This window comes from Andrographis paniculata, unplaced genomic scaffold, assembly GCF_009805555.1.
Source record: "Andrographis paniculata isolate CXL003 unplaced genomic scaffold, ASM980555v1 Contig77END, whole genome shotgun sequence".
Classification (NCBI taxonomy): domain Eukaryota; kingdom Viridiplantae; phylum Streptophyta; class Magnoliopsida; order Lamiales; family Acanthaceae; genus Andrographis; species Andrographis paniculata.
This window is the reverse complement of record NW_026137614.1, coordinates 1,186,560-1,258,648: the sequence shown is the minus strand read 5'-3', so window position 1 is coordinate 1,258,648 and position 72,089 is coordinate 1,186,560. Positions and strand designations below refer to the sequence as shown.

Genomic DNA, 72,089 nt, shown 5'->3' with positions numbered 1-72,089 from the left:
ATCCCTATCACTGAAATTTTATGATTCCCGATGTTGTAATTTTTGTTTAGAATCAATTGAATAAATTTTTGAATCGCTATTCGTGAACTGTATTTTTGTAACCCTTGCCGTTGTAATTTTTAGCATCGCACTTTTTTAATCGAATTGGATGTTGTTAAGGATCTATAACAATCAAAAGATTTTAATTTTCGTAGTAATTTGCAATGAAAGGGAGTGAAGTCCGGGCGGCTGATAAATAAATTTATTTGGATGAAAATAATCTTATGTGTTTGTGTCATTTTCCAATTATTTTAATATATACTATTGAATATAATCAGAGATATCGTTTAGCGGCTCGAAATCAAAATCCAAGGAGTGGGGAGATCTTGATCTAAGATATCGATATCCATGATCCAAGTGTGGAACTTTTGCGGAAATCCATGTTGTTGGCCTAACAAAAGAAACACAAGGAAAATTATTTTGTAATTGCCGCGTTAGAGCTTGTGATTTTTCCATTGGCTTGATCCCGTAAGTACATGCGTTGGGGAGTTGAGCAACGATGGGGATGATGTGGATGACTCAGAGGTTCAATCAACTGTATTTGATGGGAGCAACTGAAACAAACAAAGGTTATCGCGGATGAAGTGTCTCAATTGTAGGTGGTTGTGGAAGAACTATGCTGTGAAATAAAAGTCTTGCGAGGTACACTGAGGTACATTAATCTTGTCATGGGTGGTGTTTCAGTGGTTACCATACTCAAATCTTACTTTAAGTAGTTGGTATGTGTTCGATGGTTTGTCTATTCTCGTCTTGTGTTGTTGTTGTAGTAATGAATAATATGAATGTTTTAATGTTTAGATTTTAGCTTTGGTGCAGGTATGAACAAGGATGTTTTGAAATCTCAATTTGAATGTTTTGATTTTAGCTTTGGTGTAGGTATGAAGATGGATGTGAAATTCTGTTTTGATTATCGCCTTTTGTGGTATGAACATGGATGTTTTGAAGTTTCGATTGTAACTTTCGGTTGGATATTTTGATGTTGTAAGGCGTTTCAGTGCCAAGTTCATTGAAACAAAGCGCTATATTCGTAGGACAATTAATGTAATAATAAACAAAGACAACAGACAACATTAAACATTGAAATTATCAATCTCAACGTCGAATGCACAGACTTAACAGTTGCTATTTATAGAAAACGTTCCAATCCCTATCATTATCCACAACCATTGAACATAACAACAAGATAACGAAGGCAAAATATGCATTAGCCGACACAGAACATACGCGTACATGATAGTTCCGTCACCCTGTGCAGCAAACAACATAACCAGATGATATTTCTCAAAATACAACTGCTCTTTGGGTTGTACATGCACACGGTAGCACAGTAATCATAAAGTCTTTTGTACTTCTTAGTTTTGCTACCCTTTATCAACTTCAATGCTTACCGCTTGGCTCGGTAAACTTTGTATAAAAATCATCACAATACGCACATCCCAAAGTATTTTCTTTTCAAAACGGGTATTGATATATCTGGATTATCAGCTACAATGTCCTTAATTATTCTTTTGAGGTACTTGTAGTTCGCCTGTGCATTAGCTGACTGGTGTGCGCAATTATAGATTCCCTTCAATATTTTAATTTTGAAAATGTCTCCCCCATGAAACACGACGCTTGTATCCAGGCCCGACCCTGGGCAGGGCCATAAGGGCCTTGCCCAGGGCCCATTTTTTCTATGGGCCCATAGGAGGCTCCAATTATATATATATATATATACTCTTATATACTTAATATATAAATATATACTATTATTATTGTTAAATATTTTATAGAATAAATAAAATTAATTTTTAAATAAAAAATTTCTTTTATATTATTTTTTAGATAAATTACGTTTATATTAATTTTTTAATTATTTATTTATATGTTTTAGTGTGTTTATTTAATTATATAATTTTATATATTTTTGTTGTGAATTATGTAAAATGAAGATATGATAAGTAATAATATTTTGTGTGTTTTTAATATTTTTATTTTTAAGGTTATATATTTAAATTTGTATATTCTATTATATTTTTTGGTGATATTTTTTAAAAATTGTGTATTATATAATGAGTTTATTTTTTTACCAAAAATTTTTTAGTATATTTTTTCAAAAAAACTAATATATTACTTGAGAAGTTTTGATTTTGAATAGTAAAATTTGGAATTGAAATAAATATTTGATGTGATATAAATATGTACTGATGTGATGTTTTGAATGTAAAACTAGATTTTAGTATAGTAAAATAAATGAAAATTGAGTGTTTGATTTTATATTTTTTAAGGGAAAATAAAATTGGAATAGTAAAATCAGAAGTAAAATCTTATAAGTAAACATAGCGAATTATTTTTTTATTATTTACATAATTTGTTATACCTTATATAAAAAACTTTTCTTCAAAAAATACAAAACAAAACATCCTAAGTAATACTTTTCTTTGAAAATTTCTTTTAGAGATTATGACTATTTATAAAAAAATTCTTTAAAAAATATTAAATCATTTATTTTTTTTGAATTTTTTATATTATACTAAACAATGTCACGTTAATTTTATTTATATTTTAATCTTTTAGTATATAAAAATTAATTTTATTTTAACATTTACATTAAAAATGTGTAAAATTATTATTAGTATTATGCTAATATAAAAATATATATTTAGGGGCCCACTATTTTAATTTTGCCCCGGGCCTAAAAAAAGACAAGAACGGGCTTGCGTGTATCCTCCACTCGCAGCCCTTTCTGCATAAGGTTGTCACCTTCTTCTTTTCATTCTTTAGTAGATTCCAATCTCAACCACAACGGACAACCCAATCCTCAATAGCTTGTCTATATTAATCTCGATTCACAAATTTCATTCCAACCTTCAAAACACGTGCAACTAAGTCCATGTCATCATCCTATTCCTCGAACACCGGAGCCTGTCCCTCATCCGATCCAGCTGGGCTGCGAAAGAGCCCATCATCCTCACTCAGACCATCAAAAGACCAACCTTCGGTTGCCGCATTTCCCCCTTGCGTGCTCGCACTCTCCAACACTTGCGGGGGTTCATCCTTATCCATACGTGAAGTATCTAAGCTAAAAGCCCCCTCGACATCCCAACTCCCCCACTCTTTGCTATCTAAGCTTCTCTACGAATTGTCAATTTTCATTTCACGTGCAATCTCCTTCTGCCACTCTCGACAAATCTGTACATGATCCTCATATTCGTCGGCATCAGTGTTGTACTATCATCCTTGTCACCCTCATCTACATAGTTCATGATATTTTCAGTGACATGTTAATTAAAATAAATAAGAAAACATGATAAAAAGTCACGTGAAATGCTGGTTGATCTTACCAACAGGACTTGCATGCTCCGCCTCGCACCAACCATGAGCTCTCATTCCCTTATTTTAATATGTCCACGGCCCTCCCTCGTCACCATCATCTACATAGTTTATGAAAATTTCAGCCACATGTTAATAAAAATAAATAAGAAAATAAGATAAAAAGTTATGTGAAATGTTGGTTGATTTTACCGACAAGGCTTGCATGCTCCGTCTCGCGCCAACTATGAGCTCTCATTCCCTCATTGTAATCTGTCAACGGCCCTCCATCGTCACCCTCATCTACATAGTTTTATGAAATTTTCAGCATTGTAATAAAAATAAATAAGAACTGGATAAAAAGCCATGTAAAATTCTGGCAAATCTTACCGACCAGGCTTGCATACTCCACCTCGTGCCAACTATGAGATCTCATTCCTTTAGTGTAATATGTCCACATGGGTTCCTCAACACCTATATACTCGAAACCCATGGCTTTCCTCATCATCATCGTCACCATCGCTCTCCTTGTTCGTTTTTGATTGTGCAATATCTTTCCCTTTCCAATCCATTTGTTCGTCGTGTGGATCAAATCCATCTGTTAAGTCCTTAACTCCTTGGGTTTGAAAATCATTATTCCTATTTGTGCACATATCATCCATGACTACTACATCGTCATCATCCACATCATCACCAGCATCCTCACCGGCTTCGTCCTGCTCGACAAGCACGTAAGTCGGACCGCTACTTTCGCCTACTTCCCTATGCCATTTCAGATATTGTACATTTGTTTCTAGATTTCTTGTGGGACGTGCATACTAATTTTATATCATCATTGGCAAGCTCTTATCATCATCATATATAGAAATTATATTTTTTCAGTAATAGATCTTGAATATTTTCAGAACATCATCTAATCATATAAACCAGACCTCGAAGATTAGCACTATGGTCTGATGGGGTTCGAGTGTGTAAGCTCTACAACCGCTGCTCTTCCGCCGGCGCGGGCATACATTTAAAAGAGCACCACAATAAATCCGATCCTTATCGATACCAGAAAATCAAACAGTCCTACCACCCTTGTAACAGCGACATGGGCCCTCCCACTCAGTATACCCACCAACCCATATATATATAGTGTATAAATTATCCATTATTGGGGGGACCACAACTAGGGCTGGCAAAAATTAATCTGACCTGATAACCCGACCCCGAGCCTGACCTGAAATAGTTGGGTTAGGGTTGAGATTTTTGACCCAATTAATAATTGGGTCAAACCTGTTTAACCTATTTAATTGAATGGGTCAAGTTAAGGTTTACATTTTTGACCTGAAAATAACCAACCTAACATGTTTAATTAATATTATTTTAAATTTAAATATATTTTCTAAATTTTATCGATACAATTTAATATTTATGGCCAATTTTATAAAAATAAACAATAAAAAATAAAGGATTGTGTTGTATACTATTATGTATGTAGTGTTTGTTAATTCGATTTTTGAATATCGGTTTCATGATATGAATAAATAATTTTTTTGCTTTATTATGTATATATTACGCATTTGAAATTTTTGTTAGTAGAAATTGTAATTTTAAATTAAAATTTAAAAATTTTAGACATAAACGGGTTATACAGGTCAGATTCAAGTTGACACGATTAATAAAATGTCAGGTTAAAGTTGCAAATATCAACCTATTTAATAAATGGGTTAGGTTCAAGTCAAGGGTTTTGTAACCTGTTTAAAGCTGACCCGAACCCGAATCCGACCCGACCTGATCCATTTGCCAGCCCTAACCACAACCAATCAAAGCAGCTAGCAATATGCACCCACAACAATATCGAATTTTAGAATGAATCAAGCGCCACCGAAATTGGTAATTACTACAAAAGATATGACAAAAAATTGCATGACAAATAATAGAATAAAGTAATCCAACCCAAAAAGACAAAAAAATCCTATGTTTTTTCAAGAAACTAACGTGTCTGTGCTGTATATATGGCCGACTGCGTGTGGACCCTCGTGAAACCAAAATCAAACTTAAAGCGGTTGTTTTTTCGCACAATTTAATGCATCCCTACCAACGATTCAACAGACATTTGCATAAGTTTATCAAATTACGAAGGGCTCGATGTATTGAGCCCTAGCTTTCGCGCTGGTCCATCAAAACAAAATCGGGTATGAACAACTTCTATTGACTGTAGGCGGCAGGGCAAGCGGCGGCGGTTGTGGGCGACAGGTCACTATGATCGGGATCGTGTGACAAAGCGACGGGTCGAGGTGCGTTGGGAGTGAAACCGTGAGAATAGTGGCTCGGTTTGCCTAGTTCTTAACTACAAATTACACTAAGGGGCAAAACGGTCCACCAGGGTGTTATATTTAACCCTGTCAATGCCTTTTGGAAAGGAGACGAGTATGCAATATTTTACAATTCATAAGTAGATATTTTTGAATTTTAAAACCAAAGAAGGTCTTCAACAACTTTGTGAAATCACCGGCAGATTGTATGCTATATTTATTATCAAGGAATAATAATATTTGATTAATGAGTCCGTGTAAATAAGAAATTTTGATAAATTATCCTTTGCACTTTATATATAAAATAATAATATATTTCTCATTTATGTGAAAATTATTATAATAATATTGCGTGACAAATTGAAAACGTATAAATTTGACGGATTGAATATAGATGAGTATGTTTACTTGTAGATTTTTCTTCTTATTATTATTTAAATAATAATTTGGATGTGATATTATTAGGAGGTGAAATAATATAAATATATATATATATATATATATAAAAGGTGAATACACCCTCTGTGAGTGTGACTGTAGGTATACAAAACAAAAAGAGAGATAATGCATGGAAATGGAATAAATTAGGTGGGCAGTATTATGAAATGATTGGTTGGAGGTCTTAATTTCAAATTTAGTTAGTTAGCCTTCAACTAAAATATCTCACTCTTTATTTTTAGTGTGAACTTTTTGGACTTATTAGCATTGCTATTAATTTCAAAAGCTCTACCAACTGCACCAATTATTATAATTATTATTATTATTAGGCAGTATATAAATTTCATTAAAAATACTCAATTACTCATTCAAATGCGTATAATCATATAATATTGTTGACAAAACATATATACAGAGGCCGATGCAGTATTAGACAATGTGGGTCAATTAATCCACCAAAAAAAATTAAAAATAATACTAATTATCACTAAATTACAAATGCATCCTTATTAGTTTTATTTTTATTTTATGAATTAGTGACGGTTTGTGTATTCAAAAAAACCCACCAAATAATTTTATTGATGTCTTATTTTTTTTTCCTCAAATCGTCTTTCCTCTTTTAATAAAAAGATATTGTAACTACTTACATAATTATATTCTACAGAATTATTAAAAGAAAAATTGATGATTTTCGAATTATTATTAGGTAATTTCATTACTGATGTTCAATGTGATGAAATATTTTGAGATTTGAAGAATTTAAATGAACTTTCTATATAACTTGTTAAGACAAAGAAAAATAGCAACTGCAAATGTGGAAAGATCATGGAAGAGTAATTATTAAATGATTGTTTTGTTACTTTCCTAGAAAGAGATGTGTTTATGAAAGTTAATATAGATGCTATTGTCACATACCAAAATATAAGATCTGGTCGTGAACACTTGTAACTATTTTGATGTATAAATGATTATTAATTTGAAGTTTCAGTGTTTTTCTAATGTAAATTTTTGTTTATTTATTTATTTATTTTAATTTTAATTTAATTATATTAATTTATCGACCCACCAAATTCAAAATCCTAGATCCGCCAATGTGTATATATATATTATTCATAACTAATTTGAAGAGTCGATGGAGGAACTTCGTGTTAATAATTGGAGGATCAGAGATATATACAAGTCGATGGAGAAAGAGAGATAGAAACGTTTGTAGTTGGGAATCAAACAGGGGTAGGGTGAACAAAATATTAGAAATTTAAAACTTCAATCCGAATCAAATTGAAATTTAAAATTTTGTTCAAATTTTTTGAAAATTTTGAATTAATTCGGATAAAATATTTTATAAATTTTAAATTTTTGGATTGGTTCGAATCGGTATACTAAATATCTTAATCAATTCGAAAATCGAAATATAATATTTGAATATAATTTATTGTTATATATTTCTAATATGTATTTTAATCAAAATATAAACTAAAAGTTATTAATTATATTTTAGTTTATTTAATTTTATTTATTATATATATGTTTAATATTATAAATTATAAAAATGTAAAATAAAATATAAAATTTCAAAAAAATAATAAAAAGTTTTAGAATTTTGGATTATTTTGAATTTTTTTATTTGATTCGGATTTTCAATTATTTTGTTTGATTCGAATTGATTTCTTTTTTAAAAAAAATAAAATTTATTTTCAGATCAGTTCGAATTTGGCAAAATCCGAACCCTAAATCCAAATGCTCATTCCTAGAATCAAGAGCTAATTAAATCTTGATAGTTGGAGAATGGAACCTATGTTTTTAATACCTTTTTTTTTTGTTTTACTGATGTTATTCAAAAGTCAATCGGATGACCGCATTATACAATAATTTTATTTTTTATTTTTTAAAAAATAGATTTGAAGTTAAATAGATCGGCTTATATCAATTAAATTGTTTCGTGGAAGATATCTTAGCTCGGGCTTACAAATATGCAGTTAGATTGTACATTTGAAGATTTTTTAAGTTGCTAGTTACAACTTACAAGTAGTTAAATCAATTACTATATCAACAAACTAACTACCACAGAGAGTTGGGCTGAACAATATCTTACTAACATAATTTTTGTACAAAGTATGTGATTCAAGTATTAAAAAGAAAATAAAAGTTTTCAGTTTAAGGTATTGATGAACTTTTTTTAGCATCTTTTGGAGTAGCTTTGAGTGTTCGAATTCATCAAATCAAAGCCATTCTCTGAAATAAATTACAAAGTCGAATGACAATTTAAGTTTAGTAATTTGTTTGCAGAGAAAATTATTTGGAAAATAGTTGTGCAGATTATTACACTATTTATGAAAAATTTGCTCAAAGATTGGAATGAAGTCGAAATATATGACTGTGTTTGTTTTGCGAATTTTGGCGAATTTTGGCGAATTTTAACGGTAGAATCACACTATGGATTTTGAAATAAAATCTCTATGTTATCCTAAAATTTTATTTCTTCCCCCTACCTATTATGCGGTCAGAAATTTTTGGGCAGAGAGAAAAAATCTCATATTTTCTCCGTCTACTATCCAATCTGAAATTGTTTGTTCGTATCGTAGATGATGCTTACAGTTGCATTCTCACAAACAAAACACTTGTTTTTTAAAAAGAAAAAAAATCATATTTCAAAAAATAAATATTTAATTTTATTCATATAAATCAAATTAAATTTCGCTTTCAATCATTACTCACATATTTAAATATTATTTAATTTAAACTATCGTATCAATATAATTTTTTAATAAAATAATAATTTTTTTTAATATAAGCATTACAAAATTCAAATCCTCAAATAAGCACTACTTAAAAATCTTTACTTCAAAATCCTCGTTAATCCAAATTTAAAATCCAAATCCTCGAACAAACACAACCTATATATGTTCATTATGTTATTCATTGTTATGTTATTGAAAGATAAGAGCTAAAAATATTGTTTGAATTTATCCCATTAAATTATTACTCTCTCCGTCCAAAATTAAATTTTCTATTTTACCATTTTAATACGTCCAAGTCAATTTTTTTTTTTTTTTTTTTTTTTTTACTAAAAGTAGCTACCAACTAAATAAAAAAAATACTCCCACTTTTTATATCTCCTTTACTTTAATACCCCTGTTCCAAAACTATAGTCTTATTTGGGTTGGACACCAAATTTAAGGAATATTGATATTATATTAATAATTGGTAAAAAGTATGAGTAAAAGACTTTATTGTCCTTGTGAGTGCATTAGTATAGAAAGTAGTGACATTTGTGTAATAATAATAAAAAAATAGGAATAATTTTATGGTAATATGAGTATTTATAAAAATGAGACTATTATTTTGAGACGAACAAAAATAGTAAATAAGACTATTATATTGGGACGGAGGGAGTATTACTTTTTACTCTAAAATACTAAATTTACTTTAGTCTAAGTGCACAAGTCAAATGAAAATTTTACATGGACTCAATGAGAATTATTCTTTTTTGTCTTTTTTGTTGTCTTGATTAAATTCAACTTCTTAAATAAATTGTTTTAAAATTGTTTACACAAAACACTTTTTAATTTTTGATACTATTTAAATTTGAAAACTATCAAATTAAATATACTTTTTATTATTATTATTAAATATCACATTAAATATTATTTATTTTTTTTAAAATTCCAAAATTATTATACAATTTTAAATTAAAATCAATATAATTTATCTATACGATTTTCAATAAAAATATAATTATTTTCTTTTTAAAATATCATATCAAAATACTATTAATAAAAAAATTAAAAAAAAATTTAAATCAACACTCTATCTTAAATCGATTTCAAATTACTACGGGGCAAACCCTAAAATCTTTAAATGCCCCGATCAAAGCAAAAATTGAATAGAATTTAATAAAAGTACAAAATAATTTTTAAATAGAAAATTATTAATTAAGTAATTTAACAAACACAGATCACTATTTTTTTTTTATATTATATTAATTTAATTTCAGTAAATTGATATTAAAAATATAAACAAAATGTAGATAATATTAATAAGGTAGCAAGTGGGGTTATTGCCGGCCATTAGAAGTTTCCTAAGTTGGGGAACTTCACATAAGCATGCATATATATTTTTATTACAAATATTAGTTTTCGTATTTCTTTTTTTTTTATTTTTTTTAATAAAATATTATATTAAATAAAAACTCAAAATAGGTTGAAATCAAAATAAGTAATGAAAATTTTGAGAGTTTTAGAAATAATAAATAAATTTACTTTATTCATCCCAATTAAATATATTTTTTTAGTAAATTAAAAAATAATAGTATTATATTATTGGTAAGATAAAATAACTAAAATAATTGTGATATTTTCGTATAAAAGAAAAAAAATACTTTTTTTAAAATTTTAAAATATTTTAATACTTATATATGAATTAATTTTATTATAATAAAAAGAATAAATTATATACTACTCTGTTCTATTTTAATAAAAATACATAAAGTTTACATGAAACACCTTTATTGTCCAAAGCTAATATTTGATTCTAAATAAAGTCGTATATTATGCAAGTTTTATACTAATAAAAAATATAAAATACTTTAAATAATTTTTTGAATAAAATAAATAAATAAATAATTGCATCATTTATTTTTATAATTTTTTTAAAAATTAAATAACAATTTGTCTTATTTTTATAATTTTTGTAAGAATCAGATAATAATTTGTCTTAAAAAAGTTATACAATGAAGATTAATTAATTACTTATGTATTTATTTTATTCAAAAAACTTATTTAAAATATTTTATTTTTTTATTTATATAAAACTTGTATTATTGGGATTATATTTACCATCAAATATCAATTTTAAATAATGGGATGTTTCGTCCAAATTTTATATTGATATAAGGAAATTTTACTTAATAAATAAAATATAAAATATTTTATACATTTTTACTAAAATACGAATGCTATATAATTTATTCTAATAAAAAAAATTTTAGTGTGATATAATAATAATAATAATAATAATAATAATACTTATAGTTAGAAAAGAGAAAATATTAGTATATAAATCAATGGCGGATCTATTGGGAGGTGGGATCCGACCCCCAATTTCTCTTCAGTGTATATAATATATATATATATATATATATAATTTAAGCTAATCCCTCAGCCCAAATTCTAAAGTTTATTAGTTTGTTATGTTTTTATTTTTTTTTTATTATTATTATTATTATTTTTGGTTAAATTGCACAAAATTCACCTGTTATTTCATGAAATTGAACCAAATTCTCTATATTTTTAAAACTGCATCAAACTCCTTTATGGTTTTCTAAACTCCTCGGCAGTCCTTATTTAACGATACTTAAATGCGCCCAAAATTACGAATAAATTTTAGAATCTGAATTTCTAAACCTAAAAAATTACATATATATATATATTTATATTTAACCCAAAAAAAAACTAAAAATTAACTCTTATAACCGGAAAAAAATAACTATTTTTGAATATATTTACTATTTTTGAGACTAAATATAAGAAAAATGAATATATTTATAATTTTAGGGGTTTAGAAATTGAGATTCTAAAATTTATTCGCAGTTTGAGCGCATTTAAGTCAAATATTGTTAAATAAGAACCTCCGAGGGGGTTAGAGAAGTATAAGGGATTTGGCGCAATTTTATAAAATCACATGCAGGTTTTGTGCAATTTAGCCTTTCTTTTTTCCCGGTTGCTATTATGACAAAGAGAATTCAAAGGGCAGTGCCGAATAGATAGAAGTAACCCGTAGTTTTAACATCTTTAAAATTTCGGAGGTTGATTCCGTCACTAATATTATAAATAGGTATTTATATGATATTTTATATAAAATATATATTTTGAATAAATATTATAAATAAAATATGAATATAGTCCCAAATTTATTCTCACTTTTCTTTGTGGTTTCTATCCATTATATTTACTTCCTTACTAATTTTGACAAAATCAACAAATCAACTATTTGATTATTATTCTTTATTCAATATTTATTTACAACAAATAAAACTAGCTTTGTTATATTTTCTTTAATTATTTACTTTTTATTTTTAACTAAATTTAAAAAAGTAACATCAATTATCTTTTTTAATAAATTATTTATTTTTTAAATTTATGTGTCTAATCCAAGTAGACTAATTTTACAATGAAGATATCTTATTTTTTAAAAAAAAAAATCCTTTTGTGTTCCAAAATGTGTAGGGAAACATGATTGTACTCTCAATAAATTTATTAACAGGAAAGAATCTGATTATTATATTTTTGTGAGGTTGTGTTCACATAGATACATACCTCTGAATTAAGTATGCTTCACATATTCAATTTATTTTTAATATCAAAAGTGCCTAATGGGAAGTAATTTGTAGTCAACTTATATCAGAGTAACAGCTAGTATTAAAAATGCTTTGAGAAAGATGATAAATATTCAATCAAAAACGGGATACGATACAATTGGTTTAATAGGGAAAAATATCTTAAATCAAATCATCTAATTTTCTCGTACAACATCATTTCACAAAACACCATTCAATAGTTTAGAAAATCTCGTTCGATGCTTCATATAACATCGATCAAGAGTCCAGACAACACTAGATACACTAAAAAAGAAAAAATGTTCATTTGTAACGAAATCTCATCGGCTATAATTTTTTGTTACAAAAACTATTTTTTGTTCTAAATATTTTTGTAACAAATGATTTTTTAAGTTTGTTCAAAATTTTTTACTTTTGTTACGATTTTTTTGTTACAATTACAATAACTTTAATTTAAATTTCAAATTAAATCTAAAATAATCTTACATAATATATCATCTATACATATATAATATTTATACATTAATATATATAAAAATTGAAATTAAAATAATTGTTTATTTAAAATTAAAATTATTATAACAATTAAAAATTAAAATTAAAATATTTTGAAACAAATCCTAGATGCACAACACCCCATCGAGTACTTTCCTTTATTTATTCTTGTTCGTTCTTCTTCTTTTTCATTCGTCTTCTTTTTCATTAGTCTTCTTTGTCTTATTTGTTCTTCTTCTTCTTCTCGTATGTCCTCCTTCACCTCTTTTTAAAATTTCTCCGTATTTCGATTTGTATATCATGTAATCTTATTTTCCCATTTTATTCTTCATCCTCTGTAATTCTCTCAATTCTTTCCTCCCTAAATTTCTTCGCCATTTTAGTAAAGTCTAGCTCTGCCTTCAATTTTCTTCAGTCCGCCATCTTCATCTCCTATTTTTGAGAAAAATAAGAGATTCAGCTCTGATTCATTTTCAATTTCGTTCACTTCCAATTCTTCATCATAACCTCTTTTCTCCCACCGACAATGATGGAATCGACAACACCACCTTCTCCAATTTTGACCGCTTCCAAATCCACCATAATTCTTCTTTATTTGGATAGTAAACATCGAAGAAATGTTGTTTCATTCTATCTTCACTTTCTTATTTTCATAAAAAAATTTCAATTTCGAACATAATACTAATAATGTGAAAACTTGAAGGGCTGCATTGGATTGAAGTGCCTTATTTAATTATGTTAATTATTCTTTTGTTGATATTTATGTAAGAAGTATAGTTGTGATTAGGATTAAATTATGTTGAAATTTGAATTTATTTTATATTGGAATTAGTTGTCGAATTTGTATACATAGTTGGTATATGATCATTTTTAGTTGGTGAACTGTGGAGTTTGTCCAAGAGATTTGAATAGGATGAATTGTGAGCTTATTTCTTATGTTGGTTGTAGAATTAGTTAATAATTGAAGTTGCATATGAACAACCTGCAAGGGGCTGGTTGTTGGGTGTATATTTTAGAAATTCACTCGATTTTGGAAATTGATAATTGAGGTTAGAATTATTTTACGAAAAACAGAATATCTTAGTTCAAGGATTGCTCATTTGAACTCTATTGTGTGCTTTCAATTTCCGAAATGAAGGAAAGTCGTGTTGCTTTGAATCTATACTTTAGAGAAAGATATATTGCAATAGATAACACTTGTTGTTTGAATGTAGGGCATTCGATGAAATTTTGCATACAGGCTGTTGCTTTGCAATAATCTGAACAGTTTCAAATTTTTTTTTAACAAGATTCGAAACTTATTTTATAATAAATGTGAGGAGGAGGATGCTTTGAGAATTTTTTAGCCTCGAAGATATCGAAAAGAGACCCCTCTTGAGCATAATCAAGATTGTCCGAGGATGAGCAACGCTGCAAGTGTGAGGAGGGAAGATTAATCGGCACCACCAAAAATTTAAAAATTAAAAGAACAATGCGGCTGCAACAACAAAATCAGGGAGTATCTCTTTATTTCGTTCTCAATTATTTATGTTGGCCTATTTATTATTTCATAGAATATGTGTTACTTAGAAAGTTAGTTTAGGTGTAATCTAGTTAGATGTAGAGTTAGTTAGCATAATTGACTTAGATACATAATTTGTTGATACATGGGTTATTGTTATTAACATTTACTACTTCCGTCCGGCTCTAAGTTTTCCATTTATTTTTTTTCTGTTGATATTTGAATATTAATTATTATATCAAAACATAGTACAAATTAAGAAAAAAATTGCAAAAATACTTCCATTAGTGTCTTATAATACTAATAGAAGGACATTTGTACAAAACGTTGTACAAATATAAAGATATTTTTAATATTAAGTACAATGACGCAAAAGGTAAATGCGACACTTAGAGGCGGACGGAGGATGTAAAACATAGTTAAATTAGTTGGATTTGTTGTAGAATAGTTAGTTGTTGTACTAATATTTTATAGACCCATATTATCACCACTTCCGATCAAATTCTGATCACCATTTCCGATAAGATTTCGGCCGCTCCGGCCACCGTCCGTCGAGTCTGATCCGTCCCTCGTGTTTTCAAACTCCGAAAACCCTGAGCTACCATATGCCGCCGCCGTATATCCGCTACACCCGCCAACCGGATCTTGACCCAAAACCGCTAACCGCATCTAGCTCATTCCGTCCACTTCCGGCGAAAAATCCACCATCATTGACTTCCCCATCATAAAAAACTCCCTACCTCGTTACCCGTACCACCATATCACCGTTGCAACCGTCGGTTCGAAGGCCCGATCAAACACAGTGCCTCCAGCCATCTACCGGCATCTGCACCTTCACCATCGATCTTCCCATCCCCAAAACCCCATAAACACACCTTCATACAATCAATTCTAGGCTACCGGAATTCATTCCAGATTGACGTGAATCGTTGTAAGTCGCCAGAGTTGTTGATGACTACGACATTCGATTGGTGATTTCTCTTCGGATTCATATTTTTCGCCCTCAAGAACCCCCAGGGTGAGAATCTTGCCGCCGGACACGATCTCCAACTTTCCGAAGAAAAGGATCAATTATCGTTAAAAAGTCAACGCTGGAGTTACGCCATTTTTTTACGTTCGATTGTAGTTCTATAAACATAATCATATTCTCAACCCTAAAAAATGCTCACACCGAGCTCGCCACCGCCGGAAACCCACCCGAAGTCACGGAAGAATTAGTTACCGCCACTAACGGTTTTTGTTACCGTCGATGGAGCTCGGTTATTATAATTTCGACGTCCGATTGCTCTTTTCTCGACAGAATTGTGTTCGTCGTCTTTAAAAACCCCTAGAGGGTGATTAGCATGGCCGAAAACCCACCCTAGGTCACCGGAGAATTTGTAACCAACATTAACCGTCGCCGATGATTGGATCTCACAATTTCGACGTCTGACCGGTGTTCTTTCTTCACCATGGTGTTTATTGGACTCAATAACCCCTATGATGATCCCATTGTCGCCAATGATTGCCTCTTTTCCGGAGTGGGGCCGTCGCCGGAGTTTTTCGATTATAGTAAACACTGTGGCAGTGGTTCTAGATGCCCGATCACCGGGATGTCATCTCCAATGCATTCTCCAACTCAAAAAATGTCAACCTTATTGAAGCCATCGCCTGTGAAGATGTTTACTATGGCGGTGCACGGTGGCCGTCGATCTCGGAATGTCGATTTTCGGAAAATTGTGTCGTATAACTATTTAACTGATGTTGCAGGTCGACTGGTAGTATCTGAAACCCCCATGCCATGGCTTTTGTGCCTAGTAACCGCCATATGCCAGCCGGAGGAGGTGGAGCTGCTGCCGCCCTTGGTTCAGTCGATCCGGCAAGAATTTTGTAAATCTGATGTTTTAGGTGAACTCAGGGGGTCTGAAAACTTCAGAGAGGTGCTGCCCAACCCCCACCATCACCTCCTACCGCCTCCGGAGCTCGATTGGATCCATTGGACTTGTTGCCGCCGTCTCCGACGATTCCGCCGCTGTCTACTGCCATCTCACCTACGGCAGCCACTGCCGTGGTCTCGATAGGACATCACACTGGAGCCCCACCCTTTCGGATTTGTGTATAGGGTGAGAGGTTTTTCACCGATGTAATTACAGGTACTTCGTCGGACCCGTGGTTGGGCATCAAGGGCTCCTTCTCGTTCTTGGAGGGGCCTCAACCAGCTGCCGTGGGGGCCTGGTATGATTTTGAGGATAGCCATATTCTCCGGTTTCTATGACGGAGACATCGAGGTACGTGATGGCTCACCCTGCTTGGAAGTATGTTTTAGTCGGGAGGTTTCCGCTAGGTTATTCATCATGGCGTGATTTGGTAGATGCATTTGCTAGCTTTCTATTGTTGGGACAGTATGAGCTTTATCATTTAAGCCATAGAAATGTTATCATTTATCTATTTGATAGTCGAGATTATGTTACACAATATATCCATGGTCTTTGGACGGTGCGGGGGGCACCAATGCGCGTCCTTAAATGGACGTCGGGATTCAAGGCCACAGAGGACCCTTATATTGTCCCGATGGGTGACTTTTCCACTATTACCATTGTATATTTATCATCGGGACATACTCTACATGGTTGCATCACGGCTTGGGAAGCCTTTGATTGTGGATACACCGACGGCTAGACGAGATAGATGTTCCCATGCCAAGGTTTGTATTAAGGTAGATCTATCACAACCATTGATAGATAGATTTACGATTCATTTGGGGGAGGCTAGGGTAGAGCAGAGAGTGATATATGAGAGGCTTCCTCGTTATTGTTCGTCTTGTTGTATTTTGAGGCGTGGGTCTGATGATTGCCATCGGTCGAGGCCTGCTCGGGTAACGATGGAGGCTACGAGGGGTCCTCAGCCGGCAGAGACTGTGCCTCCTATTGAGGAGCGGGTTGTGCCTCCTATTGAGGAGCGAGTTGATACTACAGAGTTTATGATGATAGATCGTCGGAGGCGTAGACGTAGGAGGCACAGATGTGAACAGGGGTCAGGTAGTAGTTAAGAGAGTACTCGCATCTAGCATTCGGGTTACTGCTCCGGGTGCTAAGTTGGTTGATTCCGATACTACTATTGTTGAGAGAGCACTTGCGACAGACATTCGGGTTACTTCTCCGGGTGCTAGGTTGGTTGATTAAGCTATTGGTTCAGAGACCGTATTTGAGAGGGTACTTTCGTCTGGCATTCGGGTTTCTGTTCAGGATCAAATTAATGAGAAGAGGTTGTCCCCCTTGGTTGAGATTCCGATAGTTTTGGAGGAGGAGGTTCGGGCTCCGAGCGCCTTTGATACGGTTAGTTCTCCGATGATAGAGAGCCCTGTGGTGCAGAAGAGACTACCTTCTCGTCAGGATAGAGGGAAGAAAATGATGATTGATGACACCCCTGATTTATGGATGCTTGTAGGGAGGAGGATCCCTCATCCTTTGGAGTTGATTCAGATGATTCTCCGCTCATCAAGGATAGTACTCTACCATCCTTGATCAATTTGTTAGCTTTTTCCCCGCGGAGATGAGAATTTTGTTTCAGGAGTCATGTCTGTTTCTCGGGAGAGTTTTGTGACTTCATTAGGAGTTGATGATCTTCGACATTGCTTTAGGGTGCCATTGGAGCCACCCCCTGTATAGGTCCCCAGAGGAATTGATTCAGTGGAGAAGATAGATTCTGAGATGATGAACAGGATGCCAGATCTCCTTGATCTTGAGGTTCCCTTGGGGGTTAGTATGCAGAGCAGGCCGCCGTTTTTAGGGGTGAGCCGCAACATTAATTGTAGTATTGCTCGTCTTCAGGCGAGATTTTCCATCGCCCCACGTCCTAGATGACTGATTTTTTTTTATCTTAGTATGGAATGTTCGGGGTGCTAGGAACCCCCAGGCCCAACGGGAGATTCATTATTTTTGTCAGGAGCTTCGGGTGCGTATTTTGATATTATTGGAGCCGATGGTCGAGGCAGAGCGCTGGAGTATTTCTGTTGTCGCTTGGGATTTGCGCAGATGATAGGGAATGAGGCGAACACGATTTGGTTTTTTTGTCGATAGCTCATTCCAGATTCAGATGCTTGTGAGTGTCGATCAGTGGATTCATGTGCAGATATCGTCACCGCATATTCGTCGACCTTTCTTAATGACGGGGGTTTACAAGAGATGCAGTGTGGTTAAGCGTCGGGAGATATGGAGATTCTTGGAGGAGACTGCAGTCTCAGCTGTTGGGGTTCCGTGGATAGTTGGTGGCAACTTTAATGCCATCGCAGATATATCTGAGAGGGAGGTCCCGGGGCGGTCGTGGCTGCGATCGATTCAAGATTTTTCGGGAGCTCTCCTTAATGTTGGATTGATAGATACCAGTTTTGAGGATTCTCAGCATACTTGGACGAACCAGCGGGTGTGGAAGCTCTTGGATCCGGTGCTTTATATTCGTTCGTGGGAGGAATTCGCAGAGTCTACGTGGGTCCGGAATCTTCCGCGGATGTGCTCGGATCATGCGCCCCTACTGGTTTGGGTTTCACATGAGCGGCATCATATTTCGTCATCATTTAGATTTCATAGCATGTGAATTCGACACCACTCTTTTATGGATAGAGTTCAGGGGAGTTGGGAGGTTCCAACAGGAGTGTTGGGACTTATTAACTTACGCTTGAAGCTATGGAGGCCCAAATAGTCATTAAGGTGGTGGAATCGGTATGTGTGTGGAGATTTTTTCATATTTTGGTGGAGGCCGAGAGGGAGGCTGCAGAGTGTGAGACCGAGTATGATCGGGATCCTTCGAAGACTACTTTATTACGCCGACAACGTAGTGCGGAAGCTTTGACACTTGCCATTGTGTTACAGGAGGTGTTCTGGTGGCAGAAGGCACTCTTGGATGTTTCATTCGATGGTCCGGGAGTGCTGTTGACGAGTGTTTATCTTTTACATGTGAGATGGTGATAGAGAGCTCGTGGAGCACTCGGATATCAAGGCATCGGCAATATCCTACTTTGCCTCGATGTTTGGAGAGACAAACGATGCAGATACTTCAGTATGGATGAGTTGGCGGATATGCGGCCGCAGATTCCACCAGAGGAGAACTGACAGATCTTGGCACCGCTGATTTTGGCGGAGGTTCGGGAGGTGGTATTCTCGATGGATCTGGATAGTGTGGTAGGTCCGGATGGATTCTCAGCGGTTTTTTTATAGGGAATGTTGGGAGATTGTAAGTCCGGATGTGTTAGCAGCTGTTTTGGAGTTCTTTTCGGGGGTCCCATTCCCAAAGTTTTATACGGCTACTACTATTGTCCTTATTCCGAAGAGGGATGCTCCGGAGTTTGGGATGATTATAGGCCGATTAGTGTGTGCAACGTCAGCCATAAGATCATCACGAAGTTGCTCACGGTGCTATTGGGGAGTTTGTTACCGCGCCTACTTTCACCACATCAGAGTGGGTTTGTGAAGAGGCGCACAATCATAGACAATATATTGATGGCATCCGAGATGGTTCATGAATTGAACCTTATAGGCACGTCGCATAACGTGCTTATGAAACTAGATCTTAATAAGGCATATGATAGGGTGTCTTGGCTTTTTTTAGGCATGCCTTGTTGAGGTTCGGTTTGGCGGAGGATTTCATTAAATTGGTGATGCATTGTGTGGAGCCTGCTTATTACTCCGTCTTAATTAATGGAGATCTTGAGGGATTTTTTAAATCCTCTCGGGGAATCCATTGTCGCCTACTCTATTTATGCTTGTGGCAGATCTTTTATCACGGAGTTTAGAGCGTCTCTACTAGGGGTGTCCAGAGCTTTATTTTAGATGTAGATGGGGGTTTCGGCTGTCCCACTTAGCATATGCTGATGATGCATTGATTTTTTGTTGAGTGCTTTTGGAGAGCAGATGAGCTCTTTAACGACCTTCTTGGCTGATTATGTGAGGATCACTGGCCAGAAGGTCAACTGTCAAAAGAGTACGAGGGGAGTGTACTTTTGGGATGATAGATGGATCGGGGAGCAGCCCCTTTCGACCTTTCGGGAGGATAGACTACCACCGCCGATATTCGTCCGAGACATATGGAGTGATGATTTGTGGGATGTTGGGCGACTACGAGCATATCTTCCGGAGTCGCTCGTTCAACGTGTTATGGAGGTTCCTATCGATAGATAGTTAGAGGACTGGATGACTTTGATGGCCTCGTCATCTGGTATATTTACAACATCTTCGGCTTAGGAGCTTTTCCGTGATACGGGGGTACGAAGTTGACTTTCGGGGATATTGTGGTCGTATATTCTTACTCCGACGATCTCAGTTTTTCTATGGAGATTGTTTTTGCGACATATACCGACAAATAAGATTCTTCAGCACTATGGCATCTCGATTGTTTCATGGTGTCTTTGTTGTCATATAGAGATGAAGACTATATCTCATCTCTTTATTGGATCAGAGGTTGCTCGGCTAGTGTGGGATCACTTTGCGGCACTTTTCAGGCAATCTTTGTCAGAGACACATATACTACATCTATTTGTGTCTTTGTGGAGGCTTTCTTCGGCACACTCCTAGAGTATAAAGCGTATGTTCCGCTATTGATATTATGGTTCATTTGGATCGCTTAAAACGATGCGAAGCATAGGGGGCTTCACGCATCTCCAGGGGATCATCTGGCGGATTCATTCACAATTGCAAACTTTAGGCGTGCTAGGATTCTTCTACGTCGACATTGGGAGGATGACTTCCATATTGTAGATGAGCTCAGGTTTCGATACCCCTCTTCGGTTCCCCGGTCTCCAATTATGGTGTGTTGGGAGGTACCGTCTCCGGGATGGTTCAAGCTTAATACAGATGGTGATTCGCTTGAAAATCTCGGAGCAGCAAGAGCGGCTGACATTATTTGGGATTTGGCAAGAGCAGTACTTGTCTCATTTCAAAATCCGATTCCACATGCGACGAACACTTTGGCAGAGCTTACGATGATCCAGACAAGAATAGGGACATCGATCGATCGAGGATTGATGTCTTTGTGGGTCAAGACGGATTCAAAAACATGTATATCTCTGATCTCATTTGAGGTGAGCACTGGATGCTACAACGATGCCTTATGAGTATTTGACTGCGGCTTCGGGATGCGACTTGGCGGATATCTCATATATATAGGGAAGGAACCGCGCCGCAGATGCCTTGGGGAACTTAGCGGTTTCCCTTCCGACTGAGCGGATACTTCTCCCGATAGACATTCCTTCGATGATCAGAGGCCTCCTTCAAGCTGACCCAGATGGTCTCCCGACTTTTTGTTTCAGGTAGTAGGCTTATCCTCGATGTCTTGTACTTAATGGAAGCAGGGTTTTTCTTGTGATAGGCTAGTATTGATTGTTGTTAGTGCCTTGACTTAGTACTTAGTTGGATTGACAGTGACACTTAGTACTTAGGCTTATCCGTATACTTTTTTGGACTATGTAGCCTTAGTAGAACTATGTATGGCTTGATCCCGCTCGGGTATGTAGGCAGCCCACTTTGGACACAGCCATTGCTATATAGAAAAAAAAATTAGTATGAAATTAATTCAATATGTTGCTCATATAATTATTTGATTGGAAGTGCTTAAGTGTAGTTGTCTTAGCTTTTTAGATTCAATCGTGTTTGAATATGTAATTAGTAGTAGCTTATGGCTTGTAGAATAGAATGTATTTGTGATGTTGTGTTCATTGCATATTTGTATAATAATGTATATTTAGTTGTTAAAATTAGTCTCTGGTGTTGTTGGATCCATTATATTAGGTTAGCTGCTGAAACCGGACTCGATTTAGATCTAATTCAGTCAGCTTTAGTTTTGATAAATCTAGTGTTAGTGTTATTAGATATCTTCATTAGTTAAAGCAACATGATTCTTCATTAACTGCTCTTGCATTCATTAGTCCTATAAGCCTTGGTTTGAATTGAGATTTACTGCCGTGTATTAAAGTAGTATAAGAATTCTATTTGGTCAGTTTAGTAGTAGTACTAATACAGATTTGCATTCCCTCATTTGAGTCTCTGCAAATATTAGTTATTTATTTCCGTTGCTTTTTGTTTGGTTTGCATTGTCCTAAGTTTGTATCGTGTATTAATGTAGTATAAGAATGCTATTGATTGTTATATAATTGTGATATTGTACGGATATTGGTCCGGGTGTTATCAAAATAGGGTTTATGCTATAATTATATTTATGTTGTTCTATATGTTACAATTTTGATTACACTGTTGTATAGATAGTTGAATTCGGAAAATAATCTCCAATATTTTCCCTTACATATGTTGTAATGTTTGAGTTAATATCTTTAATATTTTATATTGATCAAATATTTTTATAAGTTGCATTTTGTTTATGATGATATGCACATGTTTTTTTTATATGTACATAGGTGATACCATTAACATAGTGAAGGTTTCTGTCACAGCTGCTATCTTTCCGGAGGCCACGTTTATTCTACGAACGACATCTGAAGCGCAAACACTCTGTGAGGTTGTCCATATCGAGCCAATCGACTGGACATTCAAGGATGTATGTAACCATTTTTATAAGACTTTCTATTAGATTATAAGTTAACCATCTCTCAAGTAAATTCTTATATAATTTTGCACTATGTTGGTAGCTCATTCATCACCCGTAACTGCCATGTATGTTCACTTTGACGCTGTATGGGGCGATGCAACACTACACATAATTTTATGATAATTAACTTTTATTTGTGAATTGATATTGACTGAGTCTTTCTCGTTGGTTGAACATGTATATTTGTTTCCTTTTGTACGTTTGTTGCTATGCTTTGCCCTTGGATTGTATATGTTCGGTCGTATTGCGAAATAGTTATGCTTCCAGACAATGCGTACTTGGTGCAACTAATGGTGATACAAATTTTTTGTAATATTTTTATATTTTGTAATGCTATTTTGCAGTGTTTTCTCGCATCATACAAATTTTTCGGTTCCAATACTAATTCTTTTTGTTATTACTGAAAAAATAAGGATACTCTTTTTGTTACAAAATTGTAATCATTACAAATACCGGTACAAAAAACACGAATATCGTTTAAAATAGTTTTCTGACAACCAACTTAATGTAGCAAAAATTATACCGTAACAAAAGCCGTTACAAATGCATGAACATTTATTGTAAAGATTCTTTTATTACGTGAAACGTCCGCTACAAATAAATCAAAAATACATTTCTAGTGTTACAAAAACCGTTGCAACAAGAATTTCACATGCATTGACCACCTACTTTTGTTACGGAAAATGTCGGTACCGAGACTTTTTGTAACTTGAGTATATGCACTGGTCAAAATTCGGTATAAAATCGTTATAGATAACTTTTTATAATGAAAAATGCCCAATATCGTTTAAATCTTTAAAAATTATTTTTCGATAGTTCAAATAGCAATTATCAAGAGTCTAGACAGTACTAGACATACTTCTTTGGAGCACCAATTCTAATTTCTTAGACAATATCTTTTAAATCTATTGAATATTGTCTCACATTGGATATGATGTATGAATTCCCTTGACTTACAAGGGTGAAGGACCAGTCCACCTATCACCAATTGGTTTTAGGTTGGAAGTCAAATACCTTCTTAATATGGCATCAGAGCCTAAACTAGGGCTCGAGTTCGAATCCCACCATCCTCATTTGTGGCATATGCATGTGCAAGTTTCGAACTCAAGTTTTCGAACTCAAGTTTTTAAGTGAGACGGTTATATTTCAAATACTCCTCCCGTCCCAAAATAATAGTCTCATTTCCATAAATAACCATATCACTATAAAATTACCCTTACTTTTTTATTATTATTACACAAATGCCACTACTTTTTATACTAATACACTCACAAGGGTAAAAAAATCTTTTACCCATATTTTTTACCGATTATCAATATAATATCAATATTGTTAAAATTCTGTGTCCAACGCAACTCAAACTCAATTTATAATTGTGGGATGGAGGGAGTAGTACATATAGAGTCCTGACAATACTGGACATACTTCTCTAGATATATATATATATATATATATATTGATGAAGTATACGTATTAACCATATTCGAACGAAGTCAACATGCGTGATGAGATTCTTGTATCATACATATATAGTGCGTTGAATTAATTAGATTGCCCACCATTTTATAAATTATTATTATATATATATATATATTTAGATATATTATTTCTCTCAATCCACTTTCTATTTAACAAAACGTAGTTTCACCTAACCTAATTAAGTGAGTTTATTCAGGTTTTGTTTGTCTCTTTCTATATTAAGTGAAAATTTTATTTTTACATATTGTAATAAAATAATTTTTCTTTTAAAACATATAGTTGTGTTTGTTTGTGAATTTGAATGTTGAATCTGGATCGTTTTAATAGCAAAAATTTGAATTTGCAAAGTTGTTCATTGTGATATAGATAGATGTTAATGTGATATTTTAAATGTAAAATTATTTTTCAACAGTAATATTAAAAATAAAAAATAATTTTTTAATTTGATATTTTAATAATAATAATAATAATAAATAAATAAATAATAGTTAGAAATTCACAAGAGAACGCAACCCTAATGTTTAAGATTTTTCTTCAAAGCATAAGAAATTTTAAATCTATTTTCTATTATATCTTAAATTTCCTTTACGAATTAAAATTTTCCAGACATTGATTTTTTCTTTTTCTTTAAAAGAAAAAACAAAAACTCAAATTTAAAACACAAGTTCTAATTATGTATATATATTATCTATAACAATTATATATAATCTGTCACACACATTTTAGGTTTTGAAGCCGGATTTGAAAATAATTATATATGAATTTGAATAGTTGTTAATTTGATGTGATATAAATAGAGTTATATATGTAAAATTAATTTGTAAATGTAATATAAAAAATAAAAAGTAAAATTTCTTATTTTTTATATAAAAAATTATTGATAATGAAATTAAATTGAGATAAGAATCTACAATAAGACGTATCCTCTTGTTTATATTCTTCTTTTTTTTTTTTCTTTTTTCATCCACACTATCTATGTTTTTTTAAAAAGATACTCATTTCCATTCGAGATAATTATGATATTTTATTTGGGCATGTAAATTAAAAATAATAATACAATAATATAAAAGGGGATAGGTAAAAAATAAAATAAAGATAATATAGAAAATTTATTAAAGAAAAAAATAATAGAAAAAAATTGTGAGTGAGAAATAGAAAAAAAAGTGACAAATTAATTATTATTTGTGAAAGTAGAGGTAATAAAATTATGGATGAAAAAAAAATTAATATAAATAAATGATGCATAAGTTTAATGTATAATTATAAAAGATAATCTTACATAATTATAATTATAACGGATAGAGAGAATTACATTTAGCAAATTTTTAATTAAATTTTACTTACATTTAAAAGATTTTCAAATCAATCTAAAATAGTATAACAAACATTCAAAAGCAAGAAACAAACAAAGGATAAAATTGTATAATAAAAAATAATGGAACCTTTTGGTGTGATATTTCTATAAATATGTCTTCAAAGTGGAGTGGTGGTGCATCAACTCCAAACTCTATCTCCATCTTCATCTCCATTTCCATGTCCAATCTACTCAACAATTTGCATGAAATATAACTATCTTCTAATATTACAAGCAAGCTAGCTAGCTATCATTAAATAATTAGAAGCATATAATTAATTATATATACATGGGTTATTATAATATCTTGAAATTTTTTTTCGATATTACGCCCTCATCAGCAGTTTCCATGTCAATAAAATTGTGTATGTATATAGCCTTCCTTACGGCCGCGGCAGCAAACGAACAATTGTCACTGACGCACTACTCGACGTCGTGCCCCCGTGCCATCTTCACCGTCAAAGCTGCCGTTTTTAAAGCTGTTCTTAGCGAACGCCGCATGGGTGCATCCTTGCTTCGCCTTCATTTCCATGATTGCTTCGTCAATGTACGTACCGCCCTTCTCCCCTCCTTTCTTTTTTTTTTTGTATAAATCTACCGTTTGAAAAACTGAGTTTTAGGCTTTGTTTATATAGCACACTTTCATTCATTTGACACTATTTATTTTTGAAAAAATATAACATCAAATACACTTTTTTCTTTCGCAAAATATCGAATCAAATACTAATTTTTTACTTTTTCCAAACTTTCAAAATTTCAAAAACCTCTAAAAAATCCTATCTAAACAAACAAGTTTTGATTTTGAATTTTTATTGAAATAGTGATTTGGACATAATATTAAATTTATAAATAAAATCAAATAATATATTCTTAATTAAAAGACAATAGTGGATGCATAGTAAAGAAATCAGAATCAAACTTTAACTAAATAGGTCTAGCTATAGTGTTGTATGTCAATAATAATAATATCGGGACCACATAGTGGTGTGAAGATGGATTCGTGACTACTAGGTCATATTCAAGCCCCGACACCAAGTCTTATTTGTCATTTATAGTTCATTTAATGTGATTTATCATGTCGGACTATTAGGTTCAGTCGGGAGTTTATCGGATTTTGATTTTCGTATAAAATAAAATAAAAAATATTTGATTTGATATTTTTAAAGAGTAAATAAATATATAAAATCTTTGAAAAATCTACAAAACAACACAAGTATATATTTTTTGTGATTGTCAATAGTACATAAAATGAAGAGATTCTTAAATTGAAACCATATGATAATTGTTAGATTAAAAATATATTTATCAATTTACATCAAAATCATTATATTAATTGAGATCATGTCGATATATAGGGTTGTGATGGTTCGGTATTGTTGGACGATACGGAGAGCTTTACAGGAGAAAAGACGGCTGGACCAAATGCTAACTCACTGAGGGGTTTTGAAGTGATCGATTCGATCAAATCCGAGGTTGAAAGGTTATGCCCGGGGGTGGTTTCTTGTGCCGACATATTGGCCATGGCTGCCCGCGACTCCGTCGTAGCCGTATGCACGCGCTTAATTATTAATTAATTAATTAATTCTTTTATATATTTCTTCAATTCAATTCACCATTTAATTAATTATTAATTATGGATTAATTGTATATTTCCTATTATCGTCAAAATCTGTGCTTATTTCCTTTGTATTTTACAAAGGAATTGACCACAAATTTGAATGACAGAGGGAGTATTAATTAAAATGTACATGTAATCATATATGTATATATATATATATATATGTTGTTATATGTACAGCTGGGTGGACCGTCGTGGATGGTGCAGCTGGGAAGGAGGGACTCGACCACGGCGAGCATCGATGCGGCAAACAGAGATATTCCATCACCGGTGATGGACGTCGGGGATCTTATTTCCGCCTTTTCTAAGAAAGGATTTTCACCTAAAGAAATGGTTGCACTTTCCGGTACCTATCACCTAGTTTGCTTGTGGTTTTATTTTTTTAATTTTTTGCAAATAAATAATTGTTTGGTAGTGAAGTATAACATTTTAATAGAAATTTAAATGTTAGATATTATTTTTTAGGAAGAAAATTTATATAAAAAATATATATAGGTAAAAATATATGATCAAGTGTTTTAACATATGCTACATATAATTTTGAACCAAAATTATTATTAGTCAAATTGAAATTCAATTTTTCTATTTTTGATCCAACTCAAAAAATGTTATCAAAAATGGTCTCATACAAAATAAAAATTATCAATTTTGGTCACATCGTTTAAATTTCAACGGATTGTGCTGACGTGACTGTTATGAAAGCTGAAGTAGCGACTGAATCAGATCGAACACGGCCGTGTTACACAAATAACGACCGTGTTAGACTTTAAAGTTGTTTTCATCGTAGCAAAATTAAACACAGGCGTTTGAATTTGTAAATACGGCCGTGTTCTGAGATCCAGACCTACTATGACACTGCGAGGCCGTGCTCTGTTATGCCCATAACATATGTATATGTCAGATATATATATATATATATATATATAGAGAGAGAGAGAGATAGATAGATGCAAGTAGGTAGCTAGCTTATTAAATACATAAGTATGTAGAGATAGTAGTATAGGTATAATAATTAGTTTTTTGAAAAAAATAAATTTAAAAAATACTAAAATATTAATTGTACAAAAATTAGTAAATATTTAGTGTGTTATTATTCATTAATTTTTTTTTTCTTAAAAAATATTGAATAAAATATTTATTTTTTATATTATATTAAAATTTAATTTTATATTTAAAATATTATATTATATTTATATTTATATGATATTATACAAGTACTCTATCTGTCATTTAAATTTATTATTATTTTTCTTTTTTGTTTGTCATTTATATTTATTCTTGTTTTATTTTTTAGTTAAAAATATCATTTTTTATTTTTTATTTACCAAAAAATATAAAACTTTTAATTTTTATTTATTTTTTTTAAAATTCGTGTCCGATCAAATAAGCCCACAATCGAAATCGAATGACGGTGTACTATTTTAATTTATTTTCTTTTTTATATTCAAAATTCAAACCTCCAATTAAACAGATCGTCAAATCATTCCTCGTCATGTTCTGTCCAATGAGTGCAATCCCCATTTATTATTTATTTATTTTTCTAAAAGACCACATCCAAAAAAAAAAAAAAAAAAAAGTCTCTGAAAAGCTTGTGTTTCAGAAAGCTTTTTCTCTTGCTCACTCATTTTTTCTTGGGTATACACACGGGTGTGTGAATAAAAGAACACGGCCGCGTTTATTGACAGACAAGTTCTAAAAATAGATCTTAGAACACGGGCGTGTTTTATGCCAATTATATTTTACAATTCACAATACATGTTATTAAAAGTACAATTTTTTATTCACTCACAAATTATACATATTTCTATTTTAAATTATTCAACTATAAAATAATTATTTCATATTTTTTTTAGTAATTATGGATCTCACTTTTTTCTACAAATATCTTTATTTTACCGTTTGAACATTGTATTTACACCAAAAAACAAAGATAAAATTATTTTTACACTACTTTTAATTACTAATTATAATTAAAATATTATTCCCTCTGTCTGCAATATTTAGCGCATTTGGGCTCAGCACAGTAATTAAGAAAAATAAATATTTTATTGAAAAAGTAGAAAAAGTAAAAAGGTAGTTTGAAGTATTTTTGAAAATTTAGTTAGTAATTGAAAAAAAATGAAGAGAGGGAAAGTAATAAAATTATAGGTATTTGTTGTAAATAACTGTTAAATGAAGGGTAATAATTAATTATTGACTTTTTTACATTCCCAAATATAGTAATGAGATAAATTTAACCGACCGATGAAAAAAAAGTGAGAATACATTTGGCGGAGGGAGAAAGGAGTATTACTTTTTGAACTCTACACGCCAAAAGTAAATTTATATTTTTAAAATGGACCGAGGAGTATAATATATACTTATAATTATATACAATATACATAATATATATTATTTCAATTTATAAAAATTCAATAATTCAATATAAAATATTGTTTCCTCCGTCAAACTCAAAATATTATTTTTATTATTTTCGTTTGTTCTATTTAAAAGTATTAATATCTAACTATAGTAAAAATAATTATACATTAATACTTAAAATTTTTTACGTCAATTACAAATATTATTACGTATTAATTAATTTAATAGGCTAAACTGTTTTTTTAGTCCCGTAACTGAACCTCTTTATCATTTTAGTCCCGTAACTAGAGGTTGTCTTAAACTAGTCCCGTAAGTGAATTTTTTTTTCAATTTAGTCCTCAATACTTATGTGGCATCTGCATAGCAGGCTGGCGGATACGTGTCCGCCAAATCAGCGCCACGTGGCGAACATGTGTCCGCCACGTGGATTATTGTTATTTTTATTTTTTAAATATAAAAAAATACAATTATAAAAATAAATAATAAAAAAAAAATTATCCATATGCATATCAAGTCAACACTATGTGACTTTTAATAATTTATATATTAATATATTTTTTAATTATATTTTTTATATTTTATTTTTATTTTTAATATAAAAAATATAAATTATCCACTTAGCGGTCACGTGGCCCGACGGACATGTGGATAATTTTTATATTATTTTTATTTATATTTTTATATTTTATTTTCTTATATTTTTATATTTTATTTTTTTATATATTTTATATATTTAATTTTATTAAAAGATAAAATTAAAAAAATAAAAATAATCTAGATGGCAGACACGTGCTGATCTGGCCCACACCTGTCCGCCAATCTGCCACGCAGATGCCATGTAGACATAAAGACTAAATTGAGAAAAATTTTCACTTACTGAACTAGTTGAATAAAATATAAATTGTCAGTTACTGGATTAAAAAAGCGGTTTATCCATTTATTTATAAAGTCTAAAAAACAAAAATATCAATACAATTTATCTTGTTAGAAATATTAGCAAAAATATATATATATATATATATATACATCTATCTAAAAATACAGAATAAACACACAAAATTAAATCGATTTAATTGATGGAAATCAAGAATGTGTTATTTTGAAATCAATTTTAAATTTTTTTACTAGACACTCCTAATTGTTGGTCATAAAATACTATAGTATATAAACTATTATTATTAAAAAAATAATAATAAAAACTAAAACGAAACTCCTATAGAACACATCCTAAATTTGTCAATTCAAAAAAAAAAATGTGGTTTACTAAAAAGTAATTATTGAAGTGCGATGAATTTTGGGGCAGGTGCGCACACAATAGGGCAGGCGAGGTGCAGAGTGTTCCGCAATCGGATCTACAACGACACCGACATTTTCGGGTCCTTCGCCACTTCCCTGAAGACCAATTGCCGGAGTTCCGTCGACGCCGACGACGACAACCTCTCGCCGATTGACGCTGTCTCGCCAGCCTCTTTCGACAACACCTACTTCAAGAATCTCGTCGGCAACAAGGGCCTCATGCATTCCGACCAGCAGCTCTTCGCCGGCGGGGGGCCAACCGACACTGTGGTCGCTGCTTACACCAAAGACCCGTCGTCCTTCTTTGCGGACTTCGCAAGCGCCATGTCCAAGATGGCTAACCTCACTGGAACCCACGACGGCCAGATCAGGACCAACTGCAGGAAGACCAACTGATCGATCCCACCTGCAGCCCTAATTCTGAATATAATTAGGGCTAGCTAATTAAACCAATGAATGAAGTTAACTAATTAATCAATGTAAGTCGGAATAAGTATATATATGGTCGATCTGAATGGAATTCTATATATATATATATATATATATATGCTGCTGCCATTTCAATGGTGGAAGGAAGTAATTAATGTTATGAAATTTGCTTAATCAAGTTAAGTTTAACAAAATTAAAACATGAAATCAATTACAATGGTTGTATTTCAGAAAGAAAGACAGATGATTAACAGGTAGCAATTGACATTTTGGAGCTAAGAAACATAAAATTGCAATGTGCAGTGACAGACAAGTAGTAATTAATTAACAATAACCATGAATTCATGAATTATCGGAAATCTCCCCCCACCAACATATTCTTCACAATATTGGTGTAGGAGCTGCATCCCCGCCGCCGGGTGCCGCCGCCGCCGCCGCCGCCGCCAAAGCACAAACTTGAAACCGGCGACTCATAATCATCATCACTCTCCTCCTCCTCCTCCTCCTCCTCCTTCGAAGGAGAACGCTGAAATTGACCCTTTTTGCTGATCCGCCTGGGAAGCATAATCAGGCCGCCGCCGCCGCCGCTCCTCTTGGAGGGTTTCCGGCGAGACATGAATCGTGCAGCAGGGCTGGATTGAAAGGACGGCGGCGGCGTCAGGGGAGGAATGTAAAATTCCCTGCAGCAGGTGGATTTTGTAAATTTGAATTTAGGAGTCCCTGGCTGGGATTCCCACAGGAACGGAACCCCCACAGGACTCGCACCGTAATAGACGTCGGAGCCGTTGGCAGCAGCAGCAGTGAGACCGCGGTGGCGGTGGATGGATACTCGGCCATCGACTGATTGGTTAGTTCTGATGGTGTTAAGTTCCGCCAGCATTTTGATGGATGGAATTCTTGTGGAGGAGAGGTTTGCATTCAAAGTATATACTTGATTGTGAAATTAATATTAGCTAAGCAGGCTAAGCTAGGTTATTATCAATTCCATACTCATGTTCCATTTGTTTATCTGTTGAGATTGTGATTGATTGGAAGATATATATATATATATATATTTAATTAAAAATTATAGTATATATTTTCATAAATCGAAAATGAAAAAAATAAATAAACTACGTATTTGAAAAGTCATCGATCGGCCACCATACAATACAACGCCAGTTCAGCCACCATTTAGGGTTTTATTTATTTATTACTCGTGGCACATGCATGCAAGACAAAGGTGGTTTTCCCAATATACAGATTGCTTAATAATTAACTTATTAATTAATGAGAAAGATCTCAGATTTGAAGATTGATTTTACTAATTTTATTTTACAACTATCTATATTTACACACTACCACTACTTTGCTTCCGAAAATTAGCTCTATTGAACTGATTCCCAAACAAAATTTATAAAGTTACGGAAAAAGTTGTCGGAAGAGAAAAGCTCGTTGCCATTCAACTGGATTCAGAACTTTTTAAACTATATTAAAAGTTTCGGATTTTCCGAAGCAAATTATAAAAGAAGACTGAATTTCCAAGACTATATTAAATATATTAAAATTTCAGATTTTTGAGTCTTAAATACTGGTCATGGAATGGACTCCGAACTTTCGAAGTAACTAATTTAACATTATTTCAAACGTAATTATCATATCTCAAAATAGTTTCCTAAGGTAGTTGTCACTTTTGTGATATAATACTAGAATGCTTACCTAACTATAATTTAAGTAATATTTTAATTTATTATTTTGTAATAAAATAAATTATATCTTTATTAAAAACTTTGCAGATTGAAAAAAAAAAAATAATAATAATAATAATTCACAGTGCAAACTAAACAAATTCACATACACCATCGGCAACCCTATGAGGAAATCCAATCTATATCAAACCGTAGAAAGTTCACAAACGTAACACCCCCTACTATCATACACAATAACACATAGAACTAGAGAGTAAACATGTGAAAGAAAATAGAGAGAAGATTTTTGCGGAAAAACCAGAGGAAAAGATGAATGGATAGCCGACTACTGAGATCAATGACCTAGGATGAATGTCTTAGAGTACGTCTTGGAATTAATACGCTGATCGCTGGGTCAGGTCATTCAGAAATGGGTCGCGCACAATGATGGATTGGATCGGGTGAATGGATCATGTTAGTTTTAGGATAAAAAATACTAAATCGAAAACAAGTTTGAAAGAATCTTTATTAAAGAACACAAACAAAACGTAACACAAAGAACACACTAATGTGGCTCAGATTTAAAATCGGTTGAGTTTATCGAACAAAGAAACTGATAGCAAGAAAGAGCTGCTCCGGCGACGGCCAACAGACACCCGATGAGCCTATCTCCTACCCAAAAAGAAGAAACCCAAACCCTCAAAATTGAACAACACGGTTTGGATGAATCGGACCGTATAAACCTCGCCAAATACTCCCCAATGTCTCACAGAACAAAGGCCTAATTAAATCGTAGTGAATATCGCCGAAAAACACACGTTGGAGATACACTAGAAGAAGAGGAAGAACGATTGCGACAGAAAACCCTTTTTGAGAGAGAAAGAATATTTGTAGATGCGCTGCAAATGAGAGGGGCAACAATATATTTATCAATACAACGGACGGGTAGGATTAAAACCGTAGGATGGACGGTTGGGATCTGATTAGGGAAAATTGGGCCACGGGTCGGGTCATTGCCAGACAGGTCGGATCTTGGACAAAATTCAGCATTTCTCCACCTTTTTGGTCGAAATTCACATGGATAAAGATCATCACAGCCACACCTATTACTCAACCATACTGTAAGTACACATTTAAAAAATTAATCAAAAGTATCAAAATTCAAAATATTTAAACATGACTCAAATTTAGAAACAGGCAGCGATTTGGTACCCATATCAACCGGATTGAATTCCGAAGGAATCTTCTCCAACATTACAAGATCTTTACCAACTATATCATGAATAAAATGAAACCTAACATCTATATATTTTGTTCGATCGTGAAAAATAGGATTCTTGCAAAGTTGAATTCCCGATTGACTATCCGAATACACTACAGTATCACCCGATAACACACCAATTTCATATAGCAGCCCCTTTAACTACAACGCATCTTTCAAGGCTTCAATAATAGCAATATATTCAGATTCAGTCGTAGATAATGCAACAATGTGTTGTAATTTCGATTTACAACTAATAACATATCCACATAAAGTAAACACATAAGAAATAGTCGATTTTCTACTATATTTATCATTCGCATAATTTGAATCAATATAACCTTTCAAAATCACACCACAATCAGATTTATAGTATTTTAAACCCAAATTCATTGTGCCACACAAATATTTCAATAGTCACTTTAAAGCACACCAATGTCCCCCACACCGGGATTTGATATAAATCGACTTAAACGGCTCACAACATAAGCAATATCAGGCCTAGTACTAACCATAAGGTACATAATAGAACCTATTGCATTAGAATAGGGTACATTTTTCATATATTCTAAATCAGCTTGTGTTTTAGGTGACTGACTTTTGCTTAAAAAAAAATGTGAAGCTAATGCCAAACTAATAGATTTGGAATCAATCATATTAAACCGTTTAATCACCTTTTTTACATAAGATGACTGATTTAAAAACAAAACAGATTTTTCTCTATTTCTCTCTATATGCATACCTAAAATTACTTTTGCATTACCTAAAAATTTCATATTAAATTGATTACTCATACATTTATTAATTTTATTTATAACAGTCACATCAGAACTGTTAAGAGCATATCATCAACATAAATCAACAAGAAAACAACTTATCATTTACTAATTTAAAGTACAAATAATAATCAAATTGACTTCTATTAAAATATAAAGATTTCATACAGTTATCAAACTTTAAATTCCATAGTCTAAGTAATTATTTTAGGCCATAAAGAGATTTCTTCAACAAACACCCAAAATCGGGTTTGTTTTTGTCAATAAAATCATTGAGCTTTTTCATATAAATCTTTTCATCTAAATTGCCTTGTAAAAAAATAATTTTAACATCTAACCGTTTTAGATTTCAATTAAACTGAGCAACCAAAACAAGCATGGCACGAACTTTAAAAAACTATAACCGGAGAAAAAATTTCATTATAATCAATATGTTTTTTTGGGTGAAACCCTTAGCTACTAGTCTAGATTTAAATATAATATTATTTTCCTCTTTTTTCACTTTGAAAATCTATTTACAATTCACCAATGAACAATTTTCAGGTTTGTTAACTAAACTCCAAGTGCTATTATCATGTAAGAAGTTTATTTCATCATTCATTGTTTTAATCAACTCGTTTTATATTTTGAATTGATAGCTTCTTCATATGATTTTGGTTCATTACCATTAAGTATATCAAACACACTAAAAGCATATGAAGTGAAATCAAAATCATTGAATCTAACAGAATGTTTAATAGTTCTTTTGGGTCTATTCGAAATACTTTGACTCAAATTATCACTTAAAGGATCACACACATTTTATTGTTGAAAAATAGTAGATTGGTTACCAAAAACAACAAAATCATAACATGAACTCACATTTTCAGATTGAAAAACTGTTTCAGATTTATTTAAATTCGTTTCAAATTTTCATAATTGCCTCTTTTTTTTTTTTTTTTTATCATTTTTCAATGAAAAACCATCAAAATCCACCTTATTTTGAATACTATCAATTTCAGAAGTTGAAACAAGTAACACATTCATCAAATAAGGTATTTTAAGCTCATTAATTTTAACGTCACGACTAACATTTATTTGAAACCAAGACTATTTTTAATCCATAACCTATAGCCTTTAACATCTTCGGGATAACCAAGAAAATACATTTTTCTGCCATAGATCTAATTTATCAATTAGAATATGAGCATACGCAGCACAACCAAACACCCTTAAATTTGACAAATCAATAGACTTTCCTACCCACATGGATTCAGAACAATTTCCATTCAAGGAAACCGATGGGAACCTATTCACTAAATAGGCTACTGTTATACTACAAAAAAAAATATAATATTTGTAACAGAATTCCGTCACTAAAGATCACGTAGCTAACGTAATTCTATCATTAATTTTGTCTCTAATATCATTAGTAACGGAAAAAGTGAATTTAATGACGAAAAAATCTCGTTACAAAAATGATAGTTTCTTGTAGTGTTATAACAGTCCCTCCCCAAAACATTTTAGGCAAATCCGAGGAAGCCAACATACTTCTACCTCTTTCTAAAAGAGTTCTATTCATCCTCTCAGCCACTCTATTTTGTTGGGGGTGTATAAGGGATTGTTTTGTGCCTAACAATATCATGTTACACACAAAAAATCTAACCATTGATTACAAAATTCAAGGCAATTATCAGTCCTTAAAAATTTAATTTTCTGTCAAGTTTGATTTTCAATCAAAACGTTTCATTCTTTTAATAATTTGAAAACATCAGATTTGTTCTTCATAAAAAATACCCAAACTTTTTTTTGAAAAGTTATTAATAATAGAAAGAAAGTACCTACTACCACCATGTGTGGGCTCACTAGAAGGGCCCCACATATCAACATGTATATATTCCAATATATGAGATGATTTAATCAATTTTGGAGTTGAACCATTAAGAAATTGGACTCTATGTTGTTTTCCATACACACATTCATCACAAAAAAGGTAAAAAAAGAGATTTTGTCTTTTCCAAAATAATCATTTTTGTGTAAAATTTCTAAACCTTTAGCACGTATATGCCAAAGTCTTTTATGCCATAATTCAGATCACACACTTTATTTGAAAAATCAGAATTTAAAACAGGCTCCACTTTAGTGACATACAAGTTATTGTTTCTTTCAGCTTTAAAAACAACTAAAGAGCCTTTTAAAAAATTTTATAAAACAATTTCTTCATTTACCTTTTAGCTCTATATCCTCTAAACCCACATAAGACAACAAATTATTGTACCAATCGGGCACATGTCTCACATTATTTAAAACTAACACAAAACCGGTTTCAAATTTAAGACGAACAGTGCCAACACCTTCAACTCTACAAATTTATTTAGATTGAAAAAACTTTTCTTAAGGGTTTCATGTAATAAGTACAAGCTGAATCAATTAACCACTCATTCATACACACCGAATTCACATTACAATAATTAGATTTCACCATATACATCTCACCAAAGTTCTGAAAGTCAAATGTGTAATTAACATACTCATTAGATTGTTGTTTGTTACTAGACCCAACTATTTTAGTACATTATTTCACATAATGTCCAACTTCTCCACAACCAAAACACTTTCTTTCAGGGTTTCTAGACTTAGACTTACCCTTATAATTCTTTTTCCTTTATTATTATAATTGTTTTGGGAATTCTTATTATTACCCTTTTGATTTGCATTGTCTTTTTATACGAGGAGATCTATTTCTAGTATACATGACTTCACCGGATGAAGACTTATGACTTTTATTAATAGCTAAATCCAATTCTTTACTTTTTAAACCATTCATAACAACATCCAAAATTATATTGTCTCTACTATATCTAATAGCAGATTTTACGTCTGAATAAAGATTAGGTATAGAATTTAACAAGACAGTAGGACTGTAGATATCAATAGTAATATCCCCACTCAACTTTATATCTTGTATTAATTTCTGAAAGATGTCTAAATTTTCATCAATGCTCTTTTTCAAATCAAGTTTAAAACTAAAAAATCTTTCCAACAAATACAATTTACTTAGCAAAGAAGTTTTATTATATAATTGATCTAATCTTTCCCACAAATCTTTTGCAGTTTTCATTATTCCAACTTTTCTAATCACATAATTAACAAGATTCATGATTATAAAGGAATATGCTTACTCATCTATTTCTGCTTTGCGTTCATCAGAAACAATTGCAACATAATTTCCATCAATTGCCTTAAAAACTTTTTGAGTAATAAAAAAATCTTTCATTTTATGTTTTTATATAAAAAATTATGTTTTTCCATCAAAGTAAATCAAACTTAAAAGATGATTTTGAGACATTTTGAAAAGACATATTTTATTTAAAAAATATTTAGATTTGGAAAAAATACAAAATAAATACAAATAGGCAATTTTTCAAAGTTCTAACACCCAAGAACAATTAACACGGCAAGCAACAAAAAACGAACAAGCAATATCACACACAATAATCACTGCCCAAAAAATACAAGACCAACTATTTTCTCCAAAACAATTTAAAACCACCACAGACAAGTCACAAATAGGGATATTCACACAGCAATCAACCTATCACTACAGTCAGCAACCCACTATTGCAGTGAAGTAAATCACATGAATCAAATATCACACAATCAAGATTCCTAAAACTGCAATCAGCATGACTAAACTACACTGAGTTTCAAATTCACATAAAAGACACATATATCACATAAAAGGGAAGGGTTAAGCCTTTTACCAATAAGTTTTTCAAAACTATGAAAAACCTTTTGTGAACTACCAATGAATTCACATGCAGTGCCGATTCTTTGAGGCTTGTCTAAGCCATACTCTGAAAAAATCACAACAAATGTTAGTTTAATACAAAGAACAAATATTAGTTCCTTTTTTTCAAAAAATTCATTCGCTTTGTAAAACACACTTCACAAAAGAAAATAAATAAATAAAAGAAAAAATGTTTCTCAAAAGAGGACACACCAAATAAGTATCGGCTTTTAACAAAAATGTCCAAAGGTTCCGTCTTCTTGTAGGTCGGTAAGATAGTCTTCCATAACATGTCTCATTCCTTGAATTTTCTTGCACTAACCATTTTTTTGTAATATTTCATTCGAGTCTGGCTTTCCAAATACATATGATCATCCATAATGATGCGCCAGAAAATACAACATCCTCCGCGCAATGAGAAAACACTGAACGATGAGAAAGCAAACGTCATTAAAAAAATCAGATTAAAAAAAATTCCCCAACACAACCAAAAAAAAAAAAAAAACATAACAGATTATTTAAACAAAAATCTATTCGCAACAAATACTAAACCCTATTAAGAACTGGACAGAACTAATGTATAGCAAGTTTAATAAGAAAAATATGTTTGCTATAGAATTTTAAAAAAAAAAATGTTCACTGCTTAAACAAAAATAGAACAAAATTATAATCTGAGCCGAATTCAAAAACAATAATTTTCGTTGAAGAAAAAATCTTTCAAGTTATGATTTAGAAATATCAAAGCACGTCAACTCTTTTGAAGAACAACGAAGGAACACCCAAAAACTTGCGTTTTCGACTTTAACAAAAAAAACATAATAGCTTTGGTACCACTATTAGTTTTAAGATAAAAAATACTAAATTGAAAACAAGTTTAAAAGAACAAAAGGAACGTTATTAAATAACACAAAAAAAACGTAACACAAATGGAACACAAAGAATACATTAATGTGCCTTATATTTAAAATCGGTTAACTTTATCGAACAAAAAAACCGATAGAAAGAAAGAGCTGTTCCAGCGACGGCCTACGGACACTCGACGAGCCTATCTCCTACCCAAAAAGAAGAAACTCAAACCCTTGAAATAAAACAACATGATTTGGATGAATCGGACCGTATAAACCTCACCAAACACTCCCCAATATCCCACAGAACAAAGGCCTAATCAAATCGCAGTGAATATCGCCGGAAAATATACATCGGAGATGCACCATAAGAAGAGGAAGAACGATTGCAACAGAAAACTCTCTTGAGAGAGAAAGAATATATGTAGCTGCGCTGCAAATGAGAGGGGCATCAATATATATCAATGCAACAGACGGATAGGATTAGAACCCTAGGATAGACGGCTGGGATCTGATTGGGGGAAATTGAGCCGCGTGCCGGCTCATCGCCAGACCGGTCGAATCTTGGCCAAAATTCAACAGGTCGGCCAAAACAGTATTTTTTCACTTTTTTGGTCGAAATTTAAAAAAAAAAAAAATCATTATAGCGACGCCTATACTCAACCATAATATAAATACATATTGAAACAAGAATTAATTAACAAACTCATAACATAAAAAATATCAGACATAGTAATTACCATTAAGTACATATCATAATATATTTCATTAAAATAAAACACAATTTTCATATTTAGATGATTGACTTTTACCTTTTTAAAAAAATTAAAAGAAAAATATGTTGTTAATAATACACTTACAACTTTAATATCTTTCATGTTAAAAATGCTTGATCACACTCTCAATATAAGATGACTTGATTCAAAAACAGTGAAGTGGAACTCCTATCTCGAACCCTTTCTATATGCATATCCAAAATTACTTTTAACTTTTAATATCTAATTGATCACTTAAGCACTTATATGTGTGACCTATTATTTTGAGATTAGAATTAACTAACAATATATCGTTTACATAAATTTATTACCGAATCTATTTAATAACTCCAACAGAATTACTAAATCATATGCAAATACTGTGAAAAAATAATTATTCAAGAAGAATATATAAAAAGTGAATGGATCTTTTCTATGTCTCAAATGTGATAAATATTTAAGTTTTAAATAGAAAAATACTCGAAAGAAAAAAAATACTGAATAATTATTCAATAACTTAAACTTGTAGTCACAATAAAAAATTATTAAAGAATGCACTTGAAAAATTCAAAAAAAAAAAAAAAAAAGAAAAAAAAAAGGAAAGAAATTGAAAACTTATAACATCACTGCTACAAATAAGAGGCAATATTACTAGCATAAAATATTTTATTTTTTAACATCCATGCTCTAGTATTTGGTTGTAATTAATTTAGAGTATGTTTTAAACATATTTTGTTTATTTAGAATTTATATTCTGAAAGAATATTTTTGAGCGAAAAGAGAACTAATTAATGTTTTTGATTTCTGAATAATTTTAGATGTAAAGTTTGTTAGGTATTTTTAGTTTATGGTAGATATAATAAAAAATATCTTGTTAATATAAAAAATATTATTTTATAATAAATTTTTATTTCTTTTTATCAGTGTGTAGAGTATAAATATATTATATATATTATGTTTTTCATAATATTAATTAAAAAGTGTGAAAGAAAATTATATTTGAGGAACACATCATGGTATTCGAAATACCAAGTAATTTGTTTGTTTGCAATTACGTAAGTTGACTTTGGAAGACGATAATAATTTATTCCTGACACAAAATTACTATAATAGTTAACCAGTCAGAAGTAATTTCTCATTGATTATTTTTTATATGTGTATATGTAGATATTTTTTATGTACATATTGAGGATGTGTAGGAGAATAAATTTATGATTTTTGTGGTAATAGTCCTCTTAATTAAGATGTTGTGTGTCAGATTACTTCGATGAACGTGGAACTAAATGTACGATTAATTATTTAATTTGCAAATCGAATATTAAAGTAAGATATTAGTGAGATAGAATAGATCTATAGACGTCATTTAAATTGTGAAAATAGTGTTAACAAATTGATGGGGAATAAGGGTTTCTTCACTTTATGTTTTTGGAATTGATGCATTTTTTTTTATGCTCATTACAAATAATTATATCGATGATATAAAAAATAATATTTTATATTAAATTATTGATTTTTTTGTAAATAAATAAAATATGCATTAGATATATTGTGTTAATATTTATATATTATATTTTTTAAAAATAATATTTTTGAATAATCGTTAAAACAAAAAAAAAAAAAAAAAAAAAAAAACAAAAAACAAAATAAATCACAAAGTGAACAAATCCAAGATAGCATGTGTTTTGTATGATTATTGTTTTGTATTTGTATTTTCTACTTAAATAATAAAGGGATGTGATATTATACAATAAATTAATTTAATTTCATAGAAAATCCTGAATTTGATGACTTAGTAAGTTGAACAATTCTTCCTATATATTATTAAAAAGTAAAATCTACATACATTAATATAATTATATATTTTATATATTAACAAAAATTTAATAATTCAATATAAAATACTCCTTATGTCCCTAAGATATCGGGTGGGATTGCATGCTGAAAATTAAGAATCAGCATTATGCTGATTGCATATTAGTCATTTTTAATCCAATGGCTAATATTAGATTAAGAGTGTAATTGTAATTTTAATAACCCTAATTTATGTAACTACATCAAACCTCATCATCATTTGTTCTTTCACGCAACAATCGGTGGGGGAGAAACGTCATCCTTCATTCTTCACTCTCCTTCATTCTTCAGTGACTGATATCGACGAAGGTGAGCAGAATCAATTATCCATTATTCCAAACACATTCAATCGTTCAGCAAGCAATGGTGACGAGGACGTCAAATCTTTAAGCATCCAAATGCCCGTGGGACCCATCACTCGAAGCCGAGCTCGTCAGTTTAAAAAATCCGTCACTACATTGATCAGACGATTTTTCATGGAGAATCAATTTTTGGATGATGCTTGGAGACCACTTAGCCCTCACCTGACGCGCCTTCAATGGGACCCCCAAGAATCCCAATTGAAAGATCAAGAGAATCGCTAATCTTGGAAGATTATCAAGGGAATCATCACTTATGGAGAGAATCACTAATCATGGAAGTATATAAAGGGAATCATCACTTATGGAGAGAATCACTAATCGTGGAAGTATATCAAGGGAATCATCACTTATTATGGAGACTTCTAAAAGTACCTTAATATATATTTTCTTTTATTATAAGTTTCCATATAGTATAATTCCATATCTAGAACTTCCCTAATTATTTATTTCTTTATAGTTAGACTTACTTTTTGGTTTGTTTCCTTTATTATTTGTTGCCTTTTATTTTCCTCAAGGACCTCTATATAAGGTCCTTGCCTATCATTGTAATGAGGACCTTTTTTACATCTTGAATCGAATTTCACTTTTATAATTTTCTAGTGTTAGGGAGTGATTTCCTCGCATTTAAAATCTCAAATCGGGACTTTGGAGTGATTCCACCGGTTCGTGGCTTTCAATCCTTTGCAGTGGGATTTAGCCTATTGTTTGTGTTTTACCTATGGATTGATTTTAGGTCCGAGACTTATTCTCGTGGTTGGTTATCATTTATACTAATTCACATTCTCTGCACTATCTTTCTTCTTCCTTCTCTTTTCTTTTATACATATTCTTAATCCATTTGTTCTATTGAACTTTGTGGGTAAGAAAATTATGTTAGTTATAATTATACGCGGCCGGGCCGTGTCATCTGGTATCAGAGCCAGGTTGATACAATCTCTTGATTGATATCACGGTTCTTATTTGAAAAAAAAAAGCAAAAAAGAAAGTCGAAAAAAAAGAGCAAAAAAAAAACGAAAAAAAGAGGCAAAAAAAAAGTTATTATCAAATATAAATATATTTCTTATTTACTTCTAGTTCTCGAATCATCTTTTCTTTTATCAAAAAAACAAAAAAAAAATCTATTTAGATATTTTGTCTTCTACCTTCATTCTGAACTTATATTTCTTTTGGTTTCCCTACTGTTTTAGATTTTTTGGCTATCGTCTTTGGGAGAATTCCATCGATTTGATTTGAGTCCTTTTTGTGAGATGGAGAGGTACATAAGGTGTGGAGTGATACACGAGAGTTCTAGTGAGGTTATTTCTTTTTTTTTTCTTTCTTCTCTTTCTAATGGCAACGGGTGAAGAAAAATCCAATTCTCAACAAATTGATGTACAAGGTCTTCTCAATACCATTCTACAAGAGTTCAAAACTCTTCACTATTCTCGATTGGAATTGATGAATAATAGGATGGATCAACTGGAAGAGAATCAACAAAAGTTACAGGAGAATATCCGACCGTTACCGAAAGCTCAGAGGCGAAATGATGTTCAACCGCATTTGAGGCCAAGACGCAACATCCGGCCCCCACCCCCACACAACTTTGACGAACCCGATGATGAGGAGTTTGAAGGAAATTGGGAACGACGTAGGCATCATAATAACTATCACCGACGGGATGGAGATGAGGCTATCAACTCGATCAAGTTTCAAGTGCCACCGTTCCAAGGAAAATCCGACCCTGAAGTATTTTTGCAATTGGAACGAAGGTTAGAACTAATCTTTGATGTTCTACAATTAACTGACCAACAAAAGATCAGTGGATAAACCCTTATTCTTTTATAAAATTCAAGTCGATTATGAAGACAAGATTGCTAATATATTCTGGTCAAATGCAAAAATGAGGAAAGACTACACATTGTTTGGGGATTCTATTACGTTTGAGACCATATACCTAACAAATAAGAACCACAGACCACTAGGTAAACATAGTCAACATTTCATCTCAATTAACCAGCATTTTATCATCAATTAGTCAGCATTGTGAATACTGTTTGTCAGCATCTTTATACATCTCACACAGCGTCTTATGTATATATCTGATCCAAACAATATTTCACCATCCGATGTTTTCGTGGGATTTAATAACCATCGCCAAACATCTATATTTGGGGCAGCGTTGCTGTACGAGGAAATACAAGATTCATTCAAATGGATTTTCAATACCTTCCAAAGTGTATGGGTGGACAAGCACTTAAAACTATTTTTACGGATCAAGATTTGGCTATGGCTCCAGCACTAAGAGAGACAATGCCAACGACATACCATGCTCTGTGCACATGGCATATTGTACAAAATGCCAAAAAAAATCTCAGTGCTCTTTACACTACAAGGTATGTTGGAATTATTATAGCTAAATGATGAATTTGAGAATCGAAGGCACCAATTACAACTACTCTACTTGCATTGTACACATAGGTTTGCTAAGATGTTTCAACATATTCTCTACGGGGTACAGGATGAAAACCAATTCAGTCTCAAGTGGGAGTATATGTTGCAGGCATGGTTCCCCAAAGGGCCTTATAAGTGGCTACTGAATATTTATTCATTGAGACAACAATGGTCTTCGGCTTGGACAAGACAACACTTTACTGCAAGAATGAGAACAACACAACTGAGTGAATCACTTAACTTCTCATTGAAAATGTTTGAAAATGCAACCTACAAGCCCCTATGCTTTAGCAACTGAATATGCTTCTTTACTTGCATTGTCTGCTGAAATTAATGGATTAGAATGCTGAGTTTATTCTTCATATATTTTTTTTATTGAACGTGAGTATGCTGAACATGTTTTTACAGCCGGACAATAATATTGTTCATTTCTTCATCAATTTCAACGAGTGGTGAAGAATCATAGAGAAAAAGAGGAACAACAATATTTCTTTGCATGGGACAGACGGTTGGCTACAAGTCACATGTTCAACCCATTGATAAAATCTGCAGCCATGTTCTATACACCGAATGTCTTTCAATGGTTTCTAGAGCAACACCAAAGATCCTTTGAATTCATAACACAATGCTTAGATGAAAAGACAACATATCTTGTATATAATATGGAGAAGACAAACGATCAACATCTTGTGCGCGTCAATATTAAAGAGTTTTCAATTGAGTGCACGTGCAATATGTAGAAAAATATTGGAATGTTGTGTAGTCATTCAATACACACGATAGATGTATTAGTAGCAACAGGGTGTGCACAATTCAAAAACATCCCAGAAAAATACATATTGAATCGATGGAGAAAAGATGCTAGGAGGATGTTACAGCAGCACCACACAAGCTTAACATCTAGTCGGGAGGAAATGGATTTTTCAGGAAGATACAAATCATTGTGCTACTTTTTCATGAATTCTGCAAAGTTAATAGCATATGAGCTAAAGAATTACAGTTTATTCTTACATAAACTCAATGATTTCTTCGCAACACAGTTGCATGCCCAAATATGTTTGGAGGAATGCCGACGGATGAAAACAACAGTTACGTTTCGTATATATTTTATATTCATTGAAATATATATGATATTAAACTAATAAATTCTTCATTCTACAGGAGACGTGCGTAATACAACCACTTCAGGCCATTTAATATTGAAGCCAAGAGACAATCCAAAAGGAAGAATTAAAAGAAATGTGTCAATCAGCAACTACGAGAGACAAAAGAAGCATCGAATGATGAATAAAAGAGATAACCACCGGGATAAATGCAAGAAAATTGATTTTTTTTCCAATTCATACATGGTTTAGTACCAAAGTATTGTGAATAATTGACGCTAAGCACTTACATATACAAGATCATGGATTTTGTCGAATAACAATAAGCATCATCCTGAGTACCAATAAGCATTTTCTACAAGTGTGTTTAGGATGTTAATGAACTATCAAATGAAATGAATGTTATTGCAGAAAATACTGCAAAATTAATTATCAATATAAAAAATTACTGCTGAAATCATGCAAGACAACATTCATTCTAAATCTGCCAGTATATATACACACTAAGCCAATCATTTTACTATGTACCGGTCAACATCTCCTGATTTAACATCTAGCAGTTTCAGTATTAAGCATAAATTTATGCAAAAATACAATCAATAGATCAATCACCAATTAAACTTCAACCCATCGATGAACGCCAACAATCCATTCAAATTAATACAATTCGACCAATACCAACAATCCCTTCAAATTCAATTCATCAATGTCAACAAACCAGTCATTACACTCAATTTTTTCCTTGCCCACGACCTTGTCCTCTACCACGCCCTCGCCCTCGCCCTCGACCTTGCCCTTGCACACTAACACGTTTTTGTGCAGCCATCTTAATATGACCCTTCAACGGTTAAGCATCAACTTTTTCATCTTCAACGTGTGCAATCTTAGCACCAGCAACAAGCAATAACCTCTCTTTCACATCTCCAATATTACGATTCTCCTCTTGCAGTAATATTTGTACACAATACCTTTTTTGCAACCTATCCAAAAATTCACGTCTGGCAATTTGCTCACAAACCTGTCCAGTCAAGTCAAGGGGCCAGTTTTCTATGTAGAACATAGTGAAAATACCACAACTGTGGATATCCGGCTGCATAACATGGGGTGGCAACTCAACTGTAAATGGGCATCCCACCGTGGGTCGGGAAATAATATCTTTGCAGCCCGTCGGAAATACCCAAAAAATCGGTCAAAAACCACTGAGTCTGAATTCCATCCATCAACAGCATTTAAGCTATTGAAATAAAAATATTTCTTACGAAGAATGGACACAGAAAACAACACCCAGTGGTTCGAACGACAAAATGGGAAAAAGAACTGAAATAATATACACAAAACCAACTTAGTATATCATAAAGCATCATGTCATCATCTCAGCTTGTTAAACTCAGCATTCCATATATACATAAAAAGCACTCACGTTGTCTGCCTTTAAGCAGTTAATCCGATCGTCACCAAGTATTTCATGTCCAACTGTCATTCATATTCCTTCACCAATTCTTTGTCAGTTTTCCGGGGAAAATTATTCTCGATCTCAATGCGCACCATATACTACATGCATAGAAAAATATAGCATCAGTTAAGGCCTGCCATAAGCATCAAATACTCAACGAGTTAGCATTATATATGATCAATAATTATCGTTGATACATATTTTATGCACATGTAAATATATACTCACAGCCACGTTGGATGATACACAAAACTTAAGCATTAGAACACCGTTGTGCTTGCTTTCTCTTAAAGTTGATCTATTCATAAAGGTACCAAATGCATCAACCACATTGTTTGCAACATCAGATGATGGATGTAAACTCTGAATATCATGCTTGAATATCACAGAGACTCTATCCGAAAAGATAATATCTCCCATGTCAGCCGCTGATACGCGCTGTAAATAAAATGCCCACTTGACAGTCCTCTTTTCCTCCTCACTCAACTCGAACACATAAAAAATACTGGAGGAAGTTTCGTAAGAGAACAGAAAACTTTCGATGGTAGTCGATCACGATGAACCTTAATTTCTTTTGTTTGGAGCTGGGGAAGGGAGGACATTGGCAAGTGGATGTTTTCTCGTTCAGTTGATTCATATAAAACAATTTCCTACCGAATAAATTAATTAGTCTTAAAAAAGGTTTCATATATGCAATTATAAACAAAGCTGCAATATATAATTAGTTATACCTTGCAAATACTCAGCGTAATTTTGGTTGGCGAATCTTCCTTCGAAGGTCTGGCAGCATTCTCAAAATCTTGTGTTAACCCAATTGAAAAAAAAAACTCACTGGGACAACATCAATTTCTACATCGCCCTTTTGTTTCTTTTTGGGGGTTCACAATCCGCTCCCTCAGTTTGCACTTCCGCATCATTTTCAATTTGCTGCTATAACAATGATCAAGAATATATTCTTAATTAATTCAAAATATAGATGATATAATGGTTATCTAGCAATGATCAATTAAAAATACCGATTAAGCATTTTTTTTCTTCATGGGCAAGTTCCTCCTCCAGAGGCAAATCGCACCCAACAAATTCCTGTGATAATAATCAGGATTAAGGTTTGTATACGTTGCAATTGTGCAAGAAAAAAATTGATATTATATAACATAACAAGATGAAAACTACAAACTCATACAACTTAAATCACTTATCTACATTCTGTCCATGAAAACCTTCATCTTCATTGACAGCTCCCTCCGATCGGGGCAAATCGCTCTAAAAAAATTCCTATACAATATTCAGGATTAAGGCTTATATACACTGCAATTGTATAAGAAAAGCAATTGATATACTACAGATCAACTCATAACATTGAAATCACCTTCTCAACATCTTTTTCAGGAAGATCTTCTTCCTCAACAATTTTTTTGCCATCAACAGTGTTATCTTCATGGCCCTCAAACTTCTTCTTGTATTCTTTCTTTAAATTGTGGAGTCTTTTGGACACCCGCGTAATCTCATTTTTGTACCACTCTATCAAGGAATCAAGACAGCACTCCAAAATCACTACTTTAGCACTTCAACAAGTATTACTTAGCATACCATATTGGAACAATCAACAGAAAAAAAAAAGAAACAATATGTAATCATCCTACTCTGTATTAGTTAATGCATCAAATCCAGCATCTCAGAGATATTAATCCAGCATATCAACAAGTGTTGATTAACATATCACAGTGGAACACTCAACATAAAAAAGCAAACATGTATACTATCCTCCTCTGTATCAGCTAATACATCAAAATCCAGCACTTCAGAGATATTAATTCAGCATATCAACAAGGATTGCTTACCATATCAATGAGTATTGCTTATACCACAGTGTAGCAACTAGCAAGAAAAAACAAACAATATGTATACCATCATTCGCTGTACCAGTTAATGCATCAAATCCGACATTTTAGAGATAATAACCCAACCTAACAACAAGTATTGCTTAGCATATCACACTAGAACAATCAGGATGAAAAAACAAACAACATGTAGATCATCCTCCTCTGTATCAGCTAATACATCAAATCCAGCATGTCAAAGATATTAACCTATCATATCAACAAGTATGCCTTTGCATATCACAGTGGAACAATCAGCAGGCCAAATAAACCATAAACTCGGCGTATTCAAAGTACATATTTCAAACTGGATGACAAAATCTAACATTTGCTGATTGAACTTTTTAAGGGCCGAAGAGCTTGGCAACATCTTCCAATGTTATTTTTCGCTTGAGATGACATGAAAAAAAAGCGCACACTGCATTTCTCGCTGTGGAACTTATCAAAAAAACATATGCTGAAAAGAAAAATAGCATATTATACACTGAGAACAATAAAATAGAAAAGTAAACACAGTGATCACGACATTTTAATTTACCATTAAGCAATGCATGTCCCCGGATGGCCTTCCACTGACCAAAGCTTTTTTCTTAAATTTTTTAGACATTGTATCCAGACCCTCCATAATCTTATCCCGAACAAAACCAGCCCAATTAAACTCATTTGCCAAATTCTTGGACTCAAGGAACTGGAATATGCGATGATTAATCTTAGCATTTGATATGGGCGTAAGCAAGACACAAATGCAATACATTACATGTATTTGCCAAAAATTAACATCACTCCTTAGTCTATTACTATCTAGTAACTCCTTAACGAAGACTCAACTATATGTTTTTTATCCGTTCCTATGAGTTTCATATCTAAACTAAATCTATCAAAAAAATTGTAAAAAGAATCAGACTCGTACAATGAAATAGGTTCCTTATTTTTGCCATATGGCAACCCATAGACAACACCAACATCCTGATCAGTAATATACCACTTATTCCCATTAGATAGATGAAAGCACTCGCTATCAAGGTCCTAACAACTCAATAATTTCATGATAGGAGCCACGGGAATAGCCATTGGTTTCACACAGAACAATCATTTGAAAGGACTAGATTAAATATACCTCCAAATCGAATCACGAGAAGGTTTTTATAAAGATTCGTTAAGGTGGGCGACTTTCCTAGGAACGCAAGGCAGTTGAATGATTGCTTTCAAAGAGTTGCGATTAATCGTACTAGGGCTTCGCGAACTCAAACTAGGGCTTTTCCAAAACTACAACAACAAGAACAACGATTTCACTCGGGTAACATGTAAGGAGAGAAACATTTAACGAATGATTAAACATTCAATACTTACCGAATCTTAGGAGCAACCGGCGATGATAAAATCAAGAATTCCGAGCGCGTTTGTGTCGTCGATTAGAAACGAGGCAGCGGATTGAAGAATTTGAAGACGAAGAATTGAAGTTGGCAAACAGATTGATGACAATCTAGGATCAAGAGAACGAGTTTGATGAAGAATGTGAATCGAAGAAGAATTCGAGAGAGAGATTGGTTTGAATCGCTACGAAGGAATGATACAAATAGAAGAATGCCTAAACCCTTATACCCTTACTTTGAAATTACCATCCAGCCCCTGTTTAATCTCAACCATTAAAATCTAATATATTATGATGTGTGGCTCATATTTTATCAGCATGGTGCTAATGGTGCACCCATCAGCACCGGATCCGTACCCCTAAGATATATACTAACTTTTGACACGGTGTTTAATAGATAATGATTATTTTAATTATAGTGGATAGTTAAAGTTTTGAAAAGTCAATTATACCCTTGCCTCTAATTAGATTCTTTTTTATGATTAAAAAAATATAGGGTTTAAGGTAAAGTATAATGTGCCAAACAAAAATACTACAATAAGTACAATAATTACGGTAGAAAAAAGTTTACAAAAATAATTCTATCGATAATAATATTACATCAATAAAAATAATTTTAAATGTCAATAAATACAACAAAATTACACACCCTTACAATATACGAAAATATTTAATTTGGTTCATTTGTTATAGTCGATCTTCTTTTGTTACTATTTGCAACACACAAAAAAACAAAAGTTAGCAATAACAATAACAAACAAAATTTATGAAAAAACCAGAATATTCTCACATATATATTTGCAAATTTTAAGAAGAGAAAATCAGTAGTTCGAAAAAAATATACTTAAAATTTTCAACTAATATAAAGATAATACACAACAGTTCAATAGAACCAATAGTAGATAAGCAACAATTAAGGTAGCCACAACGAAGAAACGTTCAGCATGCCAAAAATCAACCACAAAAGGAAGCAAGTAAAAGCAGCATGACAAATTCATTTTCCCCCAAAATATTTAGGAGAATTAATCACTATAAGACATCATCTTTCTTTTTTTTTTATTTTTGATAACGTAGAAATCCGCAGCCGCTACTCGACGAATGCGCTCTAGGCAACTTCCAACCAAACCTAATAGCATGCAAGGATATCATCTTTCTTCTTATCATAGTAATAAAATTTCCCTCTAATATGAAGATTGTTTTTCCCATTTTATATACACTATAAAACTAGTAATTCCTATTCACTATCCACAATATCCACTATTGGTGAGTTCTTTTATCAAATTTTTTCATATTTCTACTATCACCTAAACTCCCCTTCTAAAAAAAAAAAAAAATCAAATTAAACATTTTTTTATATCATATTAAAAATAATTTTACATTTAAAATATCACATTAACATCTATTTATATCACATCTTACAATTATTTTAATTCAAAATTTTTACTATTCAAATTCCAATAAGAAATTCAAACCTTCAAACAAACACACAAAACAGGCAGCAGGAAGAAGAATTTGTCATCAAGCCAACTAAAGCAAATTGCCCAATTTGTGTTTTATGGATCAAGTAATGAAAAAACATCATGTAAGGATAGTAGAAACAACTATACATTTTGGAGTCACAAGAACAGCGGTGCATAAGATATTTAAAAGAGCACACGGTTGTTATCAGGTATCTGATTGTATAATAATATTAAAAAAAAAAAAACATTACCGACCTATGAAAAGAAGAAAGCATTTGATAAAACATACTCCAAAGTATATCTCTACGTCACGGACTAATCGTGGCCGGTGCATTATTTGCAGCTATATATGATTTCGTGACTTTGCTGGCATCACAAAAAGCATCAGACAACTGGTTTTCTATTCACTACAAATGTAAAATTCGTTGCACTTCTAATTTACTTTTGCTATTACGAGGATCAAGAAAATTGAAAGGTACTTTCCAAGTAATTTTTTTTTTTAATTGATCAGTTTCTCTCCATAATGTCAGGAAATGCGACTCGTCAAAATGACAGTCAGCAAATCTAGTAGTAAATAAATCACCAGTTAATGGTTCAAGATATTTAATAATCGATGGTGATTCATACCTACATATATCACCAATCTCTGCTGGAGGCCCATTTTTGTGTATTGGGACGGTGCTACTGGCACATAAATTGCACACCCAAATATTCGTAAATATGATATATTGAGTTTTTTATTGTACACCAATTCTAATGGGGAGTAGCTATGATAGCTTGTTGGTCTTAATTTTATGAGTGTTATTGCATGCATAACTGCATGTCCCCAAGCAGATACGAGAAGTTTAGATTTTATTAACATAGGTCTTGCAATTAATTGTAACATTTTAATAAGTGATTCAGCTAGACTATTTTGAGTGTGTGAGGTACAAGATGTTAAATTTTGAGTGTAACATTTTTATAAGCGATTAATTGTAATTAATTGTAACCTTTTTATAAGCGATTCAGCTAGACCATTTTGAGTGTGCACATGACATACAGGATGTTCAATGTCAAATCCAGTAGACATGCAATAATCATCAAATGTCTTGGATAAATATTCACCAATATTATCAAGACGAATTTTCTTTATTGGTTTATTAGGAAATTGTGCTTGTAATTTAATTATTGAGCAAGTAACCTTGCAAATGCATACGGGTAGATAATAAACATATATGCGACCATCAAGTGGATGCATCAATAACTATCATAAAATATCTATATGGTCAACATGGTGGATCTACTGGCCCATATATATCACCCTAAATTCGTTCTAAAAATGCAGGTGACAGACGTTTGTCAGACGTTGCAAAATTTAAATAAAATAAACCTACTTCTGCATTAAAAATAATGTAGTATAGATGAAGTAGGGTCGTCTCCTCAGGGAATTAAAGAGGTTTTATTTTTGATTGTTTGATTTATAAATATAATAAAAAGGGGGATTTTGGAAGTAGAAAATAAAAATAGAATAACAAACTAAAAACTCTACGACGAAAAGATAAATTCAATAAAAACAAGTTTCCAGTCTAGGAATGAAATTGACAACTTGGGTAGTGGATTTGATCATCGATAAATATTTAATTTTATTGGTTTTTAAATAAATTAGTTATAGTTACCAACACACGCCTAATAACCAACTCTTCCTTAGTTTCTTGACACTCTAGGTACGCCCGTCAACTGCTTCCCTAGTTAGACTAGAACCCTAGTGACGCCACAAAAATTTTACTAGCCTAACTGCCTTGCAAACTAGAAGAGCCTAATTCAATTTAACAATTAACTATGCGAAATTGTTTAAAATTGATTCCATGATTTCCTAATGGTGTATGTCACTAGTTACTACCTGAACCAAGTTAAAACGCAATTACGGTCGCCTAATTTAGTTCAGCAATTAATCATTAATCCAATTGAAATACCTGGCCACAATACCCAACCTAATAAAAGATTATAACTCAAAGAAATCAGAAACCACAGAAATACTTAGGAACCAAAGAAATCTCATAATTCAAAACAAGTGTAATCTCTCAAATCCATACTAAGTTGTTTTCCACTCCTAGACTAGAAAAGTAAACTACTCGCTAATCATAGGAGGAAGAACAAAGGAAAAGGAAACAAACAGAAACATCGCCTGAGAATGATCTTAGTAGGGGTAGAACTCGAAATCTTCTTGGAAGAATCTTTCTCCTTCTTGCCCTTGCGCGGTTTCTCTCTGGAACTCTTCTGCATAGTGTTTTCCTCGGCAAGTGGCCTAAAGTAGCGTCTCCCCCTTCTTTCTTTCCTTTATATTTGCCCTAATTTTGTAACAATTGGGCGTTGAACCTTTTTGTTCTCTTTTCCCACTAATTATATCAATTTTATTATTTTTCTCCTGCAAGTTATAAATAAATAATATTTGCCAAATCAGGTAGAATCTAATCAAAATCAACCAAATATCACAAATAATATAAATATTTAACGCATGCGATTTATAGCTATCAAATCTCCCCACACTTAGATCATGTTTGCCCTCAAGCATAAATTCGAAACAAGCCAAAAGAAATTGCAGGCGACTCAATATGACAAGAAAATCTAACTCATCCAAATCAATCGGAAATTCAACATATCAAGCCAAGTCAACCTCACAGGAGAAAGTGTATGCGCACATGGTCTCTAAATGAAATAAGTGTATATAATCAGCTAACACTCAAGTAGTGCGACAAAAGATTATCCCATAGGCTTGAATGAAAATCAAATCTCCCTTACTTAAGATACTCGAATCTAACATTAAGAATCAAAGGGACTTTTTTATAAAGGTTTTAACGGGGCTGATGGTTAGGGGTAGGAAAAAGGATATGCGAAGGCTAAAATATGTTAAAAAAAAACACAATAAGAACACAATGCTAGCATGTGAAAAACAGTTCAGCATAAACAATGAAACTCTTACTTTATTCACTACCTAAACCTTAATAACATAATTATATCAATAATACTTTATCAAGATTTATTTTATTGTTATTTTTTTGGGGCCTTTTTTTTTTTTTTGGTCTCTTTTTTTTTTAAAAAAAATATATATATACGTCTTTCACTACCCGTTCTCATTGAAGCAAACACTTTTGAATGCATTATTTATTTATACTCAAACTTTGTTTCTAACTGGTGCCGAACAAAAAAGGTGCATCACAACGTGAACTTAAGGTAATTCTTTCTAACATAGAGTTCAAATCAGAGAAGGCTTAATATCAAAATGAGGGTATGAGGCTAAAAGACGGTTTAATGTACAAGAAAAATATGCTAAAAAGTCTCAAATGGGCTACTAGGGGAAATATATTGTGTTGGGTGATAAAGAAAGACTCAATGGGTTACCTAATGCCCTTATCATTTTCAAAATGCAAGACTCGATAGTTGCAAGTTCAATATGCATAATCACTCAAGTTCTAGGTCATCTAATTGAGCACTACAAATCACACAAGAAAGAATTTCCAAAAGCTTGATAATATGTAGTTTATTTTATAATGTAAGCTTTTTGGAATATATTCTCGAATTCTCATAGGGTTCAAATGTCAACCTGGCTCAACATATTTCAAATCCAATGTCATCAATCATGTCAGACTAACCTACCACTCAAACCACCTTTGACTCACTTCAGACAAATCTCAAAAACATGCGAAAGGACAATAAATCAGACATCATAAGTAGCACAAAATGAAAAATTTGTCCAAAAAATTTGCACTACTCTCTCCCTACACCTAAAGCAAACATTGTCCTCAATGTAAAAAAAAAAAGTAAAATAAGAGAGGAACTTCCCTTAAATCCGTAGGATTGGTGCGACTGCATGTTTTTTCTTTGGATTCCAATACCAAAATCGATGGCTCACCGAGGTCAGATAAGCTGAGCAGGGAGGAAGAAGAAAAAAGACAATGGCTTCTTGTTTTTTTAAACTTCTCCAAGAAGTTTCCTACAAAAAATAAAGAATCCAAATCAAATAGGCGATGTTTAAAAATAAAAAAATAAAAAAGAAATAAAAGAAAAACTAAAGAAAACAAAAGAAATAAAGCTAGAAAACTTGGATTGCCTCCCAAGAAGCGCCTCTCTTTAACACTTTGGCTAGACGTAGTTACCATGTTAGCCATTAGGTAGTACTACTTCAGACCGTCTTACCCACTTTATTTTTTGTCTTTTACTTCCATGTTTAAAACGATGATTATTCACAAAATTTCTCTGCAAGATTCACATCATCATTGAAGTGAACAGGCTTCAATTGATTCGGATGCGGCTTCGATTTTATGTCCAGGATAGATTTCTCATTCAATCCCAAGACTCCGTGCATACTTTTGTCAATAACATTCACACTGCACAACACATTAGATTTTTCAAGGTATTTTATAGAATCAAAAATATTAAATTGCACTTTCTCACCATCAAATTTCATAGAAAGAATACCTTGTTTCACAGCAATTTTAGTTTGTGCGGTGCACATAAATGGTCTACCTAGTAAAATCGGTGCAGGATTTGGAGAATTATAATCATGCATATCAAGCACATAAAAATCAACCGGAAAAATTAATTCGTTAACTTGCACTAGGACATCTTCAATCATTCCTTCAGGGTAAGCATTTTTCCTATCGGCTAATTGTATAATAATTCCAGTTTCTTTTAAAGGCCCAATTTTCAAAGACTTATAAACAGACTTAGGCATCACATTAATTGCAGCTCCTAAATCTAACATTGCTCGTTTAATCTCCAACTTACCTATTTTACAAGGAACCGAGAACATACCTGGATGTCCACATTTTGGAGGAAGCTTACGTTGTAAAATAACAGACACGCTCTCGCCAGAAATAATGCATTCGTCTCCATGTAGTCTCTTTTTGTTTGCACAAAGATCCTTTAGAAATTTTGCATACTTCGACACTTGCTTGATTGCATCCAGTAAGGGTATGTTCAATTCCCACCTTTCGAAACATCTCAATCACCTCCTTATTTTTATCATCCTTCTTTGGTTTCACCAACCTGCAAGGAAACAGTGCAACATTAGTTTTAGTATTAGTAGGTGTATCGAAAGTTACCTTGTTCGATATTTCAGTGGCAGCTTGCTCTATTTGTTTCTCAATGTCTTCTTCATTCTTGTCTTTTGGAACTCCAATCTTTGATACTTCCAAATTTTTTCCATTTTGTATAACAAATCGAGCTCACATTCCTCGGATTGGCGTCGGGTTGTGGGGACAATCTGCCTTTTTCTCTTGACTTCATCTCACACATCTCATTTGCTATTTGACTTACTTGTTCTTCCAAGTTCCTTATGCTATTCCGAGTTTCCTGTTGAAATTGCAACATGTTAGATGTCATAGTTTTCATCATATCAAGGAATTATTCGGAATCGTTTGAGCGGGTTGTGGAGGGTGGTTAGGTGCTGGGAATCCTCTCGAATGATCTCCAAAGTTAGCTTGGTGATTCCCATATTTTAAGTTCGAATGATCGTTCCATCATGGATTGTAGGTATTCGAGTAATGTTTGTATGCTCTTAGGATGAATCCTGCAGCACTGACATCTACTTCTTGGCTCAAGGTAGGACAAATATCAGTAGGATGCTCTGAACTTGCACATATCCCACAAGCCTTAACTTGTGCCTTTCCTAACAAATTGTCGAACAAATGAAGTCAGTTCAGTCAATTGTTGTTTAATAGAACTTGTCTCGCTTGCTTCTTTAATTGCTACTGCTTCTCTTGGTCTGAACTGTTGTGAGTTCATCGCCATATTGTTCAATAAGTCCCATGCCTCTCTAGGAGTTTTATTCATTAAGGCCCTGCTGCGTCTATGATTCTCCTATCGACGGAAGTCAAACCTTCATAGAAATATTGAATCAGTAATTGCACGGGGGTTTGATGATGGGGACACCGAATCAGTAAAGCATTAAAACGGTCCCAATATTCAAATAAAGACTCCCCTGTATGTTGTGTCATTCCGCATATCTCTTTCGCCATGATCGCAGCTCGTGAAACGGAAAAGTACTTTTCAAGAAACTTTCTCTTCATGTCAGTCTATGTAGTGACGGTTCCGGAAGGTAGACTGAATAGCCAATCTTTTGCAGCATCTTTCAGTGAGAAGGGGAAAGAACGAAGCTTAATTTGATCTTCTATTACTCCTTGTGGCTTCATACTTGTGCAGACGACATCAAATTCTTGGAGATGCTTATACGGCTGTTCAGTAAGTCCCATGCCTCTCTAGGAGTTTTATTCATTAAGGCCCTGCTGCGTCTATGATTCTCCTATCGATGGAAGTCAAACCTTCATAGAAATATTGAATCAATAATTGCACGAGGGTTTGATGATGGGGACATCGAATCAGTAAAGCATTAAAATGTTCCCAATATTCAAATAAAGACTCCCATGTATGTTGTGTCATTCCGCATATCTCTTTCGCCATGATCGCAGCTCGTGAAGCGGAACTATTCAAGAAACTTTCTCTTTATGTCAGTCCATGTAGTGACGGTTCCGGCAGGTAGACTGAATAGCCAATCTTTTGCAGCATCTTTCAGTGAGAAGGGAAAAGCACGAAGCTTAATTTGATCTTCTGTTACTCCTTGTGGCTTCATACTTGTGCAGACGACATCAAATTCTTGGAGATGCTTATGTGGCTCTTCTCCTGACAACCCATGAAAAGAAGGCAACAAGTGTATTAGTCCTGATTTTAATTCAAAAGCACTGTTACCGTCTACCGTCGGGTATGCTATCCAGAGATGCTGCTGAGTGAAGTTAGGAGCTGTCAGCTCCCTTAGTGTCCTTTGATCCATCTCTTCTTCTAGCTCTAACTCGTCAGAACTCTAATCGCTAGATGATTCTAAAGCAAAATCATTTTGGCGACGCTTCCTAGTTTCTTTTCTTAATCGACGCGCAGTGTTCTCAATTTTGGGATCGAAACTCAAGATTCCTGTGCGATCAGATCTCGACTTAAACAAAAAAAAATCAGATTTTTTAGATAATAGATAACAACCAAAGATAAATAAACCAATTATAATTGTCCGGAAACAGCGCAAAAATTTGACAGGCGTTTGTCACACACTGCAAAATTTAAATGAAATAAACTTACTTTGACAATAGAAATAACATAGTATAGATGAAGTAGGGTTATCTCCTCAGTGAATTAAAAATGTTTTATTTTTGATTGTTTGATTTATAAATATAATAAAAGGGAGGATTTTGGAGGTAGGAAATAAAAATAAAATAACAAACTAAAAACTCTACGACTAAAACATAAATTCAATAAACACAAGTTTCCAGTCTAGGAATGGAATTGACAACTTGGGTAGTGGATTTGATCATCGATAAATATTTAATTTTATTGGTTTCTAAATAAATTTAATTTTATTGGTTTCTAAATAAATTAGTTATAGTTACCGACACGCTCCTAATAACCAACTCTTCCTTAATTTCTTGATATTCTAGGTACGCCCGTCAACTGCTTCCCTAGTTAGACTAGAACCCTAGTGACGGCACAAAGAATTTACTAGCCTAATCGTCTTGCGAACTAGAAGAGCCTAATTCAATTTAACAATTAACTATGCAAAATTGTTTAAAATTGATTCCATGATTTCCTAATGGTGTATGTCATTAGTTGCTACTTGAACCAAATTAAAACGCAATTACAGACGCCTAATTTAGTTTAGTTATTAATCCTTAATCCAATTGAAATACCTGGCCACAATACCCAACCAAATAAAAGATTATAACTCAAAGAAATAAAAAACCATAGAAATACTTAGGAACCAAAGAAATCTCATAAATCAAAACAAGTCTAATATCCCAAATCCATACCAAGTTGTTTTCACTCCTAGACTAGAAAAGTAAACTACTCGCTAATCATAGGAGGAAGAACAAAGGAAAAGGAAGCAAAGAGAAACATCGCCTGAGAATGATCTTGGTAGGAGTAGAACTCGAAATCTTTTTGGAAGAATCTTTCTCCTTCTTGCCCTTGCACGGTTTCTTTCTGGAACTCTTCTGCACTGTATTCTCCTCGGCAAGTGGCATAAAGTGGCGTCTTCCCCTTCTTTCTTTCCTTTATATTTGCCTTAGTTTTGTAACAATTGGGCCTTGGACCTTTTTGTTCTCTTTTCTCACTAATTATATCAATTTTATTATTTTGCTCCTGCAAATTATAAACAAATAATATATGCCAAATAAGGTAGAATCTAATCAAAACAACCAAATATCACAAATAATATAAATATTTAACGCTTACGATTTATAACTATCAGCAGGGGATTCAGTTCATACTTTTGCTAATGATGGTCTAGTTATTGACTTCCTTTTTGAGCAAACAGCACATTTAAGCTCATTTGTTAATACCCTTTGATTTTTTAAGTTATGGTCATAGTTATTTTCTATAATTCGTCGCATCATAGTACTACCGGGATCCCTAAACTCGTCATGCCAAATCATAAAATTTGTCGACTTCTGGTCTACCATATATGTTTCAACCGCATTAATATTTTTTGTAATATAACCCGGAAGATAATAAATGCAATTTTTCTAATATATATTTATGTCCAATGAATTTTGTAATCAACAAAAATTCATTATTTGCCTCATTTGATGTCTCAATATGATATCAATTTCTGCGAATATTATTAAAACTTAGCAAATTTCTTTAGGATTTGTTAGAATGTAGTGCATTTTTAATATCAATTTTTACTCATTTGAGGAGAAATATTATTGCTCTTCTGGAGCTCTCAATTAATTTTGCACAACTACCTATAGTATTTACCTCAGTTTTTCCCAAATTTTGATTGGTGAAATATTTCTTATATTAAAAGATAGTGTGTGTTGACGCACTATCAATGAGACATAAATTGTCTTCTGTATTATTTACTATAGCGCTTTCAACATTCATATTTCCTCTTCTGGAAGAATATCATAAACATATCGGTAAATTTGAAGAATATACATAGCTATCATATTATTAAAAAATATGGGGAGCAAAAAGTACAGGGGTTACAAAAATATACATATCTATATATACACTATTACATTGCACGTTCCGGTTTTCATAGTATCCACCTTTAGAGTGTACCAGAAAGTCAGATACATCTAACAGTATATTATCCGTACATTTATCACTACCACTACCACTGGCAATATTTTTCGAAAAATTTATTTATGGGGCGCATTGACAATTTCCAGGGCTTTAGCATCTTCAGGTGCTTTATTTTTCTGCTCCAGGGAGTTCTGGTACAACTCTACGAAATAAGAGTTTGAGTGACAAGTTCTGGACCAATGTCCTGTCATCCCACAATAATAATACTTATCCTCGATTTTCTTTGAACTTTGACTAGCATCATCCTGAGGCCACTTCAGGGGCATATTTGGTTCCTGTTCATCAAAATGGCACTCACGGTAATTAGGCGAAACAAACCTACCACGACCACACCCACGGTCGGCTCCATGTCCACGATTTATTTTACGTCCACGGCTCCATGTCCACGATTTATTTTACGTCCACGGTTGAATCCACGTCCACAGTAAAATCCACGTCCATGGCCTTGTCCGCGACCTTGTCCGCGGTTGTATCTGGGCATATTGTTCAAATACTAAATCAGTTGACTTGCACGAGTTGGCCTAGATTTATGATTTTTTAATAATAATTCATTATTCTGCTTAGCAACAAGGAGACAAGTAAAACATCTTTCTCAATATTTTTGCTGCAAAACTATATTAGAGGCATGAAACGTGGTGAACATTTTTTCCAAACATATCCCTGTCAGTGATATTTTAAACAAAAAATCTTAATTGGGACGTGATTTTAAACATCATAGAATTATAATCGCCAATTGCTTAAAAATCTTACAAACGCAAGTGTTGCCATGCGTGTTATGCTTTTGGAAATATGCCCGACTTCAAGTGGCCAAACGATCTTTTGAATTTGTCCATAATTCAAATAGATCGTTTACTAGGTGGTATTCCATTTTCGGAGCATTTTCAGAGCTTTGTCAATATGATGACGAAGAAAGGTCATTGTCTTTGCACATTCTTGGCTTGTACATTCATTCCCCTTAATTATTGTTTTTGCAAGTCCCATAAACTCGAAGTGCATTTCAACATCCATCACTCACGACATATAATTACTTCTGGTAATAGCCAGTGAGGAAAATTCATATTTTGCTATGTTAGTTATAATTATATTGAAAATAGTTTAGTAATTACCTAAAAGTTTGGCAAAATTTCTACAACACTATGATATATTCTTTTCTTATTCGAGATGGAATTTGGGCAAAATTTCAACAGCACTTTGACGCCTTCTTTCAATATTTGAAACAACACTTCGATATAAGAGTCAAACAAAATCTTTATAGCTCGTACTGAGAATGTGTTATGTATAACATAACATAATATATAGAAATATATATAGATATAATTAATATGATCATTATTATAACTAATGAGAATATATACATGTATATGCCAGAAGTGTATTTAAAAAGGAGTATTATAGAGAGAATTGTAGTGTATTTAATGAGTATTATAGAGAGAATTGTAGAGATTAGTGTGTATGTTTCTATTGCCATAATTGCCTATTTATAGGCAAATAAACAAATGCTGAGTCATCATAATAAATGTAATATACAAGCTAGAAGAATGACACATACATATACTTACGTGTCGTAATGCATGTATTTAATTACATGCAGAACGACATTACAATGCTTATGTGGCATAATTAATGACACCTATAATATTATAATAGAAAAGTTAAAAATGGAGAATAATGAATCCCATATAATTCTCATATAGATATATATATATATATATCAGATAAGATATTTATTTTGCCTCAATTAAAAATATTATTTTTTATCATTTTTGTTAGTCTCACTTTAAAATATATAATTCTTATTTTAATAAAAATAATCATGATAATCATACATTAATATCAAAATATTTATAATTTTTATTTAAATTACAAATATAGCACTATACATACAATTAATTTATATAAAAATTTAAAGATAAAAATATCACAAAACATCTTACATATTTTCACTAATTAATAAAATATTAATGTAATTTTTTAATTTATTATAGAATTCCAAAGAACCCCTTTATATTGAAAAGGAGAGAGTATAAGATGTTGAATTTGAAATTGTTGAATGTTTGCCTAATACTTCATTTGGTACATTAATATTATTTATACGTGTATGTATATAATGTAAGTTTAAAATAAAAATTGATTTCAATTCGCAGATCTTAAACTTTATGATTCTCACAAAATTATATAGATGTGTATATATACTGACCTTAGTTGGAAATCATTCCCGCATACAGAATGACAGGTTGGATCCTCTGGTTGAGACGATGAGTTTGATCCTCTGGTTGAGACGATGGGTTGGATCCTTTTATTTGGACAATGACTTGGATCCTTTGATTTAGATGATGAGTTTGATCCTTTGGTTTCTCCCTCTTAGCCTCAATGCGAAAACGCGTAACTTTATTTTCTGTTTATGATAGAATATATTTGTTCTGGCCTTTTATAGGCAGAGGGAGGACCAAAATCCTTTACGTTAAAATTATTATTCCACGTTCTATCAACGTGGGATAATGATAAAGTGGTATTAAACCTCTATTAATTTGACTAGACCAATTCTAATATTATTATTATTATTATTATTATTATTATTATTATTATTATTATTAAATATTTTATTAAATCATTAATTAATGAGTGACACGAGGTCACATCTTACATTCTCCTATTTGGCCGAGTGACAAAACATGTCTTCATGGTTTAAATAAAATAATAAACTTTATTGGTACAAGTCTAACATCATTCATTAATTATATACTACTATGAGTCATGGCGGTTCTACGTCAATGAATCGACATAGTTCCTTCCATGTACCACATACTAATTTTCTACTTAATTCATTCATAATTGGAAATATCGATAATGGTCCACTTTAATGTCTAAGATAGACTGTATCTTGTTCAAACAATCATGTGCACAAATAGATGAACAAGAAAATATTCAATTTCAGAAACAATGCATAAGGGAGCTCGATATGTCAAATACATAATGTTCACCAAATTACATTAATAATGCCCATTCTTTCAACATGTGTAATAAATGTCTTTGGAAGCAATCCTTTAGTTAATGGATCTGCAACCATAAGATTGGTGCTAATATGCTCAATTGACATCTTTTGTTTCTGAACCTCTTCTTTAATGGCAAGGTACTTTAGTTCCATATGTTTTGCACCTTTGGAGTACTTGTCGTTCTTTGAAAAGAAGACTGTTGCGGAATTATCGCAATAAATTTTCAGTGGCTTGGCAATACTGTCGACTACTCCAAACCCCGAAATAAAGTTCCACAGCCAATTTCCTTGAACTGTGGCCTCGAAGCATGCCACAAATTCAGCTTCTATAGTGGACGTAGCTATGACAGACTGCTTCGCACTTTTCCATGATATTGCTCCACCGGCTAGTAGGAACATATATCCAAAAGTGGATTTTCTGGTATCAACACATCCGGCATAATTCGAATCTGAATAACCAACCACCTCTAGACAATCAGACCTCTTGTATGTAAGCATGTGGTCTTTTGTCCCTTGCAGGTATCTCAATACTTTCTTTGCAGCCTTCCAGTGATCTAATCCTGGATTGCTTTGGTATCGACCGAGCATTCCAACAGCAAAGCTGATGTCTGGCTTCGTACAAGTCTGCGCATACATCAGACTTCCACAATTGATGCATAAGGAATTCCATTCATTTGCTTACGTTTCAATTCGTTTCGTGGACATTGCATGAGACTGAATTTGTCTCCCTTCTGAATTGGAACGATGCTAGAAGAGCATTTTTTCATTCTGAATATCTCCAAAACTTTGTTGATATAAGCCTTTTGAGACAATCCTAACATTCCTTGTGATCTATCATAGAATATTTCTATTCCGATCACATAGGATGCCTCACCCATATCCTTCATTTCAAAGTTTTTAGAGAGAAACTTCTTGGTATCACATAATAAACCAAGATCCTTCGTTGCAAGCAATATATCATCAACATACAAGATCAAAAAAATAAACTTGCTCCCACTGACTTTCAGATACACACATCTATCGATGGTGTTTCATTGAATCCAAAAGAAGTTATGGTATCATGAAACTTGAGATACCATTGTCGGGAAGCTTGTTTAAGCCCGTATATTGATTTTTTAAGTTTACACACCATATTTTCCTTTCCTGTAATGGAGAAGCCTTCAGGTTGCTCCATATAAACTTCCTCATCCAAATTTCCATTTAAAAAGGTTGTTTTCACATCCATTTGGTGCAACTCTAAATCATAATGAGCCACCAAAACCATGATAATTCTAAACGAATCTTTCTTAGAGACTGGCAAAAACGTCTCCTTATAATCAACACCATTTTTCTGAGTAAAACCCTTGGCAACTAGTCTGGCCTTGTATCTTCGATGTTGCCGTTTGAGTCGCGTTTGGTCTTGAAGACCCATTTACACCCGACTCATTTACAACCTTCAGGCAACTCGACAAGATCCCAAACATCATTATGCTTCATAGAATTTAACTCATCATTGATGGCATCTAACCACTTATTAGAATTATTACTTTCCATGGCTTGTGAAAATGAAACTGGATCATCATTAAGTCCTAAATCACATTCCGACTCTTGTAGGTATACCACATAATCATTGGAAATAGCAGGGCGTCTTTGTCTTTCAGACCATCGCAATACTATTTCACGTGGTTCATCTGTTGCAAGTTCATTATCTTCATTGTGGGTCAATTGTTCATTAATTTGTTGTTCGTGTCCAATGTTAGGAGGTTCAACTACAGGAGGAACAATAACATTATTAGGAGTCAGTGGTACAGTAATGTGCACCCTAACTTCTTGAATGTCAACCTTTCAAGGTTCTTAACTACCACTAACTTCACCATTCTCAATGAACTTTGCATTTTCAGCTTCAATAATTTTTGTACTATGATTAGGACAACAAAACTTATACCCTTTAGACTTGTCGGGATAACCAATGAAGAAACCACTTATCGTCCTTGAGTCTAACTTTATTTCATGTGGATTATAAGCTCTTATCTCTGCCGGGCAACCCCATCATGCAGGTGCCTTAAACTAGGTTTTCTATCAGTCCATAACTCAAAGGGAGTTTTAGGAACTGCTTTAGTAGGAATCCTATTTAATAAGTACATGGCAGTTTTAAGCGCATGCATCCACAGCGATATGGGCAGTGAAGAACTACTGAGCATACTCCTAACCATATCCAAGAGTGTTCAATTACGCCTTTCAGCTACACCATTTGGTTGTGGTGTACCTGGCATAGTGTATTGAGCACATATGCTACGTTTTTCAAGAAATTTAGCAAACAGACCCGGGTTTTGACCCAATTCATTATATTTTCTATAATATTCACCACCTCTATCAGATCTGATGATTTTCAGTTTTCTATCTAGTTGTCTTTAAATCTCATTGATAAACACTTTTAGAGCATCTATTGACTGTGATTTCTCATGTAATAGATAGACATAACCATAACGTGAAAAGTCATCAATAAAGGTGATGAAATATTTTTCTTTTCCAAAAGAGGAAACATCAAATGGTCCGCAAATATCAGTGTGTATTATTTCAAGAAGCTGTGTGCTTCTTGTGGCTTCTTTCTTTGTGTGTTTTGTTTGTTTTCCTTTTATACAATCCACACAAATACCAAGATCAGTACATCTAAATCCGGAAGGATTTCATTTTTCAGTAATCTTATCATTCTTTCTTTGGAAACATGCCCCAAACGTTTATGCCACAAGTAAGCAGAGTGTTCATTCACTAAACTACGTTTAGGTCCAACATCATAATGCAGGGTTAAAAGGGTTTCAACAAAGAGGTTATCAAGTTTGAATTTGTAAAGACCACTTTCAATAACACCAGAACCAATTGGATAATTGTTTTTGAATAAAGTGAAAGAACCCATTGCCAAAATTAAATGAATATCCAACATAATCGAGTTTAGAAATAGAAACCAAATTGCAAGAAACAAAAGGTACATAAAGAGTCTTAAATAAATCTAAATGGTGTCTAGAATCTAAAATTAAACGGTAGGTTCCTACGGTTTCAACGGGAGCTTTGACTCAATTTTCCATGAAAACAAATCTTTCATTTGGCTTTGTGGTTTGGATCGTAAGGAATCCCTGCAAAGATTTCGAAACATGAGTAGTACAGCCGGAATCAAGCCACCAAGTATTATAAGGAACTTCAATCAAATTTGATTCGAAACATACAAAAGCATTAGTACCTTTCTTTTTGAACCAAGCCTTTCGTTTCAGGCAATCTCTTTGAAAGTGTCCGGATTTTCCACAAAAACGACACTTGAAATTATTGAGTTCCTTTTTAGGGCTTGGGCAAACGGCACATTCACTTTCAATGGTCCGCGCTTGCCCTTTACTTTCTTATTTCCGACTCTCCTACTAGCTCCTTGGTTGGTAATAAGATGAATTGAATGAGAGCCCTGATTTTTAAGTCGTGTTTCCTCTTGAACTAGCATACTGTGAAGTTCATTCACATTTCATTCATCTTTCATGGTATTATAGTTCATTTAGAACGGACCATAGTCAGGGGGCAGTGAATTCAAGATAAACTGCACCAGAAAGTTATCATCCACAGTCATCCCTAAAGCTTTCAATCTTGCTGTCAGGTTCGTCATTTCGACGACATGCTCATGAATGGATCGCAAACCATCAAACTTTATGGTGGTTAGCGTAGCCATTAGTGTCCCAGCGAGAGACTTATATGCAGTTTGAGAGCGTTCTCCAACTGCTTTTATAAGTAGACTTAATGTTGTTTGCTATACTCATCTGCATAAGCATCAGACTTAATATGTTCGATCTCTCCCAAGCATTATAGAAAGACCTTTCACCTTCGTTGTTAGTATCAGTAATAGCATGAGGCTTTTCAACATAGAGTGGTAGGTCAAGACCTAAAACACCAAGTTGAAATTGAATGTGCTTAGACCATTCGGGATAGTTGAGCCCATTAAACATAGGAACAGATGATGCATGTGAATAAAGCGAAGCAGACACCGTTACTGCAAATTAAAATAATTGAGATTTTCAAATCAGATTCAATGCAAAAACAATAAATGTATGTTGTAATTCTCCTTTGGGTGAACAACAACGTACTAATTAAATATAATTGACGCTAACATAATTCGCACAATAAATCGCACTTTAATTGAACATGCATGTCATCTTTGGACAATCTTGCATATTTAATGAAAGTACTTAAGAATTTTCAATTATTAAATAATTGATCTACCTTTGGGTTGATCCTTAAATATTTTATAATTCATGAACTTTAATTTACCCATTATTAAAATATAATGTCATAAAAGCGTCACATTCTAATGAGTAATTAAAATTTAATCACTTTAGTGATTAACATATTAATCATAATTTAGACATTAAATTAAGTAATATATTCAAATATATCTAGATTTATTTGATATCTTTCTAATCTGATCACTTTGGTATTAACACATTATTAATAATTAAAATATTAAATTATATAATATATTCAAATATATCTAGATTTATTTAATATCTTTCTAATCTGATTACTTTGGTGATTAAAAGATTATTTATTATTTAAATATTAAATTAAATAATATATTTGAATATAATTAAAATAAGGAAAAAAATCAATTTTGGTCCCAATATAATTAAAATTAATCAATTTTGGTCCCAATATACCAAAATTTATTAATTTTGGTCCCAATATAAAAAATCATCAATTTTGGTCCTAATATAAAAAATTTCAATCAATTTGGGTCCCACTGTAAACAATTTTTATCAATTTTGGTCTCACCCTTAAAAAACTAACGGAAATTGCTGACGTGGACATGGCGGAGGTGACGTGGCAGTTGACCTGGAAAGTACACGGCCATGTACATTTATACACGGCCATGTTGTTACATGGCTATGTCTATTTCAGTGTATAATTATACATGGTCATGTTGTTACACGGCCATATACAATTATACACGGCCATGTTGTTACAGGGCCATGTATATTTCAGTATATAATTATACATGGTCATGTTGTTACAAGGTCATGTACAATTATACACGGCCATATTGTTACATGACCATGTATATTTAGGGTATAATTATACATGACCATGTTGTTACACGGCCATATATAATTCTACACGGCCGTGTATCTTTCTGTTTCGATCTAAAATTTTAATTTTTTGTTATATTTTTAATTTTTTTTAAATTTAGAATAGTTGATATAGTTAAAATGGAATAATAATAATAATAATAATCATAATATAATTAAAATATATCAATTTTAGTTCAGCTATAAGTATTTATCGAGTATGTTCTTTTGGAAGATTTTGTCTAAAATTCTACTATTTAGCAAAAAAAATTCTCTTACAAACATCCAATTAATGTATTGAAATTTTTGCTAAATAGTAGAATTTTAGACAAAATCTTTCAAAAGAACATACTCAATAAATACTTATATTTGAACTAAAATTGATATATTTTAATTATATTATTATTATTACTACTTTTTTTTCCATTTTAACTATATCAACTATTCTAAATTAAAAAAAAAAATTAAAAATATAACAAAAAATTAAAATTTTAGACCGAAACAGAAAGATACACGGCCGTGTAGAATTATACATAGCCGTGTAACAACATGGTCATGTATAATTATACACTGAAATATACATGGTCATGTAACAACATGGCCGTGTATAATTGTATATAGTCGTATAACAATATGGTCATGTATAATTATACACTGAAATATACATGGCCATGTAACAACATGGCCGTGTATAATTGTACATGACCATGTACTTTCCAGGTCAACTGCCACGTCACCTCCGTCATGTCCACGTCAGCAATTTCCGTTAGTTTTTTAACGGTGAGACCAAAATTGATAAAAATTGTTTATAATTAGACCAAAATTGATTGAAATTGTTTATATTAAGACCAAAATTGATGAGTTTTTTTATATTGGGACCAAAATTGATAAATTTTGGTTATATTTGGACCAAATTTGATGATTTTTTTATATTGAGACCAAAATTGATTAATTTTGATTATATTGGGACCAAAATTGATTTTTTCCCTTAAAATAATCTACAACAATAATTATGTATTATTTAAATAACATACGTTAGCAAAATAAAGTTTTATCACGCAGTGTATATCCCATAGCCGCATTAATTAATCAATGCAAATTCTATTAATAGATATATTATTAATCTTTATTTTATTTAATGCATAACAGTTACACAAATAAATCACGAATTCCATAAATCGTGGGATGTTTATTCAACTAATTTTCTATAAACTAATCTCATGATATATTATTTATTAAATAATATCATTAACGATAATGATTTAGTTCAAAGCATACACATATACGCAGAACATATCCCTTGATGATTTAAATTAACAATAATATTTACAGAACATATACGCATAACATACACACATATACGCAGAACATATACACATAATAATAATAATATTCGCATATTTCAAATTAATTTTAAAAAACATGAAATTTTCAGAAATATATACATATCATTATTTAAATTATATTATAATAATAATTTTATAAATAAAACTTTCGCAAATCAAACATTTAGATCGCAGCGGAAAAAATCTATTCTTACATAATTCTTACCATTAATCGGAGAATTTACAAGTTCAAAACTTGGCTCTGATACCACATATAAGTTTAAAATAAAATATAACCGATTTCAATTGAACTTTATGATTCTTAAAAATCATATAAATGTGTATATATACTAACCTTGGTTGAAAACCATTCTCGCATACAGAACGACAGGTTGGATCCTATTCTTTGATTTAGATGATGAGTTGGATTCTCTGGTTTCTCTCTCTTAGCCTCAATGCCAGAACGCATAAGTTTATTTTGTGTGTGTGATAGAATAGATTTGTTCTGACTTTTATAGGCAAGAGGGAGAACCAGAATCCTTTACGTTAAAATCATTATTTCATATAATGATAAAGTGGTATTAAACCACTATTAATTTGACTAGACCAATTCTAATATTATTATTATTATTATTATTATTAAATATTTTATTAAATTATTAATTAATAAATGACGCGAGTTTACATCTTGTATATAAATGTTGAATTTGAAATTATTGAATGAATTAAATCTTGGGCTGCGGCCGGACCCAATTATCCGGCCTAGTCCACCAAATCGTGCAATCCCCGCGTGATGATCGAGGACGATTCATTTTCCCCTGATTATGTGAGTCACCCAATTGTTATATATATACTTATATATATATATATATAAGTATATTGAAGTGCATCCATTATTAACTTGCAACTGTTGTTATGTTTTTTTTCTACTCTCTTATGTTGTGTTCTCTTTCATTTTGTGTATAATTAGTGAAATTTTCCGGCGACTCTGATTGGCAAATTGAGAGATGATATTTTCTTGTGAGATAGTGGGAAGTAGTGTTATGTTTCTATGGCACGATATTGGTTAGGGGTGTGGAGTTCGTATTTTATTTTGTTTATG

At 32.5% G+C, this 72,089-nt stretch overlaps 2 protein-coding genes and 1 long non-coding RNA gene across 4 annotated transcripts; 1 reads left to right on the top strand and 2 right to left on the bottom strand.

The window, feature by feature from the left end:
* The first annotated feature begins 26,169 nt into the window (after positions 1–26,169).
* Positions 26,170–31,473, top strand: LOC127239332 (cationic peroxidase 1-like). The gene is made up of 4 exons (XM_051257428.1): positions 26,170–26,349; positions 27,158–27,349; positions 27,601–27,766; positions 31,085–31,473. Exons 1-4 carry the CDS (start codon positions 26,170–26,172, stop codon positions 31,471–31,473), a joined length of 927 nt encoding a protein of 308 aa, XP_051113385.1.
* On the bottom strand, positions 31,386–32,647 carry LOC127239333 (uncharacterized). The gene is made up of 2 exons (XM_051257429.1): positions 31,877–32,647; positions 31,386–31,483 (listed from the first exon to the last, which is right to left on the bottom strand). The coding sequence occupies exons 1-2, from the start codon at positions 32,384–32,386 to the stop codon at positions 31,445–31,447; spliced, it is 549 nt and encodes a 182-aa protein (XP_051113386.1). The 5' UTR covers positions 32,387–32,647; the 3' UTR covers positions 31,386–31,444.
* Positions 32,648–33,233: 586 nt separating this feature from the next.
* Positions 33,234–40,236, bottom strand: LOC127266710 (uncharacterized). 2 transcript variants are annotated; one of them, XR_007842213.1, is made up of 3 exons: positions 39,924–40,236; positions 39,193–39,404; positions 33,234–39,046 (listed from the first exon to the last, which is right to left on the bottom strand). It is a non-coding gene; the product is annotated as an uncharacterized LOC127266710 (long non-coding RNA). The 2 variants fall into 2 exon arrangements; XR_007842212.1 differs by having other exon boundaries at positions 40,108–40,236.
* Positions 40,237–72,089: the final 31,853 nt, after the last annotated feature.

Coding starts and splice junctions, on each gene's coding strand:
- LOC127239332 (XM_051257428.1), top strand. CDS start 26,170: ATGTATATAGCCTTCCTTACGGCCGCGGCAGCAAACGAACAATTGTCA. Junction 26,350..27,157: donor TCCATGATTGCTTCGTCAAT/GTACGTACCGCC, acceptor GTCGATATATAG/GGTTGTGATGGTTCGGTATT. Junction 27,350..27,600: donor CCCGCGACTCCGTCGTAGCC/GTATGCACGCGC, acceptor TTATATGTACAG/CTGGGTGGACCGTCGTGGAT.
- LOC127239333 (XM_051257429.1), bottom strand. CDS start 32,386: ATGCTGGCGGAACTTAACACCATCAGAACTAACCAATCAGTCGATGGC. Junction 31,484..31,876: donor ATATTGTGAAGAATATGTTG/GTGGGGGGAGAT, acceptor TTAGGGCTGCAG/GTGGGATCGATCAGTTGGTC.